The sequence below is a fragment of the Hydra vulgaris genome, chromosome 10, assembly GCF_038396675.1.
Source record: "Hydra vulgaris chromosome 10, alternate assembly HydraT2T_AEP".
NCBI lineage: Eukaryota > Metazoa > Cnidaria > Hydrozoa > Anthoathecata > Hydridae > Hydra > Hydra vulgaris.
In genome coordinates this window covers 49,472,896-49,544,984 of record NC_088929.1, presented here as the reverse complement: position 1 = coordinate 49,544,984, position 72,089 = coordinate 49,472,896, and the positions used below count along the sequence as shown (strand labels likewise).

The 72,089-nt window shown below is 27.9% G+C and overlaps 1 protein-coding gene and 1 pseudogene across 1 annotated transcript; both read left to right on the top strand.

Moving 5' to 3' along the window:
* The window catches only part of LOC136086418 (cytochrome c oxidase subunit 1-like), a 2,457-nt pseudogene extending 506 nt beyond the window's left edge, over nucleotides 1-1,951 (top strand).
* A 31,532-nt stretch (nucleotides 1,952-33,483) lies between these two features.
* LOC100203678 (clathrin heavy chain 1) lies at nucleotides 33,484-64,694 on the top strand. The gene is made up of 23 exons (XM_065808224.1): nucleotides 33,484-34,156; nucleotides 40,772-40,979; nucleotides 41,207-41,925; nucleotides 42,268-42,465; nucleotides 42,606-42,806; nucleotides 42,891-42,983; nucleotides 43,332-43,514; nucleotides 44,471-44,608; nucleotides 53,120-53,284; nucleotides 53,409-53,660; nucleotides 53,777-53,869; nucleotides 53,952-54,077; nucleotides 54,947-55,212; nucleotides 55,295-55,406; nucleotides 55,895-56,017; nucleotides 56,191-56,336; nucleotides 56,449-56,825; nucleotides 57,307-57,629; nucleotides 57,713-57,988; nucleotides 58,126-58,689; nucleotides 58,771-58,992; nucleotides 63,748-63,820; nucleotides 63,939-64,694. Exons 1-23 carry the CDS (start codon nucleotides 34,115-34,117, stop codon nucleotides 64,091-64,093), a joined length of 5,055 nt encoding a protein of 1,684 aa, XP_065664296.1. The 5' UTR covers nucleotides 33,484-34,114; the 3' UTR covers nucleotides 64,094-64,694.
* The last annotated feature ends 7,395 nt before the right edge of the window (nucleotides 64,695-72,089 follow it).

Below are 72,089 nucleotides of genomic sequence, written 5' to 3'. Positions count from 1 at the left end.
TTTTTATTTGCTTATGCTTTATTAAGATCAATTCCTAACAAGTTAGGAGGAGTTTTAGCTTTAATTTTGAGTATAATAATTTTATTTGCTATTCCATTTTTACATACTAATAAATTTTTTTCATTAACTTTTAGACACATAGGAAAATTATTATATTGGATGTTTATAGCAAACTTCATCTTATTAACTTGGTTAGGTTCTAAACCTATAGAAAACCCTTATATAATAATCAGTATAATTTCTAGTTTATTTTATTTTTTTTATTTTTTATTAATAATTCCAACAATAGGAAAATTAGAAAATTACTTGTTTTTTCAAAAGATAAGTGTATAATTGAATCACACGTTGAATGTTTTCAACTAATCACGAAGATATAGGAACTTTATATATAATTTTTGGGGCATTTTCTGGAATGATAGGAACTGCTTTAAGTATGTTAATTAGATTAGAACTTTCAGCACCAGGAAGAGTAATAGGAGATGATCATTTATATAATGTTATAGTAACAGCTCATGTTTTTGTAATGATATTCTTTTTAGTCATGCCAGTCCTAATAGGAGGTTGTGGAAATTGATTTGTGCCTATATATATAGGAGCACCAGACATGGCTTTTCCCAGACTAAATAATTTAAGTTTTTGACTATTTCCTCCTGCATTAATTTTACTTTTAACTTCATCTTTAGTAGAACAAGGAGGAGGAACAGGTTAAACATTTTATCCCCCCTTATCTGGGCCTTTAGCTCATTCAGGAGGGTCTGTAGATCTAGCTATTTTTAGTTTACACTGTGCCGGTTTTTCTTCAATTGCTGGAGCAATTAACTTTATTACAACTATTTTCAACATGAGAACACCAGGTTTAACATTTGATAAGCTTCCTTTATTTGTATAATCTGTTTTAATAACGGCATTCCTATTACTTCTTTCTCTTCCCGTTTTAGCAGGAGCATTAACTATGTTATTGACTGATAGGAATTTTAATACTACTTTTTTTTGATCCAGCTGGAGGAGAAGATCCCGTTTTATATCAGCATTTATTTTGATTTTTTGGTCACCCAGAAGTATATATTTTAATAATTCCAAGATTTGGAATTATTTCACAAATTATTCCTATTTTCAGCTCAAAAAACCAAGTTTTTGGATATTTAGGTATGATATATGCTCAATTAGCTATAGCCTTTTCAGGTTTTATTGTTTGAGCTCATCATATGTTTACTGTAGGTATGGATGTTGATACTAGAGCTTATTTTACAGCAGCTACTATGATTATTGCTGTCCCTACAGGAACTAAAATTTTTAGTTGACTAGCAACAATGTATGGAGAAAGGATTAATTTATCTACACCTATGTTATGAGCTACCGGCTTTATATTTTTATTTACCTTAGGTGGTTTAACTGGCGTGATTTTAGCTAATGGATCACTAGACATTTTATTACATGATACATATTATGTAGTAGTTCATTTCCATTATGTTTTATCATTAGGTGCAGTATTTGCTATGTTTGGGGGATTTTACTTTTGATTTGGAAAAATCTCTTGATTTGCTATTAATGAAACTTTTGGTAAAATTCATTTTTGAATTACTTTTATAGGAGTAAATTTAACCTTCTTTCCACAACATTTCTTAGGATTAGTAGGAATGCCTAGAAGATATGCAGACTTTCCAGATCTACTTACTTGAAATACCATTAGTTCTTTAGGTTCAATTATTTCTATTATAGGAGTGGTTTGATTTATCTATGTATATTTTGATGCTCTATATCAGAAGAAAAATTTATTTCTTGAAATAATTTAGACATTGAAAAAACAAATACTTTAGAATGATCACTAAATTGTCCTCCTAGCCACCATACTTTTTACGAACTACCTTTTATAAATCACTCAACCCATTAAAAACAGGGAATAAAAAAAATTCTTCGGTTTTCTTCTCTCCTAAAAGAGGATCACCCGACCCCCCCAGTCCAGGCGCAGCACTGGCGCACCCCCTGCTGTGGCTAACGCAGGGGGCCCCGCGCTGCACCAACTCGCCTATGGGAAATATGTCAGTGTTCAGCTGCACGGATGCACTGAACACTGACATATTTCCCATAGGGGATTATAGAGAGTTATTGGAACTTACCCTGATGTATCTGTGTTCTGAAACTGTTTTCAAAGTTCGAGCTCCAGGCTGTGTTTCTCATGCTAGGTCCATGTCAAAAGCCAGTTACTATTTGAAGATTCAGATACTAAGTGCACAGCTGCTATATGATTTAATTGCTGCGCAAAAAAATGAACTAAAGTCAATGTCAGAATTTATCTCAATTTTCTACTCTGTCTGGTTTCTGAGAACCCGATTGCCCTCAGCTGCATCATTCCAGAATGTAAAAGCCTGTTGACAAATGGTGCAACACAAAGAATATGTGGAGAAACACAACTCTGGTTCGAAAAGAGATCTAAATGCATTTGGAAGAACAACGATGTTAATGGCAAGACACACCTGGTACTTAGGTGAAACCATGGTTCCACTTACTCTCCTAAATCGTTATCTTCCTGACGTGGAGAGAAAAAACATTGCTAAAACATTACTCTCCAAACCAGTTCCAGATCATTTAAAGCATTCAGAGAAGCTAAACTCGACAAAAGAGCTGAACTTTAAATAAGAAGAGCCACCAGGGTTCGCTCCATTAATAGGAGAAAACGCCTTGGTTCATCTTTAGTTTACTTAATCCAACAAGAATGGAGGACAAACTTTCGTTAAAATGTCCTGCTTCTATGTGGTGCTTTGTTGACCAGTTCAACGAATTTTCCAATTTTGTAAGTAAATTTGAAGCAGTGAACGATAGCTCTGAAAGGGCTGCAAAAACTACTATCAGATTTTGTGAACAAAGTTCAAAATCAGGATGATTTTGATTTAGGATGATTGTCAGGAACTTCTACTAGCTGTGCAACAAAGAAGAGATCAGTCCATTATAGTATTTGTAGAAAAGAGAAAGAGAAGCAACATTAAGACGATGTTATAATGGTTAATGGCTGGCGGCAAGAGCAGGTCCAACTATGTTAACAATGCGTTTTTGCACCTTGTTTAAAAGAGAAAGACATCATTAGAAGATCCACTCCAGATATAGCAACTGTATTTCATACAAGACCGGATTTGTGATTTATAGAGATAGAGAATAGAATCCGGAGTAAGAAAGTGTTGAGCTCTATAAAAGGATGCATCCTTAGCAGATGATAATTTTGCAATTTGAGATATGGTTTCCAAGTAAGATCCGAAGTAAGAGTTAATCCTAAAAGATGAAGAGCAGATGACTCAACGAGTACATTACTGATCATAAATATAGAAAGATCTAAATTATTGCGATAACAATTGGCGAAAAAAATTGAGTTTGATCTGAGTTAAAGTTTACCAGCCACTGTGATCCCCATCCTGCAGCAGAAGTGAGATCCATTTTAAGTTCAAATTCCCCCTCCAATCGATCAGAGAGTATTGGCTTCTTATCATAACAAGAATAAATGGTAGTATCATAAACAAACAATGCCACCTTAGATGTGAGAATATCCGGATGATTGTTAATGTAAAATAAAAAGAGTATAGGGCCAAGGATTGAACCTTGGGGAACCCCTGAAGTAACAGAATAAGAAAAGAGTGCTGTCCATCGAGGATAACTTTTATACTACGATTGAAAGGAAAGGATTCAATAATCTTAAAGATGTTACCAGATACACCGTATAAAGAAAGCTTATAAAAAAAAGACCAGCATGCCAATCTTTATCAAAAGCTTCCAAAATGTCAAGAGCAATGGCCTTAACCTCTCCACTTTTATCTAATGCACAATAAAACCTATCGGTTATTACTGTTAGCAAATTAGCTGTAGAACGAGAAGATTGATACCCATATTAATGATCAGAAAGTAAGTTATTAGATTCAAGATGAGAGATTCAAAAACCTTGCTTATCACAGGAAGAAGACTAATGGGACATTAGTTAGACGAATCAGATCGCTCTCTAGAACTTTCGAAAATAGGGATAACAGATGCCGCTTTCAAGCAGGCTGGAAAACAAGACTCTGATAAGCACTTGTTGAATAGTTTTAAAAGTGTAGACGACGACTCTCCGAAGAACCCTTCTGCAAGACAATAACAGGTATGTTGTTCGGGCCACAAGCTGTAGAAGATTCTAAGCAGGAAATCACTTTAGATACAGGAGCTGAAGTGATACGAATTTCAATCAATGGATCAACCTGTTTGTTGGCAATATCAGGTAGAACGCAACTAGCGGAATCAAGAGATGATATTGATGAAAAGTTCTTAGCAAACAATACAGCTCTGTCATTAGAAAAGGTGAAAAAGTCTGAACCGTACAAGAGAGGTGGAATAACAGATTTCCTTTTATTATTGATACTATTAAAGATTCTCTAGAAGTGACGAGAGCCTAATTTTTGTGATGAAATACGAGATTTCGTGAGCTGAGAATAGCAGGCTTTGGCGTTTGACAAAACCTTTTTACAAAAGCTTTTAGCAGTAATTAACAGACGTCTGTTTTCTGGAGAATTGCTTTGCTGATAGATATGGAAGCAACAGTTTCGATTAGCGATTGCAGCAGCACAATGTGATGAAAATCATGAAGAAGGAAGAGGCTTGACCTGGAACCGTCGAGAGGGAACAAATGATTCCATGCCAGCCTGATTCCACAAAGTTATGTTAGAAGCACATTAGTCGACAGTAAGACGAAAGATATCTACCCAAGTTTCATCACGAAGAAAATTACGGAAAGAGTTAGTTTTAAGGTAGTTGTAAGAGTTACGATGATAGGGGGACTCAGATGATGAATAAGAATGGATAATAGTTTATAGAGATCAAACTGTGATCAGAAGCACTTAAGGCTGAATGTGGAGAAACTGAGCACTGGATTATATAAACTATTGTAATTTAAGTTTGAAATAAGAAACATATTACAAGATTATAAATCTTTATCACATTCCATATAAGAATGGCCACGTTCAGAAAATGTAACTTTAATAAAGTCAAACCTTTTTTTTTCATGAATAAGAAAATCTATAAAACGAATTTATGTATAGTTTTTGTTTTGGCCAGCACATGAATCACAAAATAGCTCTACAGATCGAATGTCTTTGTCTAAATGTTTTATAAAAAAATCATATAACATGGAAGTTACCTCGTCAGCCCCTTTTTTAGCTATAGTTTCATCATAACAATACAAATAAACTTCATTTTTTGAAAGCACATAAATATTAAACGAAAAAAGTGCTAATTTTTGTTTGTAGTAAAATTCGTTGGTTGATTGATTTAGTAGGTTAGGATTTTTTTGGAAATCAAAAGCAATTGCCTCAAATTTGTTCTCCCTTAGTGCTTCAAACCAAGCATTTCTTTTCCTAACATAAAATGTTTCTGCATCCTTGTGATGCTGTTCTTTCTGTAGTTCTAGCTTATGCAATTGTTGTCCAAGCTTTGTACATTCTGAAATAAAAGATAATTCAATTTTTATTGCATCAATTTTAATTTTAAACTCATCACATTTAGGACACGTGTCAGCCCTTGGGTACCCAAATGAAATGTTAAAACTAGTGTTAAATATGTTGCGATAAGTTTCATATGACAATTTATTATTCGCATATTTGATTTTAAATAGATCATACATCTTAGTTATATTTAATTCTTGAGGAAGATATAGTCATCTAGTTTTTTTTTAAGAATAGAGGGACTCTCGACCTTTGAAAGAAGAAATGTGATCACATATTTTAGTTTTTAGTTCAGGAGTAAAATTATTATATTGATTTTTGTGTTGACCTCTTCTATCCTGGGTAGAGTGACCTGTAATGAGAAAAAACGTAACTTTTATATATTTGAAAACTTCCAATAAAAAAATTATTTTATATTCAATGAAAATGTAAAACTTACCTGTAGTCAAAAGGCTTCTTTTAATGGTCTCCAATCTTCCCTTCTTTATGCCCAAAATTGAAATAAATGCAGAAAAGCAAACATAAACAAACGAACTCTTACTCGTAAGTATTTCGAGATTTGTAATAAAAATTTTATATTTGTAACTGCTATTATAACCTTTTGAGTTAATGTTTCGTGATCTTCTTCTTAAAACGTTATTTAAAGTTCTTAAGCTAGCAAGATACGAATTTTGAGCATCCTTGCTCGATAGAGAGTTAAAATATCTCAATAAAACTTTTCTATCTTCTTCTTTAACAATTTCGAAGCATTTTAACATTTTACAATTACATTCAAGTCCTGTTTTATGCGAAGCTAGTCTTTGTTTTTTTTATACTTTCACGCAATCTTTCCATACTTTTTCTTTTCTTGGATTTCTTTGGCACTTCTAATGGTATTCCAAGTGTCGCCATTTTTATTATTTTATTTACATTAACCAAATCACCAGCGATAATTTTAAAAGACAAAGACTTAAAACCTTATGTATGAGTCTTGATAACTCAAAAAATAAATACGGTAAACTTGGTTTATGTCTATTAGTAAGTTGCGAATATTATTTGAGTTCATAAAAACTTGTCTTTTCGGGGAGATTTTGTATAATAAAAAAAAAGGAATTTAGTTCCATCAAACTTTAATAGTCCAGTCGTTTATTTGATTTGAATTCAAATAAAAAGTATAGTAATATTGTTTATAAAGTTGGAAAGTGTAAAATGTCAAAATTTTCAAAATGGGACCATGCCGTTTCTCCCCGTGGATTCTTCATATGTATATATATATATATACATATATATATATGTATATATATATATATATATATATATATATATATATATATATATATATATATATATATATATATATATATATATATATATATATATATATATATATACACAATGTATATATATAATGTATGTATATTAGAATGTTTATGAAGCAAAAGCTCTACCACAACACCAGTACAGTACTTAAAGCTTGAACTACTTTTTCCGATTCTTCTCAGAGAAGCTGCTTATGCAGTGTTCGATGCTTTAACCGCTGAAGATAAAAACGATGTTGTGGAAGTCGAGCGTGTGTTATTAGCGGCGTTTTCTGTAGATGCTTATACTGCATATGAACTGTTTACAAAACGAAAATTATGTGACGGAGAAAAAGCCGACGTGTTTTTGGCTGATTTAAGACGATTAGCCTATCTTGCTAAATTATCAGAGGAGTCTGTGCGTTTGGCGTTTGTTGTGGGTTTGCCAGAAGTTTTATCATCAAGATTTCGAGCCGTAATGGACCCGATTGATATAATGTTAATCACGATCCCAAAATTTCAAACGCAATTTTCAACGGATATATATCCATATGCATATTGTGTATGCTCTGTGTATATATACACAGAGCATACACAATATGCAGCGAAAACCATTTAAAAGATGAGATAAATTTTTTAACTCAAGTGTTTACTGAAAATGGGTACGATAAAAAAATGCTATTTTTATCACAAAAAAAGATATTTTTATCACGTTCGAAAAAAACGTTTAGCAAACAAAAATGAAACTCTATCAAACTGTAATAACCTTCCTACAGTTTCTTCACCATGGATACCAATAATATCTTCCAGACTTAGAAGAATTTTCAGAAAAGCTGGTTACAGAACTGTTTTTAAGTCAAATGCTAACCTAAAAACGCTATTAACGTCTAGAAATAAATCAAAATTACCACGCAACAGCCAACCTGGAACCTATTTAATTAAGTGAAATGCTCCAAAGTGTCCGTGAATCGAAACTTCAAATAAGAACAAGGGTTCAACAACATTAACAATTTTTGACTAAAGGCAAGTTAAACCAGTCTTAATTAGCTTTGCATAAAGTAAATTGCGATGAGGATATTGAATGGGATTGGGCAGAAACACTTAAAGTTGAGGATAAAAAGTTTGAAAGAAAAGTCCGTGAAGTCTTGGAGATACAAAAACATCAATGTTCTCCAATGTACGGTGATACTAGTTTGGACAATGGACAAAACAAATGTCAAAAAAATTTTTGTACTTCATTTTTTGGATTTCATTTTTTTTTATACTTAAGTAAAATAAGGTGACGTCAAAATTTAAAAAAATTTTGGTTGTTATAACGGTCACAATTTTAGTAATTATATTATATGCTAATGATGCCGGTGCCTATAATCCGGCAAAAATTTCAAACAAATTATTTAGAATTGCTAGAATTCGCATTATCTGATGTTTTAATTAGTTTATATATATATATATGTATAGAAGTAGTAGTAGTAGTAGTAGTAGTAGTAGTAGTAGTAGTAGTAGTAGTAGTAGTAGTAGTAGTAGTAGTAGTAGTAGTAGTAGTAGTAGTAGTAGTAGTAGTAGTAGTAGTAGTAGTAGTAGTAGTAGTAGTAGTAGTAGTAGTAGTAGTAGTAGTAGTAGTAGTAGTAGTAGTAGTAGTAGTAGTAGTAGTAGTAGTAGTAGTAGTAGTAGTAGTAGTAGTAGTAGTATATTTGTTACAACAAAAGTAAAAATAATTAACAAAATACAAATCATAGATTGTCAGATTATAGTTAGTTTTTGTGAAGCTCATATTGCAACTTTCACTAAGGATAGCAACGAGCTGAAGTAGCATTAGAGCTTATCGAGGCTCGCGGTAAAACTGTTGATAGTTGGAGAACCGATTACTTTATCTGGTAACATGTTCCATGCATTGGCAATGCGGTTGTTAAAAAAGTGGAAACGAGCTAAATTGTTGCTGTACTTTTCACGGTGAATTCTTTCTCTGTATCTTGTTCTTGGTGGAATTGTGATGAGAGGAAAGTGCCAGTTGACTATGTCGATGTTATTAATAATTTTGTATTTTTGGATGAGGTCACCTCGTTTACGACGTTCAATATTAGAAGATAGGCCAAGATGTAAACATCTGGACTTGTAGTCTAACCTTTTTAGTTTGTCTGGTATTTTTGTGGCTATGCGCTGTATTGATTCAATAGTTTGTTCATCCTTCACCAAATGAGGGTTCCAAGCTGGAATTGCAAACTTAAGTAAAGGACGGATGTAGGTGGAATAGAGTTGGCTCCATAAAGAAGCATAACGAGATTGGAAAGTTTGTTTTAGGATGCCTAGCATTTGATTTGGTTTACATGAGGCAATGAAGGATTGGGTTTCTACTTTAAGATCATTGGTAATTTGAATTCCCAAGTCACGCTCAGAGGTGGTTGCTTCCTTGACAAGGGCCTATTTTCTCCATTGAGTACTTGAAAGGAGTTAATTTTTTTGTCCAAAGTGCATGACCTTCCATTTCTTTGCATTTAGTTCCATGAGCCAAGATTTAGTCCACTAGACAATTTGGATAATATCTGATTGGAGTTGAAGTTGAGTAGTAAATGAGTTGATAATGCTTTGAATTTTAGTGTCATCAGCTTAGATCTTACAAATGTTTTCTTTGCTTATTACATCCGGCAGATCATTGATGAAAATGACAAATAAAATTGGACCCAAGACTGATCCTTGCGGAACTCCACTTGTCACAGGTAACCATTTCGATTGAGTGTCGCCAAGGATGACTCGTTGAGACCTGTTGAGTAGAAATGCTTTTATCCAATTGAGAAGATTGCCTTCGTTTCCGTACATTTTTAATTTGTAAAGCATTCGTTGATTTGGAACTTTGTCAAAAGCTTTACCAAAAAAAAAAAAAAAATATATATATATATATATATATATATATATATATATATATATATATATATATATATATATATATATATATATATAAATATATATATATATATATATATACATATATATATAAATATATATATATATATATATATATATATATATATATACATATATATATATATATATATATATATATATATATATATATATATATATATATATATATATATATATATATATATATATATATATATATATATATATATATTCATAAACAAGAAACTTTTGGTGCTTAAAAGAATTTTTGGTTATATATATATATATATATATATATTTTTGTGTGTATTTTTTTAAATAACTACTTTAACACCTTGAACTTTAACATTTAAATAAATATCACTTCATCAGTGTGTTTTTAGGAGATATTTATTAGAAGACTTTGTCATTCTCCTTTTTAACATACCATTTATCTGTCTTGTTTTACAAGTTCTTCAAATGTTCATCAAATAACTTTAATAATTTTTCTGCAATAACTTACTTATATTAAGCTAAAATAAAATTAAAAAAATTGTTTAAAGAAACATTTTTTTTATAAAATACAAAGACATTATAAGTAAAACTTTTTTTGTTTGTTTTTTTCTGAAGATATGTTTTTTGAGTTCAAAACTATTTTACCTTAACGATAAAAACAAATTTTTCAAAATAATGAATGAAAACTAATTATTGTAATTTGTAGAATGAATGAGAACTTTATAATTTATAAATGAAGTTTTTAATTTATAAATGAAGTAACACTGCAATGCAGAATTTATATGTATTGTATAAGTTTTGCATAATTTTAATTTTTTTTTTTAACTTTGCTATTTTATTTTATGCTTTTTGTTTTTTAGTTTTATTTCTGCAATTGCAAATAAATTATATTTGTCAACATTTAATTTCAGAAAGCGGAAATAGTATTTTCAATCATGTTATAAATAATATTGCATAAGGGTGTTGTAGTATTTTTATTTTTTAATTTTATACCTTTATGTTAATAGTTTTGAAACATAAGATTATTAATGATGATATATTGTTGTTTTAAAAATACTTAATGTACCAGTTTATCATAATTTTTGGTAAAGTTAATTTTCAGTGATACAATTATTATTAGTAGTTTTTTTAATACTGTTACTGAATTATGAAATTATTTTATACCCATTATAAGGTATTGTAAGCATTAATTAAACAGTTTTCTAATCAAAATAGTCACATCATTTAGTTGTTTGAATAGAACATACTAATGAGTAGTAATAATGGAGTAGTCTGTTTCCTCACTGGGGGTAGAAAGAAAACATCTGTGAGCATTTTATTTAAGCCAGCAAGCCAGGTGAGCAAAGCAGAAAGAGTTTAATGTTCTTTTTGCAATGATGTTATGTCGAAAAGTGAAATACGAATGGCCTTGCATATTAAGAAATGTAGAAAATGTCCAGTTGAAGTCAAACACAAATTTTTAAATGATGACACAGTCATGTCCCAATTTCATTTCTTCAGCCTTCTGCTACAAGTGCTGCTTGCGAAAGAAGTTTTAGCAGTTATGCAAATATTCACAGTGCCAAAAGAAACAGATTAACAAATGAAAGAGCAGCAAAACTAGTGTTTGTATCGCAAAATTTCAAACTTAAAGCAATTGATATCTGTGCAACACATTAACCAATTCTGCCTAAAGAACTAATAAATATTTCAGATAAATCTCATGAATCAATAAATGTTTCGGATGAAGAGTCACCTGAACAAGAATTTGAGTCACTTGACCAAGAATGTTGTTTTAGATTAAAAAAACTAAAAATAGAATTATTTCTTATCATTTTTTGAATTCAAATTTTGAAAAGAACAAATAGTTTGTTAACCTTTTTAGCAATAAAAAAAATCTTATGCTTTAATAAATTAATTTTAATATAATCTAATATAGAATCTAAAATACTCAAACAAAACTAAATAATAGCAAAAAAACATGTTTTTTTGCATCTATATATATATATATGTATATATATATATATATATATATATATATATATATATATATACATATATATATATATATATATATATATATATATATATATATATATATATATATATATATATATATATATATACATATATATATATATATATATATATCAATGGGGTAATTCTGAAACACTGTATGTCTAAATTTAACTATATTTAGTTATGAATGTTGAAATATTGATATCTGCACCCTCTACCGTCTACCAAATCATTGGGAGCGGAGAAGATATCCATTTTAAGTTATTCAATTATATGTATGTTTTTAAATATTTAAATTTGTATACAAGTTTAAACTTTTAAATTTGTTTTTCTCACAACTGTCTTAAACGGACATAAAATATTTTAGAACTAACCTATCGATATATATATATATATATATATATATATATATATATATATATATATATATATATATATATATATATATATATATATATACTTATATATATATATATACATATATATATTTATGTATATATATATATATATATATGTATATATAATTATATATATGAGTATATTTATATATATATATATATATATATATATATATATATATATATATATATATATATATATATATATATATATATATATATATATATATATATATATATAATATTAATAAATTTATATATATATATATATAAATTGGTAGAAAATCACTTAAGAAAAATTTTTTATTTAACACTGTGCTTTATCAATTAGGACTCATCAGAAATAAATGATCAAATTAATATAACTTCAATTTATACCAAAAAACTTAGTTACAGGAAGTCATAAATGTCATCACTACTGCAAACTTTTACATGTTTGTGGAATATGCTGATATTACTGTACAAAAAGTTCTTCAGAATTGGTTACTTCTGCTTTTTTGAAAAAATATTTTTTAAAGAGGGTTATTAACGTATTATTTTTTGAGCTCGCTTATTTTTACAGTTTTTAGGAGAAACTTGTTTTTGTGCCTGCATTAAAAAACCAATTTCAATTTTTTGTTTAATAAACATTCTTGGTTCGCATGTAACTGTTTTAATTTTTTCTATAAGGCATAGTATGGATTTTTTGGAAATATTGTTATGTGCATGTGCCGTTTTAAGAATGGACCATTTCAGTATAAAATCATCAATACTTATTTCTTTTAAATCCCATTTGTACTTTGACAGCATGGTGTCTTTTGAATACTTTGTATTTTTAAAGGATTGCTTATGATTGCTAAAACTTTTTTTCATTTACCCACTGTTAAGCCAATGTATTGTTAAGCCAATGTATCAGGTACTTTCTTAGAGGAAACAACACATTTATTTACCATGTTTTTTGATAAACAATTTCCACTCATTGGACTATTACAATTTTCTATTCGTTTTTTATTCAGCATTTCTTTTTTGTATTTATTATAGTTTTTGTAATTTGATCATTTATTTGTGATGAGACTTTATTTATGTAACACAGTGTTAAATAAAAAATTTTTGTTAAGTGATTTTTTAACAATTTATTACTTCTCTGTTTTTTTAAGAGCATTGAGCACTCTATTTTGTATAACCCATTTTAAAGTTGTAACCTTCTTTTTATCGACATTATATCATTGTGGTTTTCATGAGGTATGTTAAATCCTAAATACTTTGGGTATACTTTAAATAGCTTGCAGTTTTTAAGTAAGTTTATGTCCAAACGGGCTTTGTTACTTTTGATAAAAAGCTTTTCCAATTTTCGTAAAATCTGCACAGTTGAAATTAATCACAGTTAATCCATTTATTGTAAAACACTAACTAATTATAATTGCTTTCAGATTTCAGATACTGCCTCTACCATTAACAAATTAAAAATAAAAGAAGCACTTCATATTAAATGGGAAAATCCTTCTTTAAATAAACAAACATCTCATTATATTATAAATGTATCTATCTAAATTACTATATTATTATTATTATTTTCTCATAATTTGTAATATAATTTTTAATTGGTTTGTAACAAGTTTATTTGTACGTTAATTTTTCTCTGTATTGTCTTCAGTTTTTAAATTTATTTACCAGAGTTTTAATTGTAAATTAAATCTTTTGAAAATGTAGTAAGACTACGAAACATGTCAAGAATAAAAAATATTGTGATTTTTATTAATATATGTATATATATATATATATATATATATATATATATATATATATATATATATATATATTAAAGTTTATAGATTTAGTTCTAAGATAATAAAGATGCATTTTATTGTCAGTAGTTTTTGAATGGATATATCAGACTTCAAGAATTGTATTATAACACCTGATGACTAAAAAATGAGACAAAATTTAAATCAATTTATGTATGCTATTCATAATCATGCAATTGAAATAAATTAGTATATTTATAGGGAATTTAATATTTCATTAAAATTATATTACAGTTTTAAAATATTAACTAAAATGGCTCCGTATAAAACAAGTTTACAAGAAGACTTAAGAAAACGCATTTTCCAATTTAGAAAATCGCATCTGGAAAAGCCAAAAATCTTCACAGTAAAACACTTTCTAGATGAAGGAGCATTAAAAGCTACCATATATCGTGCTCTAGAATGTGTAGACAATAGTTTAGGCTATCAACGAAAAAAAGGAAGCGGTCCAAAGGCGAAAAAAATGGACAAAAAGTACATAGACCAATTGACCATTAGATCATCATCACGGTGTTTCACAACGTCAAGTAGCTCGAAGGTTTGATTGTGACCAATCGTATATATCTAAAATTCTTAAAAACAAGACGAATATTAGATATCTCAAGAAGAAAAATATTCCACATCGAAGCGAAAGCCAACTAGCTCGAATCAAACCTTTGTGTCGGCATATATATCGCAATTTTAGGAATTTTGATTTTGTCTTGGATAACGAATCATATTTCGCATATGCGAATACAACATTGGCTCGCAACGCTGGCTTCTATTCTAGCGACGTGTCATCTACAACTAGCGACGTCAAATAAAAAGAAAGAAGAAGTACGAGGAAAAGGTGTTAGTCTCTTTGATTATATCGCTCGAGGGGACTTCAAAACCAATGTCTTTTGAAAGTGGCCTTGGCAATCAACAAACAAGCATACATCGGATGTCTCCGCAAGCGTTCAATATTCTTCATTGATGAACATTTAAAAAATGAAGAGTACTTGTTCTGGCCAGATTTAGCTAGCTCGCACTATGCAAATGAAGTGGTTTCTTTTCTCGATGCCAATAACATCAAATACCTGCCAAAGGTAAAAAGTTTACCCAATGTACCAGAAGCTCGACCAATTGAGGACTTTTGGGGTCAGTTGAAACGCTTAGTCTACGAGGACAATTTGCAAGCAACAAGCATTCCTCAACTAAACGGCGTATTGTGAATTGTCTTCACAAAATGGATCCGGAAATGGCAAAACGTTATGCTTCAATGACTTCAGTTCTTCTAGGTCGAATTGCTTTTAATGATGTTATTGAAAACCAATAAATATATTTTTTTAAACATCATATAGTAGTTTATAAATTTATTTTAAATTAAATTTGATAGCTATGTAACTATGGCTGTAATAACAATTTTAAATTTGTCTCATTTTTTAGTCATCAGTTGGTAATATATATATATATATATATATATATATATATATATATATATATATATATATATATATATATATATATATATATATATATATATACATATATATATATATATATATATATATATATATATATATATATATATATATATATTTATATATATATATATATAAATAAATATATATGTATATATATATATATATAAATATATATATATATATATATATATATATATATATACATATATATATGTTTCTCGCTGCTTTGCAACAATTACAATGGGTAGTATAGTAACTTACGAATTACCACAGAAGTAAACGCTATGTTTCACTGATGGCTTGCAAGCACTGGTACATTACGGATTCTTTAAATACAGATCAAATATATTCTTATATGGATTAAATTGAACTAAAGATCATGAAGCGAGTTTTTTGTGAAAAAATTACAATAACTGATAACCATGCGATAACGTTAATCTTATAAGCCAAATCGGCTAACTAGATAAACTCTAATTGAACTAAACTTTTTAAGAATGATGTTATCAATTAAAACAATATCATTTCTCAAAACATGACTTGAAAGTAAGTCAAATAAATTTTGGAAATCTTTGGTTATGATGCAAATGACAATATCATTATCATAAAGAAAATAGTATATATATATATATATATATATATATATATATATATATATATATATATATATATATATATATATATATATATATATATATACACACACACACACACATATATGTATATATATATATATATATATATATATATATATATATATATATATATATATATATATATTATATATATATATATATATATATATATATATATTCATTATCTTTACTGTTGCTGATTTTAGAAACTCTTAGGTAGTAATGACTGAAAAGTTAAGTTCTTTCTTTTGAAACATGTTTTGGATTTTTTGGTTCCCATTTAGTTTTATAATAAATGATTCAAGTCGGACATAAATAATTTTTTAAAACAATTAACAATATTAACTTTATAACAGTATAAAATTTTAAAACAATTAACAATATTAACTTTATAACAGGTACGTATTTTATAAAAAGCACATTGTAAAATCTCTATGCTGCGGCCAAGGTAGCTCCATGGTTTTTTGCTTATCCCCCTCTAATAATTAAATAATAAGATGAGTTTTTAATTTTTTGCTTATCCCCCTCTAATAATTAAATAATAAGATGAATTTTTAATTTTTTGCTTTTCCCCCACTAATAATTAAATAATAAGATGAATTTTTAATTAAACTTATTAAGTGCTTCTCAAAAAAAACAATTTTGATAATTCCAAGTTGATTTTGTCTTTCTAATCCATGTTTTTGAATTACATAATGATGCACTGCTTGATTGTATCATACCCCTGTATGATACAATCAAGCATTGTATCATACAGCGGTATGATACAAGCTTACAAGATTGTAGCAACAAAACATGGATTGGATGGACAATAAAGCTTTCTATATGGTCTAAGACAAAACCCTGTGGAGGTTACATGAAACTTTCTCTGTCAAAATCATACCAATTATAATTAAAAGAATTTGGGCATAAGTTATTACAAAAATATCTCTGTTTTTTAGTGTGGAGCACTTTATATAAAATATTATATAAGAGTTAGTTTTAGATGTTTTTGAGATTTGTTATCTATTTTTTGGTTTTTAGAGAATATTATTATAATTAAAAATTTGATTAACGTTTTTTGTATGTTTAAAGATTCATTTTAGCGTAAGAAAAGTTCCTTTTAAAAGTGAAATAACTTTTGAATAATTAGTTGTCAATTTCTTAAACAGAAAGAACACAGTACCAGGTACACAGTAAAATAACTCATTATGAAGTTAATATACAGTTTAAACACCAAGAGAATAAAACATCCACTTTGGTGCAATAAAGACGATTGCAATTTTAAGATAAAAGTATTTATATTGTTTTATTTTATTTCATGAAAATTAAAATGTAAACCTATTCATTTGAATAATACATTCTGACATATTGGCTTATACATAACGGAGGTCTATTTTCACAAACATTAATACCTTTCTTCACGTTTTATTTTAGAGCCGACTCGACATGGTTTTGTTGGGAGTTTTTTTTCTTTTCATTTGGTGGTATTAAATACAAGTAGTGAAAGCTATTATTAGTGATTCAAGGAACTATTTCTTTTAAACGTTCACCCAATAAATCCGTAACAACTAATTCTCAAACTTTGGCAAAGAAATTTTATTATCTGCTCCATATTTGTTGCTTAGACAGTAAGCATTAAACACAAAAATATCAAAGAGATGAAGAGCTACTTTTTTGTACCATCTAATTGTCTTTCTTAGGCAATCATAATATGATTCAATTTCATCCGCCCTATTTTCTCCTGAAATACATTGATTGTAATCTTGGATTTCATTTTCTTTTCTCCTCTTCTGTTCTTCACTTCAATCATTTACAACGAATGTAAGTTGCTAATTATTAGTAATCTGTCTCTTTTGTCAACCACTACACTCTTCTTCTGCTTATAACGTCTTCCTGTTTCCTGTTACATTCGTTTGACTTTTGGTCAATTCTTAACTTACCACAAATGTGTGCTTTTTGATTTATCATGTGTTTTATTAATTTAAAAGAATTGTAAAAATTATCGGTGTACAGGTGATAACCGTTTCCCAGAAATTTAAAACATTAGCTCCCGTTTTACTCAACAAATGTTTATCAAGAGTAACCTGATGGAAGTAGATTTTTACTTTTAGTGCAATACCATCCGATTCGCAAAGCTCATAAAACTTGATACAATACTTATGTCTTTTATTTATCACATACTGCCTGAATACAAGACCTCCCTTCCGAAGCTTCATTGGTTCATTGAGAGAAAATAATGGAAATTTATAGAGACTGTTCTTAGACCAATAGTGTTGTAAAGATGGCAGTTTGACACATCTCATACAAAGAAGAGTTTCAAGGAACTGCTGCATATCTTCTGAATTTATTGGTTTCCAATCTTTAAAACGTGAGTTTCTTCTGAGCGGACGCTCCTTACTTATATCTTGAGCTGCGTAGCGATTAGTTTCAACTGAGTATTTATAAGCTCTTCTGTAAGAAATAGCCAAAAAAATCTAACGGTTTCTTGTTCTTCATATTGATGAATCAAATAAGCTACATTACTAGTCAACGCAATGATTTATACTCATATAACTGACAAATAATTGGCACTACGAGTATACTCGTACTTCGACACTGGAGAAAAAAATTTCTTCTCCAGTGCTAAAGTACGAGTATACTCGTGGCGCTTTTTTTTTTTTCTATTATATTCAGTATAAAAATACTATAGAATTATATTCGATTAAAAATATTTTAGTTATTAAAATGCTGATATCTAGCCTTGGCAATGGGAATGAAACCACGCAAAACTGCCTCGGCAAAATTTAATCATTGCAGGCTTTATGGCTTATTGCAGACAAAATGGCTCTAAATCAAGCTCAAAACTCAATAAGCTATGTGGATTAGCAATATCAAATTGATATTCTTTGGAATGAAGATCCAAAGTTGTTACCGAACAACAATTAAATGGCAGTATGTAAAATTACAAGTACGAATAAACGACTTAAAAGAACACCGGATGTGGCAAAAATTTACAAAGAAACAGTATGGAATTATTTAAAAAAAGTTATATCAAATACAATTACAAATGAATACAAAAATTAATGGATTCTTCTACACTTCAGTGTCGTAAAATTATGAAAGGAGACTGCTAAAGTCAGAATTGTTTTTGCCGCTACTGCAAGTAATAGAGTACACTTTTTTAGAACCAAGGCAGCAAAAATAAATATAAACATTGAAAATTAGGCCATAGTTTAAACATTGGGCGTATTTTGGGAAGCAGGCAAAGATATGTTTACATTTAACTTCACTTTACGACCCGAACCAGTAACGAGTAAAAGATGTTAAAATGTCTAAAAACTCTTTTATCGACTCGAGTTTTTGTTTCTTTTTGTTATCCGAGAAAATATAATGTTTCAAGAACTATGGAAAGGAGAAACTTGGAATGAAATAAGATATCTGGTTAAGCGAATCTTAAAAACATACACCAATGCGAAAAACATGTATTAAGATGTTTTTTACATTTTTAAAACATTATCTATTCAATTCTTTACATATTTGTCGACGCTTCTCAAAATGCTATTGGACCAGTTTAAAATCCATTTTGAGAAAAAGTTGAGGTTAAAAAAGTGAAAGGTGGAATGTTAAATTCTTTTTTTTTTTTGTCGAAAACTTGTGTCGCTCCATTAAACTTGCTTAGCATTCCAAAATTTAATGCATCCAAGATTTAAAGATAAATGATTCCAAGAGTTAATGAGCGCGGAGTTAGAATTGAAACTTGCGCTTTCCGTCATAGAGGCTTTGCTTTGCACAATAAAAATGGAGAATATTATATTTTGGTCAGATAGCGTAAATACATATTCCTGGACTGTTACAAAAAGAGTTTAAGAAATTCAGTCTCATTCAAATCCAAAACAACGGTATTACGTACCAATAGGAAAAAAGCCTGCGGACTAGTAATCTAGAGAGGGTAAAAATAAACAATTTATAAAATAGTAACTTATGGTGGAGTGGACGCAGATAAGATCACTATTATCCACAATTGGTTGAATGCTGACTCATTTCTAAATGCATTTTTTAGGATGAGCAATCGAAAAAAAACACCGAAAGATATGATATCGGATAACGCAACTTTGTATTAGCAAACTAAGAGCAAATTCACGAACTGCAAAAAGAAAAAATAAACGAGGCAACAAGCCATGCTGGTATTAAATAGCATTTTAACTTACCAAATTGAGTGATTCCAAAGATTGCACGCCTTTTACACTCAATTGTTTTTTTTTTGGACAATTAAGTGGTAGTTTTACCTCGGATGCAGTGGGTACCGCTTCATTCAACCAGAGAAGAAGGTGGTATTGAGGTTAAGAACTATTAAAGCATTTTTGGCATCGTTGGATGAAAAATACCCATGCTTCGACCACAAAAAAAATAGCAGAGCCTAATGGATACTAAAACCTATTCCCAATAGGGTATCAGGTATTATTAATATCCTAAAATATTTCAAGAGGCAATTGCCCACTTGGTCGGAGGTTTACCCTGGAAACGATGGGTTAGTATGTGTGCCTTCTCAAACCAAATGAACCAAAAGATATTGACAATTTGGTCGAAAGGGAAGAATATGTTCACGAGGTCGTTAATGTAAATAATACTTTAATGTTAAAAATAATTTTGTAATTTAAACGTCTCTAAGCGTCATTTATTAGAGATTACCTTAGCTAAAAGAGCAATTAGCCAGTTTTGTAAAGTGATAATTAAAAAACTAGATAGTACCTAGTCTCTGGGAAAATAATATATGGTATATATAATCACGTAAACATTTATAGAAAAAAAGTAGAGTTTTAGTTTCATATTGATTAGCGTTGAATTGAAGTATGTTAAGCTATTCACACATTATTATTGGGTTTTAATACGCCCTCACTTTTTCACAAACATTTAGTTTTGTTTGAGTTTAATTTGAATTTGTTAACTTTAATTTTGTGTTACGTTCAAAATCACTAATTAGCTAAAAGAATAGAATTGATTGGTATCATCTACAAAAATTATGCAATCTAATTTTGTTAAGATTTTCGGAAGGTTGTTGACATAAATTAAAAATTCTTCACTTTGCTGTTTTATTTAGGTTCTATTTCATGAAAGACGCTTGTGTTCTTATTGGGTAAAGGGTCTCACAAAAAATCACAGGTTTCAAAATTTGCATGCAACGTTAATTGAACATTACAAGCAGTCGACTAAATTGAGAAAATCTAACATACTGACGAGTACATTCTTCGTCAAAGCAAAGATTTACCATTTGAAAAGAAAGGGCTCACGGCTTATTGCGGCACTGAATATTGTTGGACCAAAAAGGTCCGAAAAAAAAGTTGGATCCAGATAAGTTATTTAACTTTGTATAATGCTTTCTATTTTAATAGGCATTGTTTTTTTTACAAATGGTTTTTTGACAAAAATACTTTACTGAATTTACTGCTTGTATCACAGTCATATTATTTATCATTTCATTGGTAATTTTTATTGCATTTACAAGTAATTAGCATTTTTAAAAAATCTTATTGATCCAATTTTACCAAATACAACATCCAATGCCCTCTGCCGACCTGTTTGTTTGGGGGAGGTTGGTTTGTAAAAAATCTTTTTAAAGCAAGATTTTTTTTAATACCGGTACTTGTTATGGATTTTATAGTTTATTTTTTAGGGATGGGTATTACTGCACAGTTGGCATCAAGTGCACTATTTATAGAATTAACCTTTTTGTAGCAGGTCAGTAATCGCTTAGGATTTCTATTTAGTCTCTCGTACTCAACATACTCATTGTCTTCAATGTCAGTTTCGTGATTGGATTAAACTTCAAAATCTAATTTATAAAAGCAAATTTTAAAACTAAACGTCTTTTTCATATACATGCAAGATTTATTTAATTTTGTATAACTGATTCACTATCATTCTACAAAATAGTTACTCTAATCATAAATTCTAATTATGTTTTAGAGTTGTATATGCAATAATAGAATTCTCAACAAAGTTGAGAAATCAGTTATAGCATACACCACACACTGCAGAAATACACATTGCTTTGCTCGTATTTTCTTAATACATATTTAATAATAATAATAATTAAATCTTATAAAATCTATATAAATCTAACTTGATAATAATTTTCTGTGTATTTTTTATTATTTAGTTTTTTCTATTATTTTTGAACATAAGCATCAGAATAAAATCTAATAAAAAAAAATAATAAAAAAATATGTTCAATAAGTTGTAAAATTTAGTTATAATCAATAAAATTGCTGCAGTGTGAAATTTTCAAAATTCAAGATGGAGAGTGCCCTTGACAAGACCGCGATAAGAACACTGTGAGACTTTTTCAGCCGCGCGTTAATGTGGAAATGGTGCGATATAATAGAGTAAGAAAATTCAGCACACGAGGTTAAGTTTTAGCACACGCGGTTAGGCGTGAGAAAAATAAATGGGGTTTAAATTTATTTTGCGTCTTGAAGGCGTGATCCAGAATGAATAAGGTTTAAACTAAACAACTTTTTAAACAAATTTTTTAAAAGACATAGATAAACAAAGTATTAATAAGTTCTTCACGGACAGAAAAAATATGAAATAATTACTGATTAATAACTGTTTATATTTAACGCCCATTTTGCAATTAATACAAATATAGTTTTGAGAGCATGTGAATCACATTTTTTGTGAGACCGTTACTTGCAAACTTGAAACTGAAAGAAGCAGTTTTTTTCAGTCAGACTTTCCAAATATGCTTACCAAAATGCAAGACAAGAATAAACATGTTCTGCACTTGTCTTGTGTTTTCTTTTTTCTCATTAACTTTTTTAATATAGTAAATAATTGAGTCTCATTTATTTCCACAATCTGCAAATGATTCATATGCTGATGATTTTCCTCAACTTTTTTTAAGTTTCTAAATTTGTTGCTGTTTACTACCTGTAGGTTATGCTTATCGTGTGGTAGGAAAAACAACATGGCTATTCTTTTCTCATTCACCATGTTTAGTGTTTCAAAATGTAAACGAGTGACTGTACAAAGTAAATAAGTGATTTTATAAACAACAACGTTTAATATTTATTTTACGATATAAGTTTAAAACTATTTAATTTTATACATATGACCACTTTCCGTTACCTAACTAAATATAGTCTTGTAGGTCATTAGTTTTGAAATTATCTTTGTAATTTTGCAAAGAAACGCTGACATAAAAGGCACAATATTTCGTAAAACAGACACATTGGTAACTATTTTGTTTAAAAGCTCTGAGTTCGTATATAAAAAAGGATGGTAAACCAATCACATGCAATCTTTTCTCAATTCATCATTGCATTCGCTACATTTTTTTGCAAAGCATTTTCATTTGATACTAGCAAAACATACTCAAGTTTGAAGTTTGATCTGTATTTTAGAGTTATCTATCTTAAATATAAAAGATACAGCCAGATCTTTATCTAAAAGCACAATATTTTGTCATATTTTTTTATATTGCGTTCCAGAATTCACTTAAAGCCTAGAAAATTCACTTAGAATATTTTTTGAACAGGCAAAAAAATTGTTGGTTGTTGAGCAAAACTTTCAATTTTAAATTCACAGCCCAAAAGTTTTTTGTGGTAGTTGGCAACAATCCTGAAATTTGCAGACTATTAAGAAATTTTTGATAAGATTTTCTTTTTTATTAAACATACATATAAATTGTTTCGAAAAATAGAGTAGTATAAAAAAATATTATATTTTGAATATTTGATATACAACGCTTTGTATTAGATAAACTTCAACAATGTTATTTTTAAAAGTTTGTTTGATTAGGATTTCATAAATTATTATTTTGAACCGCCGTCTTGGCGGCACAGCTACTTTTAACTATATTGATGGAGACAACAAGACGCTTGTCAGCTATTCGTTATATGAACTCTGTGACATTTGATATTGAAATGTTCAGATTTAAAATTATTTTTAAGTTGCACATACAACAACAGTTCTAGTTTTAATAATAGCAAACCATATTTCATATTTTATCAATTAAAGCTCTAAGATTTCAGTTTTGTCCTCTTAAAGTTTACTTTTTAGTTTACAGGGCAGTTTAGCAACACAGATTTTCTAAATTCTATCTATAAATATAATATACATATAAATATATACATATACATAAAATATACATATAAAAAACAGAAACATAATCTGTAATTTCAGGTATAAGTATCGTGTTTCAAATAAGAACTTTTAAGGTCAAGTAATTGTTCATCATTCTACAAATAACAGATTTTAAATGAAGAAAATGTTAACGTCTATAATAATACAAATATTTGCACACAAATCATAAAATTGATCAATTCATTTATTATTTTGCGATATATATCAAGTTATATTGCGATATATATCAAGTTTTTTCTATTTTGTGTGACCTTGTTTGTTACTTGATTTACATCATACCTCGCGTTTTATATTTTAAATTGTACTTTTTTTCCATATTCATTTTCTAACTTTCCTCTTTTACGTGTAAACTTGTTTTTGTGTCTCAGTTTTTTTTCATCTATTTATATATATAAGCTTTGAAGGAAAGTATTATTTGTCATATGTGAATTTTTTGCATATGTTAATGTATTTTCTTAGAAAAAAAATATTATTCGTTATATGTGAAATTCTAATGATATTGTCTGGTATCACTTTAAAAAGTTATATTAGGGTAGTTATGTAGGTATATAGTGTAGATTAAGGTAATATAAGCATTCTTAAAGATTTCTTAGATGAAAGCAGTGAAGTTAAAGTTGCTTTGTATTTTTTGAATCGACTTTTTTTGGTGATAACTATAATCAGTACAATTAGCGTAAATCTATATGCAGTAATTAGCGGCTATCGTCTAATTAAAATGCTGTAAATTTTTTTGTTTTGTTAAAAAAATATCATCACGCTTGAATAAATCTGTGGCGCGAAATTTTAGTACTAAAATAAAGAAATAAATTTTTTTATAAAGAAAAATATGTTAGCAAAAAATCCCATCCATTTTTTGTTTGAAAAACAATGTATAGAAACATTTAGTTTTGACTTTATTTAAAGATGCCATTTTGTCATTGTGTCATATGAGCATGCTCAATGACCAATATGTCAAATATGACCATTGTGTCATATGAGCATGCTCAAATTACCCAGTGTTTTTCATTGAAATTACCTAGTTTAAAGTCTTAAAATAGCAGTGGTTTTAATCGCTTTTTGGATAAAAACAAAACATGTTCAAATACTTCAAAATTTTAACAATACTAAATATTTTTCTGTAATTACAATTCAAAAAATTTGAATTTTACTCGTTCAAAGGTTGAGTTATTAAAATTGAAAAAATAACGAACAAATTTTTTTTTTTTTTTCTTGCGGAAAACATAGTAGTATTGTTTCAACAAAAAGTGGTTTAAAATTTGATCTTTTAATGTTACGTTTTGTTAATAACGTATCATTATATTCCAAAAATTAGTTCGAGTTGTCACGTTGGTTTTTTTTTACTTAATGTTATTTTTTTGAGCTAATTTAAAGTGCTCATATTACCAAGTGGTCATATTACCAAGTGGTCTCGGTACCAAGTGGTCTCGGTAATATGAGCTCTTTTGCCACTTTTTTAAAACCTCTGTACTTTTAAGAAAAAATTTCAGGTGCCCAAATTTCTATGTAGATCATGAGTAGGGATCCCTAAAAATTGTTTATTTGCAATAATATTGGATCCAGCATAATTATTTTTGAAAATATTCCAATTTTCGCTTAAGGTACTCATATTTTCCTAATCTACCCTAACTATAAACTAGATTGTAGTTAACAAATTATCCTTAGTTTTTCATCAGGAAATTATCACAGTGCATCTCATAATCATAATTCTTTTTAGTAGTAGTAGATACTATGGTGCTCCAAGAAGACCTAACAGTCTTAAACTTCCACGGGAGACCATTTAATCTGGTAGTTCACGCCTTGTTCCTTAAACCAAAGTTGATTATCTGGTCAGGCTGCTATCGAACCTCAAATCTCTTGATTTTGAGGCATATCTTTAACCACTGCGCCACCTCTGAATATTTTAAATCAAAATTAGTGTTTTAAAAAACCGTTCTGCGGAGCGAATAAATATAGTAGAAATTAAATGCGACTCTTTGTGAGTTAAAAATTTCTCTGGGAAAATTAAAGTATGTCCTTGTAAATTAAATGCATGTACAAATATGCAAATACAATTAAAATTAAATACATTTAAAAATGTATATGCAAGAAATTATTTGGTTTTTTTTTCAAATACCAGAAAATACATTTTTTAATATTTCATCTCTATGGCATTAGAATTAAACAAGATACTGCTAATTAATGTGAAGTAAAATCTAATAGTATAGTTTGTAAAGTTAACAGACCTTAAATTTGTTTTTAAAAAAACTCTTTTCAGTTTTATTAACAGTAATTTTTTGTGTTAAGAATGATCAGGTTTTACAGGTTTGAAGATAGTAATGAGGTTTTAAAAGCTCATTCAGAGTTAACAGCATCAAATGCACCCAAAGTTGCCTTTGCAACCATGATGCACCTAGTACCCAAGGTTTGCAGGTTTGTCATTGTCACTAATTAATGCTTTTCAACATTTTTTCTTTTTCTTTTACTAGATTAGTGTTTGCGTACTTTTTATAGTAACTTTTTTAAAAATATTGTACTAATATTTGCTGAATACGAGGTTTTAGTGCAGTGTTCATACTCTCCAAATTCAAAACATTTGCGGCGACTAAAGTTTTAATTTGTAGAGGACCAAAATTATGAAATAAAGTATTAAATATTCATTATTAAATAATCCAACAAATTTAAATATTGACCATTAAGCAATGGATTTACAATCAAATTGCTGCAAAAACTATTAACGAACGATGCACAGTGGGGCAATAGCCTTAAAAATGAACAGAAGCAATTTTTTTTTGTTTTGGATTTTTAAGTCTATAATTATATTGAGGGCACTTGTTAGACTTAGGAAAAATTACTCCATAGATTTTTAAACATTTATTTACAATTGTAAGACGTTTTTAATGTATTTTCGAGTAATTTTGATTAAAGAATAATAGAAAAAAGAAGAAAACCAAAAGCTTGCATGAATAAATAATATTTAATCGATTCACTAAAATAAATTGCAGTAATTCAAATTTAATATAAAAAGTCACTAAAAAAAAGACTATTCAAAAACTCGATTAGTTTTATTCATTTAAATTTGCTAAAAACAAATCTCACACCAAAAAAAAAGAACGTCGTTAGTTCATTTGCTCATGACCTGGTTGCGTCACCTTGTATCTACTGATGTAATTAATATATCTCCACTAATACACATAAAAGGGCCCAATAATTGCAAAAAAAAATTTCAATCTAAAATCATCAGCAATTTTATAAAAAAAAAATTGAAGCTGTATTTAAGTGAGGACATAAACAAAAAGTGTATTGTTTGAAAAAATTAAATAAAAATAAAATATTTTAAACGCCCTTTCTTTAAATACCTTTTAATATATATTTTAAGGACTTTAAAATTATTTTTTCATTAACAAAAGATAGCTGCTAACCTAAAATTGAAGAATCCCTGAATAAAATTGGGAACTTTTATTAAAACTTCAGCTTTAACCCTAAAAAACAAAGAAGTACTAACAACTCAAAGGAATTGAGCTAGATTATGGGTTATGCAGGGTTAAAGGTCAATCCTATCCTAAAAAATAACACGTGGATAAAATGGACCAAAAATTTTTTTATACATACCACTAAAAAAAATTTCATAACGCTTTTTTTATTTTCATCAAATATCCAGTTTTGAAGCAATTCTGCCCCATTGCGAAACGTAGCGCTTAGCAATTTCTGATGTATTATACACATACAAATGTTTGAAGTTTGTTCCATGTCTGAAAATTAGTTATCTTTAACACTAAAAAAATGGAAAAATGCCCAAAAATTCTTAATTAGTTTTTTAGAACGTTTGTAGATATTATCGCATGATATGAACTATGGAGCGACAAACGTTTAAAAAATAGCAAGCTTTCTTCTTCTCAAGTTATTATTTTCTTCTTCTCGGGTTATTATTTTCTACTTCTCAAGTTATTATTTTCTTTTTTTCAAGTTTTTTTCAAATTATGCATTATTGGCATTAAAACTTTAAAAAGAATTTCGAAATATTAAATAAAATTAATTAGGTAAAAGTAAAATTTAAAACGTGATTTTCAATAAGCTTTTTTATTTTATATCAAAATAACAGAATTTTTTTTTTGTTGTTGTTCTTTTTAAATACGTTAAATATGCAAATATGTTCTACGTGTACCATTTTATTTTGAAAACTGTAAACTTTTCGAAAATTATTCTTAATAAACTTTTTGAATTTCGTATATTTCAAAATTGCCAAGTCAAGCTAATCTTTTAATAACAAGTTTGCAGTACTACTAACATAAATGTTATTCGATAAAACGCCTTTGGATGGGAGAGACTCGTTTACTCGCTAACTGAACTGCTCATACAGTCAAAAAACTGCATTTAAAGAATCCAATTTCTTGTATGGCCTAATACAGCATGCTAAAAAAGGTTATCATTCACTAATTTATTCGTCGCACCAACATAGCAACAACATAGCATCAACATAGCTTTTAATTCATCAACTAATTCCTAGTTTTCAAAGTAGTTTAACACAAACAATAGTGTTGTATTGGCATTACTGTTTCGACTCGATGCTTTTACACTCAATTTTAATGGCCCGAGAAATGCCATATTGGGTAAAACTTTGTCGAACTTATTGTTTATCTTAATATAAGATAACTATTTGTATATCTTACAAATGCTATTTTTTAAATTCACAAAACATTTGAGCATTGGGTAAAAGTAACTACATAAAATTTTGAAATTGAGTATTAGTCAAATGGTTTCACCAAATTCATCTGATTTGATTTTTTTTTGGAGTGTTTAATCTTTTTTTTTTGGAGAAAAGAAAAATAATTTTCTCCCTTTTCTCACACTCACCAGAAGAATCTTCTTTATCACTGTTTGCTATGTTTGTGTCATTGTCATTGCTCGCATCTTCGTCTTCGTTATTGCATATTTAATTATCATATTCAAACTGCTGTCGCCGGTTTTGGAACAAAAAACCATTTGGCTTCCAGCAATCTTAGTTCCATCAAGTTTGGTTCATCAGAAAAAACGGCAGGCAGTGATTTTTTAAGTTAATTTTAAAAGAAAATGGCGATCAAAGGTTATTTTTTTTTGCCAATGGGACGCGGAATCCACTTCCCAGGTACGTGCAATATCTTGAGCTAACATAAATTACAACAAGAAAATTACATTTTTAAAATAAAAGTAATGTTCACATCATATTTGGTTATTTTTTCATTAATTTTATCATTTTTCATTATTTCAGAACAAATATTAATAAAAAAATATTTCACAAAAAAAGAAATAGAAATACAATACAATAAAATTTGGTTTAACTGTAAATGAGTTGAAGAGTTGACAATACGAAAATTAAATAATAAAATTACAGCATAGTCAAATAAACTTCAAAAATGTTATTTTGAAAAACATTTGTTATCCTTGATAGAATAAAAAAAAACTTTAAACTGCCAAATAGCATAATGTCAGAGAAAATGGAAGAAACAAGAAACCATAACAAAAAAAAAAGTTGGGGAAAACTATGTTTAAAAGTTATTACTAAAAATTATAAATTGTGACGTAATAAACAAAGATTTTGTTCCTCAGACTTAACAATTTTATCTTTGAGATCTTTTAAGATTCCAAAATGTACTAACGACTTTCAATTTGTTTAAACGATAAACCAAATGCTTTTATGATCTTTGGGTTTAGAGATTACCATTAGAAAAAAGATTAACAAAGCTTGTACAACTTTAATTCTTCATAATCCTAATTTATTAATTTAGTTAAATATTTTTTAGTGACGTTTAGTGTTTAATATCAAAATGAAAATTGTTTCAAAAAACGCAACCTAAGAGAAATAAGCAGTATTTTTCAGACTCCAAGCATTTCGATTCTGCTTTTTTTTTTCGATGACTTTTTCTTAGCATTATCTGCAACAATTCTGCGTTCCTTTATAATTCTGAAGTCATTCAATTCATTGAAAAAAAAAACTAAACAAAACAAAAAATAACTTTAATAGATGTAGCTATAGTTTGGCATCCAGGTGACTTTAATTTCAATATAAGTTTTACTTCAAAACTAATATTTTTGAAAATTTTCTTTATTTTTAAAATCATTAGTTTTAAAAATGAAAAAATTCTAAAGTACTTATAGTTTCTTTTCTTTTTTTTGAGTAGGGGGGGTGGGGTGGTGGGGGGAATTATTCTTATTCAATTTTTTTTTTTTTTGAAGGGGGGAGGGGGAGGGGGAGGGGGGAAGTATTTATGTTTTATTAGTACCCCAAGAAGAATCTAACGATCTCGCCACAGAGCACCGGGGAAGAGCATTTAATAGGAAGTTCAAGCCTCCTTCCTTACCAATGGCGTAAAGTATTCCCAGAGCTCGCTTCAAACTCTAGATCTCATGCTTTCAACAATAGCGCTTTAACCATTGCGCCAAAAAAATTAATAGTTAGTATAATTTTTATGATAAGAACATCAACAATTGTAAATTGTAGAAAACTACCCCTTGACAGAAGTTTGTTCCAAATCAATTGTTAATAGACATATTCAGTTCCGAGCTTCAGTAATTTGAGTTCAAGAAATAATTTGGTTAGCTCTTTAAGGTTATTGTTAAAGAAAGTCACACTTCTTAATTTTCCGCTCTGTGTAATAACCGGATAGTTTGTATTAAAAAACTAATTAATTATATATGATCTTTAAGGTGGTAGTACCCTTAAAGAGGAAAAAAATTTAAAACTTGATATTTTTTAGGAACATTTATGTTTTTCTGAAGTGTTAAATTAAACTATTTCAAAAAGTAACAAAATTAATTTTTTTTAACCCCCTGCTTGGTAATTATGCGCCTAAATTAGCAAAATTTAGGGGAAAAAATGGACTTTTTTTTAACAAGAATATCTAGGGAACCATTCATGTTTTACAAACCAAACTTTGTAAGTAGTTTTATATATGTTCAAAAAATGTGCTGAATTAAAAATTATACAATAAACAACATTTAATAACTTTAAAATCATTAAATTATATCAATAAAAAGAAAAAAGTATAAGTACAGCTTGCTAAAATTCAAATTTTAATACTTTAACATTAAAAAAGTTGATTTTCTTTGGTTCAGCACATCACAAATACACTCAAGAATAATTGCTGAAGATTTAAAAAAATTTCATTGAGCGGTTAAAAAGTTATCTTTGTTAAAAAATTAAAAAATGCACAAAAAGTTAATCGCAAAAAAAACGCAATTTAAAAAAATGCTAAAATTACATTAAGTTTTTTACACAATAAAAACCACCGCTACTGTATGCAATATCTTCTTCTTTATTATGTTGGTCAATAAAACCTTTCTAAGGAATAATTTAGTCCTAAGCACAAAAAAAAGCTATAAAAATTAGACTTGTATTTTTCAAGATATTGCAAGAAATATATCTCCAAGGCCCGTTGCTAAGGCGCTTTATGATACAGTATCTAATCTATTCAGGCCTTTTAACTTATTTTTTTAAACTTTTTTTTTATTATTATAAGAGTAGACATAATAAATGAAGGAAAATTGTAAAAAATTTAAATTTTGAAAAAAAAAATTTCAGCCGGTTTTTTGGGGTACTACCACCTTAAAGTATATATGTTTTTAAACTTTAAATTAATAACATCGAATAAACTTTATGTCTTACAAACTGTTATAACTCACCAATCTTTCAACCTTTTGAAAATCTCACTCCTCCAAGGTTTTATCCTCATCATGGTTTCACTTCTCCGGGTTTTCAACCTCTACATGAAGGTTAAAAACCTGACATATGAAAAAAATGCTCAAAAAGATAAAATAAGAATAAAAACTATAATAAAAACAATAAAGTATGAATATTAATAATAGTTTTCAATCACGGATTTTAGTATCATGTTCTTTTTCCTCTCTCTGTAGAAAATTTTCATATTTTTCATTTTTGCTTTAAGAATCTTGCTTTGTTTCTTAGTTATTTCTTTATTTTTCTATTCCGACATGTTTTTCCTCAGGTTTAAGTAAATGCAACCAGATGTTGTATGATATTATGGTATCATATATAGAGTTTCAAAAAAAAAGAATACTTAGTCTTATTGATGTTCAATTTTTTAGTTAGATACATAAACATGTGAATCCTCAGTTTTGAAGTTTTCATTTTGGTTCAGTGTTTTTTTATGAAAAAAACGACTTAAGTAAACATCTGATGCCAGTTCTTCATAAAGAGGTTTTAATAAAAATAGAATCTCAGTTAGATTGTCTTTCCTTGATATTCATTGGTACCATTAGCTTTATATCATTTGTTTTAATTCCACCAAGTAATCCCAATTATTTGCTTTTTTTTCTTTTTTTTTTCTTTTTATATTTTTCTTTTAATGAAAATTCCAAAATAATTCTGTAATCAATTGATTGAACCATGCGTTAAACAGTCATTACATTTAAAACATTAATTTTTTTTTCTAAATATAAAGAACGAGATTCAATGAGCTTTTTAAAAAGTTTTATACAATCTATTTCACTTGAAAGTGTATTTCTTTTTATTAGCTTAGAGTTGCTGCTTTGATTTGATGGAAATCTTCCCATTTGAGATGAACAACGCTATGGTAATCCAATTGTGTGAAGCGTATCTTTTTTTTTGTTGCTATGTTTCATCAACAGGAACTCCTATGTCTGCTATCTCATTTGGCAACTTGCCATTTTGAATAACAATGCACCTTGGTACATTGTTACCCCGTCGCATTGGTGTAATGTGAGTAATTTATTTTTACTGGCATAACACCGAATAGTATTACGCTGGTTTTTTAAAAAAATGGAAATTTCATAGTCGTCGGTATTGACTTTATGCACTATCAGTAGACCAAAACTTTTTTAAGAACCAAAAACTCTTAAACCGAAACTTTTGCAAAGACCATTACTCTTGGGCCAAAATCCAGAACTAAGCACTACTATAAAGAGTTATTAATTTTATATACGTTTCCTTTATTTACTTTGCAAAATCAAAGAAAAATCTTCCTTTGCTGGTTTCTCAAAAGTTTAGAAGTCACATTACGACATTCTATATTTAGACAGTGATGATGCACTTAGTGCAAATAAGCCAACTGCAATTTTATGTAATTAAAATTAATATTGTTTAAAAATGCTGAATCAAGAAACAAAAAATTTAATAAAAAGAACACGAGAAATAGAAGAAACATCAAAGTAGTTTGTTTGCTTGTTTTTTATGTATTTGTTTATTAATTTTGTGTGTGTTTGTATGTCTTAGAAAATTTGCATTACCCAAAACATTTAAATATTGACTCATGTTATAGTGGAATACCGCAAAGTTCTTTGTTAAAAATTTTTATTTTATTAAATTTGTTTAAGAATTTTTTATTTATGCAGTTTAAAGATTATCACCTAAACCAAAAAATTTCTTAATTGTTTATAGTTAAGTTGCCTATTATAACATTGAATGGGCAACTCTTTAATAAAAAATACATTTTACTTTTTTAAAACAAAATAAAGCCATTTTTAAAAACTATAAACACAAATCAAATTAAAAACGGATTAAGTATAACACACAAAAAATATTAAATGCAGTCAGACGTGCGTTGAGCGTTCGTTGTGTTTTATGCCTAAATGTATAAGACGTGAGAAATTTTTTAATGAATTGCATATTGCAAGACTAACTATGCACAACTACACGATATTCTCTCATTATGCTATGAGTATTATCTAGTGAAAAATTTAATATATAGTAGACAATGTTAATGTTTCAGTTAATGTTTAAAGGTTATCTTTAGAACAAGTTTAGGTGAAAACTTTAATAGTTCATTATACTCATTGCAAATAACAAATGATGTGATCAAGATAATTTACAATTTAGTATAAATAATCTATTACAGTGTTGCAGCAAAAGTGGTTCTTGTAACTTAATATCTTCAATTTTTGTGATCCTGGAACTAGTATTTTATGTCACGTGGCACCTCCCTCCGTCTTTCGCTGGCCGCACAAAATGATCAGAACTGTATAACGATAAGATTGCGGAACTTGTATTGTACCCAAAGTTACAATAATTTCGTCTTTAACTTTAAATATGTGCATTAATGTTTATAATTTAGTTTTTTTTTAAGGAGTAGAATAAGAAAGTAAAACTTCAACCAGCTATAAACAGTTTCTATTAAGAACTCGATCAATACCCAAAATGGCGCAGCTTTTGCCTATCCGATTTCAAGAACATCTTCAGGTTAGATCTTAATGGTTTTACATTTTAAGATTATTCAAGTTTAAACAGTTGTATAAATAAAAGAAAAAAACTAAGAAAAGCATTGTCAATTTTTTTTTGTTCAAATTCCAGTGCAAGTTTAAGGGTATTGGACTATTTGGTGAATTGTCTTTTAATAGACATTTGTTTTGAGTTTTGTCAAGTAAAAATGCCAGATAATATAGTAAAAGCTTTCAAATTGGCTAAAATTTAACGCCGGCAGTGCAATATATTTAAACCATAAAAACAAATTCTAAATGTCATTATGAAAATGTTTTAGAGATATTTTCATAATGACAAACACATTCAACACTTGTTGTTTTGGTATTGCTATAAATTATGCTTATGAAATTTTAATTCTTCAATTCTTTCAGTCTTTACTAAGGGCAATTGGATAATATAATTATAATTGTTTGAACTGATTTTTGTCAACCAAATCTTTGTATATATATACACTATTAAATAAAATAGAGCCTAAATTTTTGATTAATTATTAAAATAATTTAAGTATGTGAGCTGAAATATTCGAATTAGTTAATAATATGAAAGTGAAAGTTCTAATTTTGTGATAAAATGTATAAAAGTTACAAATTCTGATGACGTAAATAATGTGACTTAATTAGTATAATAACAATTCCTGCTGCAAACATTTTTATTTCCCTCCCTCTTAAACTAAAGAATACTAAATTTAAAGTACCATATAGTTTAATCAAATTTCTGCCAATTCGACAAATCTTTTATTCTGATAAGTTTAAATTTTTAATGTATATACACACGCAAGTTTTGCAGATGTAATGACTAAATTAGTCATTACATCATAACATAGTTGTATTAAATTGAAGGTTAGTGCTACATGATCAAAACATGGCATGTGGCTTTGTCATTAATTGTTTTGGATGATTAACAAATAAAATTATTATTTTTACAAAATTAAACTTAATATAAGAAGCCAGCAGGCATGAATGTGTTGTATATCTAATAAAATTGTTATTATTATTTAGTTAATCTTTATGTTGAATAAACATAACGATCAACTAAATAGTATTGGTTGTTGATTTTATTATTTTTATTATTATTTGAGAGTAAAAGTACGAATTTATATTTAAACTGTGTAAACCTGTTTATAACACAGCATTTGTATTTTGGTAGTTTTTTTCCATTAGACCCATTTTGCATATGCAGGTAGTTGATAAATAATATTTTTTTTGATTTAAATTAATTATGAGAAGTCTTATTGATGTTTAATTTTTTAGTTAGGTATATAAACGTATGAATCCCCAGTAATGTCTTAGTTACTGTTTTGAAAATGAAATATCTAACTGATTTTTAAGGCTGTTTTACGGAAGGTCTTTAAGTTGTAATCATTTTACTATATCTGTTATGTGTAATACAACTTTATTTAAAACTGCATCCAGTATATATCAACAGCAAAATATAGTGTGTACCTGTGTGCTTGCTAGAATGAAATTGTATTGTCATGAAAATAAGTCTCTTAAACTTTTCTTTTTATAAAGTTGATGAAAAAAGACAGATATTATTAAGAAGAAAGAAATGTTTGATTTATTTTATAAATAGAAATAATTCACTTCTTGAAAATGGTATCAAATCTCAATCAAATAGTCTGCAAAGAGTGAAAATAAACTTCAACTTCAAATGAAGTTATTTCTATAATAAAGACAATTATAAAGTTATCATAAATATTAATTTTTATATAAGTTATTTTTAATGACTTTCTTTTTGTCCAGATTGTAGCTTAAGTAATGTTAATTTGGTTTACCAGCCTTTATTTTAAGTGGGATACATGTACAGCCCTCATAATTAGGGTCGGCATGCAATAGGGTCGGCATGCAAAGCGTGCAATTTTAATTTAATACAGCCACTGTTTGTTTTCATAATAATAAAGTTCAGGACTTCAAAAAAAAATGTGAAGCAAATATTTGAGTTGTAATTGCTTTTCAAGAAATTGTTAATGAAAACAAATTATTAGTAAATATTGATAGATCTATGAATATGTTTTTAATTTATAATAAAAATTTAAATTCCAATTTCAATGCAAATAATAATCCTACTTGTAATGGTTTTCAGGTCTTGTTTTAGATAAAATATGCTTTATGCATTTGCCTAATGTGAATTTGACGACATAAAATTCTCTTTATTTTTGAATTTTTTAAAGACATTTTTAAATTGCCGCAAAACAGCTTTAATATTATTTAACTCATTTTTTATCATTACTAATGGGGAATATTTTTTTATTTTTGAATTTTTTATTTATATTAAATAATTAAATTTAATACATTTGCATAAATAAATTAAAATAGGTTAAATTTTTTTAAGTGTTTATTTTTTATTTTAAAAAAATTTGCAGCTAACAAATAAAAAAATTATGTTAATTTATTTACTTTATTTATTAAAAGTTGATTATTTATTATTATTGTTGTGAAAGCAAAGGTTATTTTTCCAAACACCATTTATTAAAATTATATCACTTTATATATCATTTATTAAAAAATAATTGCTGCACTTTATCTTACGTTATAAAAAAAGTTTAACTTAAGTTTTGTGCAAGTTTCTAATGCAGCCTCAGAACACATTTGTTCAAAATTTAATTTTGAGTAAAAAAAAAAATCTTAATGAAAAAAAACTGAAATAACAACTGTGATAAAATTGAGCTAATTTTTTTAAATTTTTTAAATAAAATTTGATTAAGCAATATTTAGTAATATTTTTAAATAAATTGACAATTAAGTTAAACCCAAACATAAACTTTAATTTTAATAAAAACTAAATTATATGTTTTGAAAAAAATGTCTTGGTATTTTATTATTTACATCACATAAAGTGTAATTAAATAAATTGTATAATTTGTTAATGATTTGTATAAAATAATTATGATAACAAATAAAAGGATTTTATCATTCAATTTGAAAAAAAAAAATGATAACGTAAAAACTTGTTCAAAAGCAACCTTGAAACTAAAACAATCATATATAAATGTGTTTATATATTTAAAGAAAATTTTATTAAATTCTCTGAAATATTGTTGCCTACAAGCCTTACTCATGGTTTATTGCTTGATGCTTTATAAACAGGTAGTTATAAACACTTTTACAAACAGGTACTTATAAACACTTTTATAAACAGGTACTTATAAACATTTTTATAAATAGGTATATATAAACACTTTAGTAAAAAGTAAAAAATTTCTTAATTTAAAACTGCTCGTAAATAAACAAATAATGTAACAAGTAAATCTATAATCTCTAAGTGTCATCAATACTTGGCAAATAGACAACATTATTGTTTAATATTGTATCTGAACAGGTAATTCTGGATTTAATATACAACCCTTTGTGTAAAAGAAAGCAATCTATATACAATAATTTTGCTATATATAATGGTTATATAAAATTTATTTTGTACTGCAATATCTAGTCTTATCTTGCCCAGTGCTCTAACCACTGGTTTGGGGTTTGATTCTTTGCACGAGAGGTCTTTTTAGATATAAAGAAGGTAAGGTCTTAACCAGGGAAAAAAAACGGTTTCCAGAAACCGGAAAAATTTTAAAAAACCGAAAATGTTATTTTCAAAACCAGTTTTTGGATATATATCCTTTGTACAAAATTTACTTGGTTATTTGGCGATTCTAAAACACTTTTCTTGATGTGTAGGTTCTCAGGAAAATAAATAAAAACATTCTATTTGCTTGAACTTTAACAGTAAGTTACTGCAATTTGTGATGTAAAAAAGTGAAACAAATTTCACAAAAACGAAAATGTTGTTTTCTGAAGTCCACAAGGATAACACACGCTCTGTGGATAACGCAATGTGGATAACGCAAGCTCTGTGACCAAGAAATTGCAAACCAATTGCGACCAACAAATGCAAAGGAGGAACCACAAGCTCCATGAGGAACCACCTGAGGACAAAGCACAGCATCTAAATTGCTGCTGTTACTCCTGAGAGGAAACTCAAAGTCATCTAACCCATTGATTCATTTTTTAAGACAAAGGATCCTGTTGATGTTGTTTTAGCTGAGCTTATTTCATGTGATGGGCTGCCCTTTCGTTTTTTCTCAACTAGTCAACTTTAGAGAACAGCTCTAGAGACACAAGAATATAAATTGCCCAAAGATTCTAAATCAATTAAGGTTCTGTGATGAACCATTACGAAGATATCAAGAAAACATATCAGCACCAATTTGCAGAAAAGAAGCTTGTTGGTCACAAATTTAGCTTAACCCTTGATGAGTATACTTCATCCAGAATCTGAAGATATATGAACATAAATGTTCATATAAAAGGTGATTATTGGAGCCTTGGAATGATCAGGATACATGTGTCAATAACAGAGAACTGTTGTGTAATTGTTGACGAGAAATTAAAAGAATTTAGGCTACATCTTGCCTGTGATGTTGTTGCAGTAACCACAGAGGGAGCTGCTGTAATAAAAAAGTTTGGTAGCTCAATTTTACCAGACGATCACCTCTGTCTCACACATGGAATCCACTTACCTGTTTGTTATGTTCTATATAGGAAATTAGGAAAGAAGATAATGGCACACCTGAGCAAGTCACTATTCTAGAAGATGACCAAAAAGATGATGACAGCGATAAGGAAGCATCAGCTCTTCCAACGATCAGGGAGGATGTCACAGAAATCATCAACAAAGTCAGAAAATGTGTCAGTATGTTTCAAAAGTCTCCAGTTAAAAATGGCATGATTCTGCAAAAGCAAGTCCAGTCTAAGTTTGGAAAAAAGCTGCAGCTAATCTTAGACTCTAAGACATGTTGAAACAGCTTACTAGATATCATTTCAAGATTGGTTACCCTTAAGAAATGTATTAAGATATCACTGATTGAGTTATCAAGCCATATTATGATTTCTGAGTCTGAATTTACCACCTTGCAAAATCTAGTAAAGCTTCAGAACCAATAAGGTTGGTGCTGAAGCACTTAGCAGAAAAGATTCGAACTTGCTCTCATCTGATGGCATTCTGAGGTTCATTTTCAAGCAGCTAAAAAGCCAGGAAAACACCTTTAGTCAAGAGCTAGTTGACTCATTTACTAAAAAAGTCTTTGAGAGAAGGAATGCTATATTAGTGAACTTAGGTTAATATCTGAATAATCCTGATATCATTAATGAAGCAACTCATGACATTTTCAAAAATTCCATGCCAATGAGAAATGCAATTGCTACTACTGAATCAAGTTTGTTTAATCGTTTGTTTAATCGTTTGTTTGAGCAAAAAAGAAGTGAGTCTATAGATAAAAAAAATTTGTCAGATAATGAAACTAGTCAGGAACTAGTACAACAATTTACCGTCAGAAGAGCTCGAGTTCTCCATCCGAGAGACTGTCAAAGGGATTTCACCAAAGTAACAAAAAACAGAATCAACTTCCAAACTAATGCTTAAAGAAATGGCAGTATTTGAGCTAACAAAAAAACAAACAAGCAACTTAGATTTGTTGCACTCTGCTTTGAAGTCAATCCAAGTAACAAGTGTGGAGGCTGAAAGTTCATTTTTTGCAAGTGGTCTATTTGTCACTAAACTAAAGTCAAAGTTGAATGATGAAACAATTAATTCTTTATGTTTTTACGTGCTTAGTGTCTTAAGAAATGTAAAATTAACCATTATAAAGACTTATTTGTTTGCTGCTCAATTGTATTCAATGTATATGATATTGTTGCTGTATATATTTATGTTTTTGCTGCTGTTGTTCCCCTGAAATACATATAATTAAAAAAATGCACTAGAAAATCAGAAAACCAAATTTTAAAACATGGAAAACCGTGGTTTATTCCAAAAGCCGGTTTTAGAAAAAACTTGAATGTTTCCTTTCCCTAGCCTTAACCTTATGAAGCAACTTAAAAAAGAAAAACTCTAAGATAAAATAACTTAAATTTATTTTTGGGTAGAGGTTGAAGTAGCTGATAAACCTTGGAAATCTTTTTAGTGGGAGGTTAACAATAAAAATATTAACCTATTGATTTGTTTAGATCTGCAAAACAGTTTAATGCCAGTAAAGACATTTAGTTGTAAAAGGTTGTTTTAAATCTTCCATAATGTTATTAAAATAAGAAAATAACATTACAGAAAACTTTTCAAACCACACAGGTATGAAATCACGAACATCAAACAGTAAAAACATAAAAACACTTACAGTAAAGAGTTACTAATATTTGCTAGATCTGATAAAAATGTTAAAGCTAAATCAAAATTAAAGTTAATAACTTATTGATTTTAGTATTATGCATCACCTTCTGAGGTTCATCTGAGGAACCTCAGAAGGTTCACCTTCTGAGGTTCATATTTTTTCATAATAATAAAGGTTTGCATCTAAGTTGGTGTTTCACTTTCGTTTCACAGGATTATGCCATATCATATGCATCAGCATCAAATGCCTTTAACAGCATTTATAATTTAGTGTTGTTTTAATCAGTTTATAAGTTTAAACTTCTATTTTGTGGAAGCTTTGCTGTTTGCAAAACAGTATTACAAAATAAATTTAAATTGTTCTTTTTTGATTTAATTCAATACAAAAATATAATTCAATATTTTTTTATAAGAAAGTTTTTTATATTTCATTTTATTACCTAGCTTCAAAATGTTGGAATTAACGCTGCTAATATTGGTTTCTCAACACTTACAATGGAATCTGACAAGTTTATTTGTGTTAGAGAAAAAGTTGGGGAACAGGCTCAAGTTGTTATTATTGATATGGCAGATCCAAACAACCCTACACGAAGACCAATATCTGCTGATTCAGCTATAATGAATCCAGCTTCCAAAGTAATTGCTCTTAAAGGTTGTTGTTTTTTTGTTTGTTGTTGTTATTTTTGTTTGTTGTTGTTGTTTAGCAACTTAGCTGAAAAAATATTTGATGGCTAAATAGTTGTAAATTTTAGTAAGAACTTAGCCAGACTAAAGTGCTGGAAATCTCAAAATCAATTTTGAATATTAATATATAAACTCGAGTTGTATAAAAAATATATTATTTAATTGTCATAATTTGATTTTAAATGTTTGGTTTAGCTGCAAAAACTCTTCAAATCTTTAATATTGAAATGAAAAGCAAAATGAAAGCACATAACTTAACTGAAGATGTTATTTTTTGGAAATGGATTTCTGTGAACACATTAGGTTTAGTTACAGAAGCATCAGTTTTTCATTGGACAATGGAAGGTGATTCTAGCCCTGTCAAAATGTTTGATAGACATCAATCTCTTTCTGGTTGTCAAATAATTAACTATAAAGTAGACCATTCAGGCCAGTGGTTGCTCTTGGTTGGTATATCAGCTCAGCAAAATCGTGTTGTTGGTGCAATGCAATTGTATTCAATTGAGAGAAAAGTTACACAGCCAATTGAAGGTCATGCTGCTGTATTTTCTCAATTTAAAATGGAAGGTAATGCTCAACCATCAAATATTTTCTGTTTTGCTGTCAGAGGAGCTACTGCTTCAAAGCTGCACATCATTGAAGTAGGAACTCCACCAACTGGAAATCAACCTTTTCCTAAAAAAGCTGAAAATATATTTTTTCCACCTGAGGCTGATAAAGATTTTCCTGTTGCTATGCAAGCCAGTGAGAAATATGGTGTTTTATATCTTGTTACTAAATATGGATATATTCATTTATATGATGTTGAAAGTGCTCAATGTATTTATTCAAATAGAATCAGTGCTGATACAATCTTTGTGACTGCCCCATATGAACCAACTGAAGGAATAATTGGTGTAAACAGAAAAGGACAGGTATAACTTGATATTTGATTTACTAGTTTTTTATTATTATTGTTTGTAACATCTTTTATACCGTTTACTGATTTAATCATTCAATTTTTAATTATAATTATACTTGAAACGCTCTTGCTAAATATGTCCAAATATTTGTATATAAATGATATTAGATATATTTAAAAAAATTTAATATTACCTATACAAATAAAGTATATAAATGTTCAAATATACACAACCTGTTTAAAACTTGATTTTAGGTAGATATTACCATTGTAGAAATTGTAGTAGTACTAAAGGTGGGGGGGGGGTGCAGTTGTTTATATCAATATTTTTGAAATTAGTTTTTGGTTTAACAAGGTTCTCTCAGTTTCTTGCGACGAGGAAAAAATGGTTCCTTTTTTAATACAAGTCAAGCAGAATGGTGAGCTAGCTCGTAGAATGGCTGAACGCTGTAATTTGCCAGGAGCAGATAACTTGTTTATTCAAACATTTAATGAAAAATTCGCCATGGGACAATACCCAGAAGCCGCAAAGATTGCAGCTAAAGCACCTAAGGTAGTTTCCATTAACAATAATATTTTTAAGTACTTGAAATATTTATGGTTCATTCAATATTAATGTTTATTTAATTTTTCAATATTAATTCAATCATTCAATATTAATGTTTAATTTAATTAATGTTTAATTTGTTTTAGGGAATATTAAGAACCCCACAAACAATCCAAAAGTTTCAACAACTACCTTCACAGCCTGGTCAAACATCTCCTTTGTTGCAGTACTTTGGTATTTTATTGGATCAAGGTCAGTTAAATAAGTATGAATCAGTTGAACTTTGTAGGCCAGTTTTAATGCAAAATCGTAAACAACTTATGGAAAAGTGGTTGAAAGAGGACAAGGTTTTCTTTTATTATTATTGTTATTTGTTTACACTTATAAAAAAGAAATAACAAGTTTGTTAAACCATGTTGTATTTATTATAGCTTGACTGTAGTGAAGAACTAGGTGATCTTGCAAAGCAGTTTGACAACACCTTAGCTTTATCTGTATATTTAAGAGCTAATGTCCCTAACAAGGTAACTTGAAATAAATACATTATAATTAATATTTGATATATATACAAATAATAAAATATATCTAAAAATAGTTTGTTTTACAATTAATAAATTTTATACAAAAATTTTAGATAAAATTATATATTTAATTTTTTTTTTTTTTTTTTTTTTTTTTTTTTTCTTTTTGTTTATATTTATTCTTAACATGTTTAATTTAGAAGTTTTTTTTTTTCTTGTTTAAAAAGTTTGTGAGTTTTTTAAAATTTTTTTGTTTGTGTAATTGGTTGTTTGATTAAATGATAAACAACAAAATAAGTGTAGTAAATATTATTTCTTATTGAGTTTAATTAAGATCGTTTATAACTTTAGGTGATAATGTGTTTTGCAGAAACTGGTCAGTTTCAAAAAATTGTTTTATATGCTAAAAAAGTTGGTTTTGAGCCAGACTATGTCACTTTGCTCAGAAATGTAATGCGTGTTAATCCTGAAGCTGGTTCTCAATTTGCATCAATGTTAATACAAGATAATGAACCATTAGCTGACTTAAATCAAGTAAAACTAATTTTTTAGTTTTTATTTTACATTTAAGTTGTGATTTAAATTTTATGAAAATCTTATATAAGTTATTAAATCCAAAAATATTAAATAATGAATGAAGTTCTACTAGTTGTAATTACTAGTTGTAAAACATGAAATTTTCGATTTAAGTAAATCTAAATAGGATAAAACAAAAAACTAAATTCCATTTGATTTAAGGTCATTACATAAGCAAATCTAATGAAGTATTTTGCATTTTTAGTAGCTTTAAATATATATATATATATATATATATATATATATATATATATATATATATATATATATATATATATATATATATATATATATAAAATAAAAATTGAAAATATATATTCAATTTTTATTATCCATAATATTTAAAGGCTTTAAACCATCCAATGCGTGTGAGAAATCACAATAAGAAACCAAAGTTTAAAAAATACAGAATTAAAAAAAAAAATTCGCATTGTAGTTGATTTGAAAGTATAATTGACTAGTTGGTATCTTCAATAATATTATCGATATATTCAATTTGATAGGTCGACATTGTTTCAAAATTACAACTTTATAAACCTGTGTGCAAAAATTTACAGAATTGTTTACAAAAATTCTAATTTTACAGCCTTTTATTTATTTATTTAAATTATTAATATAATTTACTTTTTTTTTTTTGACATTTCAAGTATTACAATAATAAATAAATTTTGTGTGTTACATTACAAAATAATTAAAAGGTATTAGATCTAGTTTTTAGCTAAATGTTAATTCTAATTAGTTAGCTTAATGTCTTTAGTTATATGAAACTATAAAAATTATAACTAGTTTATAAAACTTATCGATAAAGTACAAGCAAAAAATTAGGTGTTAATAAAATATAGTTTTTTTTTGCTTTTACATATTTCATATACATTTTTGTATATATTTCATAATATTTAGTAATTTTTCTTTAGATTGTAGATGCATTTATGGAATTAAATTTAGTACAGAACTGTACATCATTCTTGTTGGATGCCCTCAAAAATAACAGACCAAGTGAAGGGCCGTTGCAGACAAGACTTCTGGAAATGAACTTACTATCAGCTCCTCAGGTCTTTTTTATTTAATCTTATTATTGTTACTAGGTTTTAGGGAAGCTTTAGTTTTATTTTTAATTTGCAATAACAAATCAAGAGTTTATTTACTATATCTTATCTTTAATTTCACATTAAGTGTTTACCCAGTTCAATTATCTGGAGTTAAATATTATATTGAAGAGGTTTGAAATATTATTTTTCAAACCTCTTCAACTTCAGGTGTTTAAGTTATTGGTCAAAAATAATGTCTAGATTATTATTAAAATGCTTTTATGAGATCAGATTAACGTTAACATATCATTTGATAAAAAATATTAAACAATATGTTTAAGTTTTTTTTTTTTATCATTATATACAGTAGCATCCTAAAGTTTAAGGGCAGTCACTTAGTTTGCTATAAATTTTGAGCACCATATTCAATATTCTTGAAATTTTCACTGAATATAGCTAATAATAATATTTATCTGAAAATACAAACATTTTTTCCAAATAACTAAATGTAATTAAAAAAAGAAACCAGTTTCTCTGCTATCCAAAAGTTTAAAAATGCTTGTAGTTTTATTAAATAAAATGTTTGGTTTTAAAAAATTAGGTTTCAAAACTTCAGTATTGCACTGGACAACCTTTAAAGTCAATAACAGCTTGCCAACTACGCAGCGTTGAGTCTACTAGCTTTGCTATAATATCTAATGGAATCTTCGTCCATTCTGATTCGATTTAAGGAGGAAAAAAATCATTCTTATTTGTTGGTTTTCAATCTTTTAATTAATGATCTAGGTGTTCCCATAAATGCCCAATTGGATTCAGATCAGGACTTTGTGATGACCACTTAAGAACATGAATTTTTTTGCTATGAAAGAAATCTCTTACAGCTTTGTATAATTGCCTTGTTGAAATATCCATCTTCATGAAATTTTCCCTTAGCATAATGAAGCATTTTACTTATCTATAAAAAAAGTAGGTCCAACAAAATCACAGCTGATGCAAATATTCCATCCAAATGGAATGAACTTAGATTCATCACTCCAAAGAACTTTTGCCCATTGGTTTAAAGTCCAATTTAAGTGTTTGTTTTTTTCAAACTCGGCGTAAGTTTTAGGATTCTTTACAGAAACAAGTGGTTTCTTCACTCGTCATCTGCCAAACTAGGAAACCTTACGAAGACAAAGATATTGATCAGCGCAGCATATAAGGCCAAAACAGATTTACATGGATCTCCATTCGGCATTTTTAACAGCACTTTCCCTCTCTTTCATTGATAATTTTGGATTGACCTGTTTCTTTTTGTTCTTGAATGTTCCTTAACCTTTATATCATTGAACAAGTTGTCTTACTGCAGGCTTGGAAACATTAAATAGATTTGCAATTTGATTATAAGATATTTTTGATTCTACTGATTTTAGTACTAATTCTAATAACTTATTTCTTTTACTTTTTTCATTTCAAACTAAGGAAAATTGATAAAATTTAATTAAACTTCCATAAAAAATTAATTAAAATATTGCACAAATTGTAAATAAATTAATGGCCTCATTAATAAAACTACAAATGTCCTAAAACATTTGAATGGCTTAAAAACTGTTATCTTTTTTTAATTGCATAATTAAATGTTGTTTTGAAAGAATGTTTTTATTTTCTGATAAATAATATTAGCTATATTCAGTGAAAATTTCAATAATATTGAATGTGTCATTCAAAATTATAGCAAAATAAGTGTTTAGAGCTATAAATATTTAATATACTAAAATATTTGATATACTTTTTAAATCTTTTTTTTTTTATATACTTTTAGTATACTAAAATAATTAATATACTTTTTTTAAGATGTTTAGTTTAAAAAGAAGTATAGTGAATCAAATATAATAAATTAATACATTTTTAATAATTAATTTTATATATAAATTTAAAAAAATTTTATTACACTATGTAGGGCACAATAAATTGTTTTTTTTTAATTAAATTAGTTTACATTTGTATCTTTATTTATTGGCGAACGTCTAATTTAATATATAATAAGGGAGTATTATTTTCAATTGATAAATAATATTGATGAACTAGCTGTCATGACCCATTAAGTATGGGTATTGGTATATGTATTCCACATCAACCTTTTCTATACTAATTCCCTACTTCAATATTTTTTAGTAAGCTGTAAAAAAATATTTATATACATACTAAAAAAACTATACTGTTTTGTTTACTTTTTAAAGCTATGATAAAAAAAATGGGGTACCTTGATACTGTCTATGAGGCACCATGAAACAAGATAACAAAAATTATAAAATGTAGGAAAACAATACAAAAAATTAAATAGAAAAAAGAAACAACATTTTCTAAAGAGTCATTATAAATTTTTAAAATTTAGAAAAGGAACCATGTTCATCACTTGATAAATCACTTTCGGAAACAAAATTTTTATTTTTATTTTTTGGATAAGATAATTGTTTCTTTACCTTTCTTTTCTTTACTTCGGCACATTTTTTGTTGGTGCATCTGTTGCTATTATACTGCTAGCTTTCTCACAAGGTTTTTTTTTTTTTTTTTTTAAGCAGCCTTCAGAAATCCTTTTAACTGAGAAGGGCTAAAAAAAGTTAATAATTTCAGAATCATTAGCTTGACTTGTACTTGGCTTGGAACTGACAAAAGGCTTCTAAAGCTTTTTTGGTGATAGTAACAAGTTATTGGTATTCAGAGTTTTTCCAGTGTTTGTTTGATATGTATTTGGATTGTTTCAATCAATAACAACACTACATAAAAAATCTACTTCTGAATATACATTCTTGTCAAAAGAAAATATTCCACATTGAATCCACATCCTAAATCCACATTGAATGTTTGTGATAGTAAAACTTTTTTCATATGTGATGCTAACACAACATACAATTATGTAAATAGCGATTCTTCAGATATGATTTAGATCACAGTGACATTCCAGGATAATTTAGAAGCCAAGATTTTATTGTGACATAAAAGTAATCTTTAAATGGAGGAAATACATAAACATCTAGGGGCTGCACTTTGTGACTACTATGTGGTAGTATAGTAAGATTAGTAACACTTGTACATCTAGCAAGATCAAGAGCTTTTTTAGATAATTGGCTCTAGTGATTATCAAATATAAGTAAGATGGATTTTTCTTTGACGAGAATTTTTTGATATAAAATGTTGAACTACTTCTACAAATAACTCTGTATTCATCCATCTTTACAATGTATAAAAATTTTATGAAAAAACTACTCATGGTCATATCATGATTTAATACCACGCTAAGCTTTAATTTACATCTATAGATTTTATATATTAACATAAATCAGTATAAAAATATAAAATAAATTAATGTTTATCCTTCATCAAAAAAGTGTTCGTAAATATCTTGATATAAGTATAATAAAACAAATTTATGTTTATATAAACTTGTGTAACTTACGTTTATGTGACAAAATTAATTTTATTACCATATAAGTACATCATCATTCTACATGCATAAATACTGAATAACAGCATTATTTACTACATAAACTTTATTTAATGGTCCACCAAATTTTTTACCAAGTTAAGTGAAACATTGAAGTACATAAGTTAATATTTTCGCCGATAATTAATTATAGTATGCTTGAATATCGAGTGATTTACAAAACGGTACATTTATTTAGTTTCATGGTGCCTCACTAAAATTGTTTTGTGGTACCCATACATTCTGATAGAATAAGATGACTGGTTTTTTTTTTTCAAAAAATTATTTTATTTAATGTCTTTGCCACACTGAATTCATGAAATATTGTTTACAAAATAAAAGCAGTTTCCGAAGAATACAGGAATAAAACACTGTAAAACGCTACAACTCCGAAAATTTAAAAATTACTTTGCAATGGAAAAAACACAAATTTGAACCTCTTCCGAGATTATTAACATATTCTGATTTGAATTATACGTTAAACAATACATCTATTAGTAACTGATTACAATTCAAAAGGACTTTTTACAATACTTTTATATCGCTGTATAATTGCTTTATTTCATGATGCCCCACTCTCCCCTAACCTAAAAAAAAAAGTAATAATTGAAAAAGCTGAATGATATTTTAGTTTCGTACTTAATTATAAACCCTAATCTTAACCTTGCTGAGGTTGTTACAACTTATTTTGACTAAAATATCAAAAAATACAGGTAATCAAATTGAAAATTAAATAAAGTTTAGAGCAATCAAACCATTAGTAAAATATCTCATAAAGTAGAATAACACAATCATATTAGAAAAACTTTGATTTTCTAAATCAGTTTTTAAGATAAAGATAAATAAAAATCAGTTTTTAAGTTAAAGATAAATAAAAATCAGTTTTTAAGATAAAGATGAACTAAAACGTACAATATGTACGTTTTAGTTCATCTATATTAAAAGTTACCAAAACTTATGTTATACTTTTATAAAAAAAACAATAAATTTAAATTGAAAATATTTAATGAAGGAAATAGAAACTTATAAATTTTTAAATGGGAAGGAGCTATTAATAAATAAGAAGTCTGTTTTTTTATCAAAATTTATTTATCATCAAAAGCATATATTGTTAAAGAAGAACAGAGTAAATATATTTAAAGCAAATTTTTTTTTAATTTATAAAATGCAAATTGTTAACAAAATAGGATCAGAGTATATATCTTTTGAACAAAATTTGCCTAAAAACCAACACTTTATAAATATTTAATTAAGTATATAACTTTTCAATAAAATTTACTTAAAGTTATAAATATTTAAAAAATTATTGATATTAAAAAACTATATTTAACATTTCTTTTAAACACACTCTTTCAGCAATATTTTTTAAACACATTTTATGATCACACTAGCTACAAACAGATTTAATTTATGTGTTTTATTATGGTAGTACACTGCTTTACTGGCATGGACAACATTCTTGCTCTCAACAAACCCAATCAACATTATAGCAAAGTACGCCACTTGGCTAGCAAGATCAACAATCTTGCTGTAAACTAAGCCAAGTCACAACAATCATACAAACAACATAATAACCACTTACAAAATAAGGTATTAAACAATCTTGTTCTTTAACGTGCAACATAAAGTTGATTGTGTGAGATGCAAGGGTTTTTAGAGATAAACACTAAATTTATCAAGAGTTTGACCTTTTACAAAATGCATCGCTTTCTAGAGTTGTCATCGTCTTCTTATTTATAAAAATCAAAAAAAAAACAGATTAATATACTTTAAATACAATTGACAAATTGTGTTTAAAGTATATTAATTAAAGTATTAAAATATATGAATTATATAAATTACCTGACTGTAAAAGTTACTATACTCATTAGAAAATATCATAAAGTTTGTCCTTTACTACTGAAGTCATCAAATTAAAAAGTTTTTGATCTTTTTACTGATTAAGCAGAAATTAACAGGTTATAAAGATTTATGAATACCTCATCGCGTGGTTAAAAATATAAAGAGAAATATTAAAAGGCCAAGTATGGTAAAAACTCTGTCAAAGGCGCATGAATGGGTAACAGCAGTGCAGCAGTGTTAAATTAAGTATTGATTATAAGCAATAAAGGAGTTTTATTTTTAAATAATTTTTTTATTCAAATAACCTTTTATTATATTATTAGGGTGATTTATTTTCAAATGACTTTTATTTTAGTTAATGAATCATATATATCAAACATGCTTATTCAATACAATATTTCATGCATTTGAAAATGCGCGCTAATTAATGATAAGTAAAATCCGTTTTTCACATGGTGAAAAAAAATCGTAAGAAGCAATTTTTTTCATGGCGCAATGCCGTTTTAACTTCTACATATTATTTTTCACCTACTATTTTTTCATTATCAAAAATAAAATGGTAGCTATAAGTTTACGCTGTATGCTTGAGAAAAAAATAAATATAAAAAATAGTTTTTGATATATATCTGTTTTATATTTTTTTTTTATGTTTAAGAAAATAAATGCTAACTTCTCATAGGAACACTTCTGTGGAAAAACTGTTACTGCAAAAAGTAATAGATGGTTTAACTCTGAAAGAAGATAAGCCTTCTTGTAAAGTGAAACTTTCGGAATTGACAGCATTAGTAAATTCATCTTTATTTGATGAATTTACTAATGCTTGCCTATTTTCAGGGTGAATTTTAAGTAAATAAGAATACCAAATTAAGCATTTTTTTTATTGTTGTTGTTCATTGTTATTGTTGCCATTTTTAAAAAACGTGCTTTCATTTTTTTTTTTTTACTGTTGACTTCACATGATATACTATTTAAATATGATTGGTTTTCTCTCTTAACGATCTACTTTTTTTTACTGCAGCGAATTGATCAGCAGTAATGGTTTATCTGTGCATGCTTATCAACAAAGTAATTCACTTTGCGCCAGGGATGCGGAGTCCCAAAAGGACTCCGGCTTTATATCTCTACTTTTTCCAAGTCTGTAGTGTCCAGAAGCTCTAAACATGTTTGTTGACTTATTATCTGCTATAATAAAAAAAATTCATGAGATTGAATGACTTGAAACTTGTTTTTAAGCCCGGAGTCCTTGCCGCCATTATACCTAAGGACTCCGAGCTTAAAAAGCGATTGTTCCAATAACCTAAAAAGTCCTAATTTTTTTTCTATTAGTAGTACATAAACTTATTTATATTTTCAGAGCTCCTGGATACAAAAAACTAGAATAAAGTAATCTTTTTGTGACTTTCAAGTCCTTTTTGGGACTCCGCATCCCTGCTTTGCGCAAATATTTCGTCTTGTGGAAAAGGGCCTTAATAATATGCTATAACTTCATGGTTGTAAACTGTGGTTATCTATTAATACAAAATTGTGATTTTTCTTAATTTAGTTCGATAAATTTATTTACTTTAGTTCGTTTAATTTATTTAAAAAAGCAGATAAACTTAATAAAATAAAAGGGTTTTATTTTAATTTCCTAAATTTTTTGACATTACTTTTTTTAAACCTTTAAAAATAATATTATTATTTAAGTATTTAATATGTTATTATATTAAGTTAGGATTAAATGGTTAATACATTATTATATTTATTATATTAAGTATTAAATAATACTATTACTACTCATATTTTGTTTATTGTTTAATTTAATTATCATACTACTACTATGATAATAAATTAAACAATAAACTAAATAATTCTATATATTCTATTTGATTATATATATTTCAGCAAAACTTAAAAATTCTTTTCAAATCTTTTTAAGGTGTTTTTAGTAATTTTAGTACATTACTTCACTTTAAAAAAATGATAAAATTTAATTAAAAGCACGCTTTTAAATAAAGCAGCGTTTTTAGCACTGTTTCTTTTAAAGTAATAGCAAATGCATTTATTTTAAGTAAAACTTGGGCAGCTTTGTAAACGCTTGTAAAAACCATGCTAAAATAAAATTACTATCTTTAATAGCATACTTAGTTATTCAACTTAAGATTAATGCTATTAAAGTAACCCTGTTTTAGCTTGGTTTCTTTTAAAATCTTTGAAAACGCGTTTAATTTGTTTTTTCATTAATAATGAAAAACTATCGATTGCATAATTATTTATAAAAAATTCATGAAGTAATGCGTTCGTTTTAAAATTTTTTGAACAAATACTAGTACTTGCTAAAGTAAAAGTAAAGAAACTTGACTTTCATTTTTTTTGTTTTGTTTTTTTAACAAACATTCACACATTCATTGATTTGTCGCGTCCTGCAATCTAACAATAAGATTTCAAAAAGTTTTATTAAGTTGTTGTAATCATTATTTATATATATATGTTTTTATTAAGTTATTTCTTTTAATAACTTCGTTTAAAATAAGTTTAGTTTTGCCATTTAAATAAAAATGATACAAATAAAAATATACATTTTTTTGAGAAGAAACATTTAATATTTTTTAAAATAAGTTAACGTTTTTTCTAAAAAGTAGTTATAAAAATACAATTGCTTATTTTTACGACATAAATATATGTAACAAAAACTCCTAACAACCCCTGGAAGTTATGTATAAAATATATTCAAGATTCTTATCTATATAATTTATTATGTAAAGAAAATTGTTTCTTTTAAATGTATATTATTTGTATTTCAAATGTTATCAACTGTTTCAAATACTTCAAATGTTACAACTTAAACCAATGATAACAATAATAACATAAAACTAGAATCTCTTTTAAAAAAGAATTTTTTTTAAAGAGATTCTGTGGTTTTTATATGCCTACTTAGTACTTATTTTTGAAGAAAAAAAAATATAAGTTTGCATAAATTTATTTTATTTTTTTATGAAAGCTGGTTGTTGATTTTATTGTCTTTAAAATTTAATTTTAATTTTTTGTAAAACTATCACTCAGTTGATAACCAAACAATCCCTTTAAATATATTGAAGAGCCAATTTTTTAATAACCTGAAAGTTTTCCTGATAAATTATGAGCAAGTCATTACACTTAGGCTCATCTCTGGTTTATTTACTAGTAATTTTGTTTAATTTTATTAGAACTATAAAATATGGAAATAATATAATCATTTTTATTATGCTCAGGTTGCTGATGCTATACTGGGTAATCAAATGGTTACTCATTATGATCGTGCACATATTGCCCAACTTTGCGAACAAGCTGGACTTCTTCAGCGAGCTCTTGAGCATTACACAGACCCATATGATATTAAGCGAGCTATTGTTCACACTCATGTTTTGAATCCTGAGGTTGGCTTTTAATTTAAACTTGTTAAGTGTTTAAAATTTTGTTATATTCGTTTTAATTAGGTACTAATAAATAGAATATATCAATTTTTCAAATATTTTTTTATATTTATTTTTGTTATTTTAGTGGTTAGTTAACTATTTTGGAACGCTGTCTGTAGAAGATTCAATTGAATGTATTAGAGCTATGCTTACACATAATATAAGACAAAATTTACAAATATGTGTTCAAATTGCTTCAAAGTATTATGAACAGCTGACTACATCTGCATTGATTGAATTATTTGAATCATTTAAGAGTTTTGAAGGGTTGTTTTATTTCTTAGGATCTATTGTAAATTTTTCACAGGAACCTGATGTACACTTTAAATATATACAAGTAAGAATGCAAGAGTTTTTTTATATATATATTTTTTAATCTTAGAGAATCTATTTATTTTTTTTAACAAAAGTTAAGTTTTTTTTGTATTTACTTTTGTCATATAATTTGTGTAGGCTGCTTGCAAGACAGGTCAAATGAAAGAAGTTGAACGTATTTGCAGAGAAAGTAACTGTTATAATGCCGAGAGAGTGAAAAACTTTTTAAAGGTTTATCCTATTTACCTTCTTTTTTTTTTTGATTTTGGTATATATAAATATTAGATTTTAGATTATTTTTTATTTTTTTTAGGAAGCTAAATTAACAGATCAACTTCCACTCATAATTGTTTGTGATCGTTTTGATTTTGTTCATGATTTAGTTTTATATCTTTACAAGAATAACTTGCAGAAATATATTGAAATATATGTACAAAAAGTATGTTTTTTAATTTTTACTTTTTTTTACTTTTATGATTCACTCCTTACAAAGCTGTGAGCAACCACTAATTAGGTTACTAGAAAAAAAAGAGTAGAGTTATAGAGCAAGGAAACATTTGATATACTTGAAAAGCTGAATGCTGTATTAGTCAGGAAAACATGAAGATAGGGAAAAAATTAGGCAATTAAAAGTTTTTAGAGCATGCATGGACTGACACAGTGAAAGAATGAGACTTAACTGAATGATGAGTCAAGCAAGAATGAGTTTTAGATGATGAAACTAGAGACTATAACTCTTTTGAGCATTGATAGTATTTGTAAAAAATAGAAAGAGATGCAACTTTACAACGATGGGAAAGAGGCTCAAGCTTAGTGGATAGAACCGGTCCAACTATGTTTAGAATGCGTTTTTTGGACCTTGTTAAGAAGAGAAAAAGCATCATTAGAAGAAGTGACAATATATGAAGAAAGAAATATGACAACAGTATTCCATACAGGGACAAAAAAGAGATTTGCAGAGGTAGAGAATAAAATCAGGAGAGAAAATGGCGAGCACAATAAACAGAAGCAACCTTAACAGATGCTAATTTAGCAAGCGATAGTATATATGGTTTCCATGAAAGGACAGTAGTATACAATAATCCAAGAAGACGTAAAGAAGCAGACTCTGAGAGAGGGTTATTATTCATTAGTATAGGAATGTCTACAATATACTTTGTGTGTGTGTGTGTGTGTGTGTGTGTGCAGCATATTATAAAATATATTTTTATCATTATTATTTTGAACTATTACTATCAGTAATCTTGTAATTTAGCTATTATATTTATTATTTTTATAGCTAATATTTTTTAAATTAAAATATTTTAGGTAAACCCATCTCGTTTATCAGTGGTTGTTGGTGGTTTGTTAGATGTTGATTGTAGTGAAGATATCATTAAAGGTCTTATTTTATCTGTCAAAGGTCAATTTTCAACTGATGAACTTGTTGCTGAAGTTGAAAAAAGAAACCGGTTAAAATTGTTGTTACCGTGGCTTGAGTCAAGAATACATGAAGGCTCCGTAGAACCAGCAACTCATAATGCATTAGCAAAGATATATATTGATGCAAATAATAATCCTGAGAGATTTTTGAGGTAAGGTTTGTTGTTTTTGCATTTTTTTAAGTTCAATTATTTTTTAGTACTAATGATTTTAATATATTAATTTCTTTATTAGAGAGAACCACTTTTATGACAGTTTGGTTGTTGGTAAATATTGTGAGAAGCGTGATCCTCATTTGGCTTGTGTTGCTTATGAGCGTGGGCAGTGTGATTTAGAATTAATTAATGTACATATATTTTTATTGTGTAAAACAGTTTTTTGTGTAAAACTTTTTTTTAAGTTTTTTGTTGTTATCAGTTGTAGTATTATTAGGTATGATATTTTTAGTATCTGACATTTTCAGGGATGTGATGGTTCAAGCAAATATAAAATTATTTTAATAAAAATGATATTCGTTTTAAAACATTAAAATAGAGTAAAAGATACATTATATAGGGATTACTTATAAATAATAAAATAGAGTATCAGATACATTACATGGATTTTGGCTTAGACTATGATTACTTAGACTAAGTTTTATTTTTTTTATTTCTTTTTTTTTCTTAAGATTAACTAAATGACCTTTTTTTGAAGCCTAATAGTACTTGCTGTTAGATTTACATTTTATGGATTAGTGCTATTTAATAAGAATTATATTACATATAAATCGGTAGTCTGCAAATTTTGTGTGTGATAATATCAATAAGGACTTTAAATGAAATTTTTTTTTTGTAGGTTTGTAATGTTAACTCATTGTTTAAAAGTCTTGCAAGATATTTAGTTAGAAGAAGAAATCCTGAATTATGGCAAGGCGTTTTATTAGAAGACAACAAGTATAGAAGACAGTTGATTGATCAGGTATTAAAAATTTTAAAAGTCATTAGATAAAATGACTATGTGATATAGTCTAATATTTATCAATATATAGTTATATTTACATGTTTATGATGGATATATTTCTTTATATTATGTATTTAATAAAAAAATTTTAACTATAATAACTTGTACCAGTTTGTTTGTCATGTTAATAGGTTGTGCAAACAGCACTTTCTGAGACACAAGATCCTGAAGATGTATCTGTTACAGTGAAGGCGTTTATGACAGCTGATCTACCTAATGAGCTTATTGAACTTCTTGAAAAGATTGTATTAGAAAATTCTGTGTTCAGTGATCATAGGTACCATCTATCATAGGCTTGATGTTTGAAGTGTAAAAATATATTTTTTCAGTTTAGATTTTTTAGTTAACTATCAAGAAATTTGTTAACTTTAATTTTTTTTTTTAAATAGAAATCTTCAAAACTTGTTAATCTTAACTGCCATCAAAGCAGATAGAACACGGGTTATGGAATACATCACACGTCTAGATAACTATGATGCACCTGACATTGCTAGTATTGCTATAGGTAGTGAACTATTTGAAGAAGCGTTTGCTATTTTCAAAAAGTTTGATGTTAATACATCTGCAATTCAAGTTCTCATCGAAAATATTCAAAATCTGGATAGAGCTTATGAATTTGCTGAAAGATGCAATGATCCTGCTGTGTGGAGTATACTTGGCAAAGCTCAACTTACCCAGGGACTTGTCAAAGAAGCTATAGATTCTTACACTAAAGCTGATGATCCTTCAGATTACAAGGAGGTTGTTGAAGCTTCTAAAATGGCAGGTATGAATTCATTTGTTTATGAAATGTTATTAGTACTTATTAGAATTGTTTTTATGTAATAACTTATATAATATATATAGAGATATATAGATAGATACAGCATTGTTAACAAGGCCAAAAGTAACAATGCCAAGGCCAAAAATGAGGTTCAAGGCCAACGCCTAGGCAAGCATTATGAAGACCAAGGACTTAAATTTTTGTCTTAAGTTAATAAAGTAATTACATAAAATAAAGAAGGATTAGTTATGTAATTAATTACGTAAAATAAAGAATGAAAACATTTAGTTCTGTAATTTTATGTATTTTTTTTATGAAAGTCAAGGTCGAAAATTTCAAGGTCAAGGCTTTATTATTTGGCTATAAGGCAAGACCAAAGACTAACAACTCTGGATAGATATATGTAATATCAAAATATTACATATATCTATTTATAATGTAAAAATTATTACCAATAAACAAAAAAAAATTATATTTTTTTCAGGAAGTTATGAAGATCTTGTTAAGTATTTGCAAATGGCACGTAAAAAAGCAAAAGAAGCATTTATTGATACTGAACTAATTTTTGCATTTGCTCATACTGGTCGTTTAGCTGATTTAGAAGAATTTGTATCAAGTCCAAATCATGCTAATATTGGTCAAGTTGGTGAGCGATGCTTTCAAGAAAAGATGTTTGAGGCTGCAAAAATTTTATTTAATAATATTTCAAACTTTGCAAGATTAGCATCAACGCTAGTGAATTTAGGGGCGTATCAAGAAGCTGTTGACAGTGCTAGAAAAGCTAATAGTACCCGAACATGGCGAGAGGCATGTGTTATAATATAAAAAACAACTTTTCTTTTTTGTTGTTGTTTGTTTTATTGCCTAATTGTGCTTTTATTTATTTTTAGGTATGCTTTTCCTGTGTTGATGGCAAAGAATTTCGTCTTGCTCAAATGTGTGGTTTAAATATTGTAGTTCACGCAGATGAATTAGAAGATTTGATTAAATACTATGAAAGTCGAGGTTACTTTGAAGAACTGATAACACTAATGGAAGCAGCATTAAGTTTAGAAAGAGCTCATATGGGAATGTTTACTGAACTGGCTATTCTCTATTCAAAATATAAAACTAGTAAAATGAAAGAACATCTTGAGTTGTTTTGGTCACGTGTTAACATACCAAAGGTATAAAAAATTAGAGCTATAAAATCAATGAATCTTCTACACTTGAAAATTATTTTTTAGATATGTATTGTAAATTTTTTTATTTTTAAATATTTTAGTGTAGTTTTCATATTAATGATTTTTTTTTGTTATCCAAGGTGCTACGTGCATGTGAACAAGCAAATCTTTGGTCTGAATTGGTATTTTTATATGACAAATATGAAGAATTTGATAACGCTGTTGTAACAATGATGAAGCATCCCACTGTAGCATGGAAAGAAGGACTTTTTAAAGAAGTTATAACTAAAGTAGCCAATATAGAACTATATTATAAAGCATTACAATTTTATTTAGACCATAAACCTATGTTAATAAACGACTTACTAATTGTTCTTACTCCTCGAATGGATCATACAAGAGGTGTAAGTTTTTTTCAAAAAGCTGGACACCTACCTTTAGTTAAACCTTATTTGCGTTCTGTTCAGTTTCATAATAATAAAGCTATTAATGAGGAGTTAAATAACTTATTAATTAAAGAAGAAGATTATAATGGTCTTCGTGCATCAATTGATGCATTTGATAACTTTGACAATATTGCTCTTGCTCAGAAGCTTGAAAGACATGAGTTAATAGAATTTAGAAGGATTGGTGCATACTTGTATAAAGGAAATAACAGATGGAAACAGAGTGTTGAGTTATGCAAAAAAGATCATTTATATAAGGTTTGAAATCTTTAAGGATTTGTTTTTTACTAAAAGTTTTTTTTTCTTTTCTATTTTTTTATTATTATTTGGAATTTTTAGGATGCTATGCAATTTGCTTGTGAATCTCGTGATCAGTCAGTTGCTGAAGACCTTTTACAGTGGTTTTTGGAGGTTAATAAAACAGAATGCTTTGTTGCAACATTGTTTATGTGTTATGATTTGTTAAAACCCGATGTTGTGTTAGAATTAGCATGGAAACACAATCTAATTGATTTTGCAATGCCTTACATGATTCAAGTTATGCGAGAGTATCTCACTAAGGTTATTATTTAGAATTTTTTGCTAATTTTGTTATTTCAATATTTTTTACAAAATATTGGCTCGTTTTCATAAGTAAACTTTTTTGTGTTGCTGGTTGTATGTTATGCCAAGTTTTTAAACTTGTTTATTTCAATTATTTTTGCATATTTCACAATGTTGGCACTAATCTTGATGTTGTAAGGCAAGATATAATTTAAAAAAATGAAGTGTGCATACATCAACTCATAGTCAATGGTGCAGTGGAGTGTACACACATCAAATAAGGTTTTGTTTTTTCAAAACAAAAACTCCTAACAAATCTTTTTGTCAAGACTGGGTTATTGTTTCATTAGCATTTATTCCGTAGGTAAGATAATCAGGAAGATCATTAAATGAGTAACAACTTCATTAGTATAATTCTTCATAAGAGGATTAATCTTTGTGGTATGCCAGAAGTAACTAGAAATAAAGGAAAGTGCTATCTTTAATTTTAAAACTTTTTAAAATTAAAGATAACACTCTCCTTTTAATTTCTCTTTTTAATTTTTCTCCATAAACTTGCTTATGGTGAATCTGAAAAAAAAATTTCAGATTCACCATAAGCAAGGTTATGGAGAAAACCAGAATGCTAATCTATCATGAGCCTTTGTTATGTCAATAGCAATAGTCATTGCCTCACTGCTTCCATCTTATGCATGTTAAAATTTTCTGCTAAAAACAAAAAGTTAAGAAGTCAGCAGTATACAAAAAGAGGATCAAAATTAGTATTTGTTGTCAGAAAGTTTTTATGTTTAAGGTAAGATATTAGAAGTTTGTTAATTTATATTCAAAAGCAAAGTTTTAACTTATAGTATAAAATTGGTTGCACAAGAGTCAGCAATCTTCAGAAATTTTGAATTTTGGAACCACAGCTGTTTTCCAGTAGGTAGAACTTTTCTGGTTGTAATAGGGCTCCCATTCTTTAAAAACCTTGAATATCTTCTTTTAAAAAAAACTTCTTAAAAGTCCTTAAATAATCTTTTAAAAAGTTAAAATTTGACTACTCTCCTTAATTTCTCATTATTTTTATTTATCTAGCAAATTTTAATAAAGTGAATAGATAATACTTATTATTAAAGAAGAAAATATATAGTTCTTTGATAGTTTACAAACTTATATTTTATTTATATATATTTATAAATATATAAATATATTTATATATATTTATATATATTTATATATATATATATATATATTTATATATATATATATATATATATATATATATATATATATATATATATATATATATATATATATATATATATTTGTTGTTGTTGTTGTTAATTCACCTCACCAAGGCCAATATGGCCATTACAGATAAGGAGGCTACTTGTGGTTTTAACCCTCTCTCAACTTTATAACTCCAAAACACGAACCTTGATGAACAAGGCCGCTGCGCAAAGAAACAAGTTGAGCGCTGTACTACCAGGGATATATACTACGCGGAGGACCATTTATATACTACATGGTACTACCTAATGTATATACTATGCAGTACTACCAGGGACATGTATGTGTGTGTGTGTGTGTGTGTGTATTAGGGTTATGACTTTTTGACTTTTTTTTTTTTTTTAATTTCCTGTGTCATAAATTGATAAACTTTTGTTAGAACACATTAAAAACATGTTCAATTCCTCTAGGTTGTAAATGAATGGTCACTCACAATTAAAATTACAAATCGTCGTTTATTTTATCTTGTTACTGCTACTATTAATATGTGTTGCTTTGCTGAAAATCATTTAAAACTTGTATAGTTTAGAAGTGTTTAGAACTTTATAACAATTTGGAAAATTCCAAAATATTATAGATGACTTTAGAACATTCTAGAACAATTTAGAACATTCTAGAAAAATTAAGAATATTCTAGAACAACTTCAACTGTGTATATGGCTGCTTATCTAACTTTATAGTTATTACAGAAGCAGCACATTGCGACGTACAAGCCTAGCAATAGTAGCATTCAGAAGAACAAGGATGTCTGGACCAGTAATCTGGTAAAATTTGAAGACTCAAAAAGAGGAAGAACGGTTCCTTTAGAAGAATATTCACTGGAAGAAAAGTGCAGAATGCCTCTCAAAGAGCAAGTTATCGGACACTACCATTTCCTTGGTCCAAAAATCAAATGAAGAAAGGAGCGATAGCAAAAATTTTCAAACAAGTTACCAAATTGTATAAGAATAAACTAAATTTTCCTCATGTATCTGATCAAGTTATACAAGCAAAGCATGATAAAATATTAAAATGTTATGATGAATGTGTCGAGCAGGGAAGTTACGAACCCCTTGATAAAATTTTTGATATTACTAGAGTGGATGGAACATGGTTATTTTCCAAGGACAAGCGATTGTACCATCTCCAAGTGGAAAGCAAAGGAACAGTTAGATACACTGCAGGCCAAGTGGCCAGTAAAGAAACTATCCATCCTTCTAAAAGACTAAAACTTTATAAGAAGTCATCCAACTCATCAATTAAAGCTGCTAACATATGCAAGCAACTGGCTTGTGAGAACATTGACATTTTAACTCCATGTCAATCAACTATTAACATGTCAGCAATCAAAGAGGCAATAAAGTCCTCCATGAATTTCATCTATGGAATTCAGTACTGATGATTGTTGCTGATACCACCAGCATTAACAATGAAAAAAGAATAGAGTTGTTGTAAAATTGCAACAAATGTTTGCAGCGAAATGCATCAACAAACCTCAGTTTATCAGTTATCAACACCATGTATTAGATTTAAACTTTGGTTAGGTGATGTATGAAGAACTTGAAAGTAAAACACAATCGTCAAACATCGAATATCCATTTGTGTCGATTTGTATATGTACGATCAACTGAAAACACAGTTTGATAATGGAATAGAAGTAATTCTTGAAACTTTAGGCTGGAGAAATGGTATGAAATTTATATTTCATCTCACTCAAGTGTTTCGATTTTTTGATGAAAAGGGACATTTTCAATTGATCAGGTTTCAGAAATTATCTGACATCAGCAGTGTGAGGTGGAATTCCAGAGCTATACCCTTCCACAAGGACAGTTCTGCAGAGAGTATGTTGATTGATATCATATGGCTGGGCAGACCATTGGTTTAAAGACCAACTGTACAACAAAAACGGCTTTAATAACTTAGCCAAAGTACTGAATCCATACAAAAGTCTTTAAGCTCTTTAAAAAGTCACTGGAAGCAAGAGCCATCCATAATACAGATGCCCAGAAGTAATCAATGCGCAGAGCATGCAATCAAAGTAATAAAGGAAATGTATTTGTCATGCAAAAATAAAGGCAAATTGCGCCTTCTATTCCTTTTATGCAACAAGCAAGAGCAAGGTCAGCGATCTAAGTGACTATGACATTCTAAATGCATTTGAATACATAGTACTTGTGTCAAAATCGATTTTTCAATGGCGAGGTGAACTTTTTTCAAAAGATATACAAATAATAGTTCATTTCGTGCCCTTTTGGGTAAAAGTCCATCAAACTACAGTTCAGGAGCATGGGGCTGAAAAAAAGTCATAACCCTTTTTTATATATCTATATATATATATATATATATATATATATATATATATATATATATATATATATATAAATTTATAATGACTTTTCTGTTTATATTTAAAATTTATTGAAAAAATAAGATTCTGTTTTAAATCTAATCGTTTACTCCTTTAATTCTCCTTACTTTTTATATTAAAAAACTGTTTTTCGCTACCAAAGATCCTTTAAATATTTACTTTTAGCCTCAGTTTTAATAGTGGGAACCTTGTGTAAGCATTTGTTAAATAATTTACAGAGTTGTGAAGAGAGTTCTGGAGAGTTGTTAGAGGAAGCTGTAGAGGAGTTAATGTAAGAAATAACTTGAGCAACAAAGGCAAGAGTGATTTAGTTTCTAGCAGTGGCTAAACCAGTATAATTGAAATATAATAAGTGTGTAGGATTCAAGATAATAATAAAGAGGCAAAACTATTTGTTATAGTTTTTAGCAAATAGTTTTATAATATTCTTGCAAAAAGTAACAAGATCAGACCCAAGATGTTTGTTCTCCAAAGAGTTGTTAAAAAGATTTAAAAAATAATTGATATGGGAAATAATTATAATTAGAAATATCAGCTGCGCAGGTGAAAGTCAAAAGGCTAGAGTAAAGGCTTAATACAATGAGATGGAGCAAAAGCTTTCATGTTGGCCTGAATCTAGGAGGTTACATAGAATTTGCAAATTTTTTTTGACAAAAGACTTCATCGTGGACTTTAATCTCTTTGCCAAAAATAGTAAAGGTAAGATTCAACAAATGAAAAGTTACTTTTAAGACCACGAATATTTGCTAAGGATAAATTAAAACAATTTAGCGATAATCGTGAATTTTTGTTTAATATTTTTAAATACATTAATCATGTTTTTAATTAATAGAGAAGTTGATTTGAGCCTTAATAATAGTTCGTACTATAAGCAATAAGTTATGCAGTTGCCTGCATGACTTATTCACACCAAAAAAAGATAACGAAATTATAAAAGTTTTGTTTGTTGTTTTTTTTCTTTATAAAACTGCTAAAAGTTATCTTAACGAAATTTCTTTACTTTTACTTTTTTTTATTTATATTATAGATTATTAGATAGTTTTAAATTTTATTGTATACATTAACAATCTAAGTTTTATATTTTATTAAAAACTAATAACCATGCTGTTTTTACATAGTAAAATGATGTAATTGAACAATTTTTTTGTAAATTATAGGTCGATAAACTTGCTGAAGTAAGTGCAAAGCGAGAGGAGGAACATAGTACTGCACCTGAAGCTCCTATCATAGGTAATTAAACCACAATTTTTTGCCTGTTATCCTATCAGAAAATGATAAGATATTGCACATTAAAATCGTTTTAAAGTTACTCAAATTAAGAATATATGTCAGCGTATTTATTTTACAGGAATGGATCAACTTATGATAACTAACGGTCCAGCATTCCTGCCGCCAACTGCTATGTACGGTATTAATCCTGGAATGCCTCCTGGAATGATGCCGCCAGGAATGATCCCTCAAGCATATCAAACAATGCCACCGCAGTTTTATGGAGGAATGTAATACATTAGGAGTACAAAGATTATAAATAGTAGATCGTAATTTAATTTTTTTTATAAATCCAAATCCGTTATGTAATATTCTGTACAGCTTAAAGAGTTTTATCTGCAAGTGCAGTCTGATACTACATTTATGCATTTAATATTTCAAATATTCAGATCCTGGAACCATAAATAGAAAGTTATTTGTTAATGTTTTTAAATATTTGTCATTTAACAGTTGCGACTTTCGTACTATCGAATAAACTTTCAGTTCGTAGATATCTATTATTTTTTTAAATCGGAAAGATTTTTTTTTAATCATTTTTGTTTCAGATTTTATAAATGTGTTGTTTTCTCTTTTACTTTTTTTTTTTTTTTTTCTTTTTCTTGTTTTAAAGCGAAAAGTGCGTTAATATTATTACTACGTATTATTCTAGGTAGTTTTCTCAGATTATGCCAATATAGGAATATTTGTCATTTTGTTTGCAGAATTTTGGTGTCTTTAATTTAGCTCGTAATTTATTACCCTGAATATAAATATTAAGTTTATTGGAGGTAACATACGGATAGTAATTTTTCAGAATTCATTTGTATATAATTTGCTGAATAATGTTTCTAGAAGACCTTGTAGTTTTTGTCAGTCGTTTTAGGAGATTTAGTATATGTTTTTGTCTTGTGTAAAACTTTTAAGCTCTCATTCTATTTGTTATTTAAAAAAATTTGTTATTTAAAAAAAATTATAACACCGGATATATTTAGCTTATTCGAGCTAATTTTTTTAAAACTAGAACAAAACAAAAAACCCACGGAACTAACTTCACTGGGGTAAACAAGGTTATCCTGGCCACGTTTAATATCTAATAATTACAATCTGAAAACGCTTCAACTTATTGAAAATGATAAAAGTAAGCGACTTGTCTTGACTATACCGTCTTGTAATGAAGCGTTGTTAAATTTTACATACATTTATAAATACTAGGGAAAAACAGAACGTTAAATAATGCATTGTTAAAATATAAAAAATGCTAAAATAAATTTTTTCAAAATATATTAATAAAAAAATTTTAAAACACTTTAAAACTTATTTTGTTGTTTCGCGAACCTAGTATGGGTTTCATCGCCTTGCTTTATAACTACCTAATCTCTTTTTTAATAATACAGTAATAAGAAAAGAATCGATTGTAAACTTCCTTATAGTGATATTATATAAAAATAAATGATAGAAATCTCCTATTGAATCTATTGAAAATAAAATCTCCAAAAATATTTCTGTGCTATATAGAGGTAAACTATTTCGAAATATTGAGTGTCATTTATTCATAGGTATCTTTCCTATTGCAATATTGCAAGGAAAAGTACCAACTATGGGGATCTTTTAAAAAATTTTAGTAAACAAAGGCATGGATTATATTTAGCGTTAACAGAACTGTTTATGAAGAATTTCTTTTTATGAAACTTTTTTTTTTTTTTTTGCCATATAAATTTATTAAAGTCGTAAAGCCTAATATAAATACAAATAGCATGGTCAAGAAGAAGACATAATTGGTCTTATCACCAAGCCCCTTAGACTATACCGTAAATATAAGACAACAAAAATTAAAAAACGTAACACTATATAATATAAAACGTTTTTCTAAAGACTTAATAAAATAAAAATCATCGGTCCTAAAGTCCTACTTTACCTTTTTGTTTTTGTGTTGGTTTAAAAAAATTTGAAAAAAAGGAATTTGTACAACGAAACTATATTACTAAAAAGCAAGCAAGCAAATACGCATAATCCTGAAGCTTTCCTTTTACACCAGCATATACCTTTAAATATGTGGATAATTCTTATAAACCATAATTTTATATATATTTATATATATATATATATATATATATATATATATAAAGAAGAATTTAAGCAATACAAGTGGCACAATCCTTTTCTAAGATCGTCAAACCCATAATGACAAACCTCTATTTGTTGGGTAAATTTAACAATAGCAATCATTAAAACTTCAGAAAAAGCTGAGCGCTACGTCAATCATCAGTAGTTTTTGCTTTAATTTATTCTTAAACTCATTAAGCGTAGAAATTGTTTTAAGTTCATTAGTTAATATTTTATTCCATAATTTCGCCCCTCTTGTAGAAATTGAAAATTCGGTCGCCGCAGCGGATTTTTTTTCCGTACACCATTGGCAGTATCATTAGTCGTTGGCAGTATCATTTTAGCCGTTGACAATAAATAGCCGATTATTTTGTAGTCGAAACATTTAAAAATGGTGGTTTTAATTAACAGGATAAAAACAGAATTTGCAATTAAATTAAAACCGATATAAGTTGAAGTTAAAATTTACATATAAACACTTTTCTAGACAACCTTATATAATAATAATAAAAATTAAAGTTTAGAATATTTATTAGTTGATTGCAGAATCTTCTTTGTTTTATATACAAGTTGCTGGTTCTTTTTTTTGTTTCGTGTTTATATTTTCTGTAACCGCGTTTAAACATTGTTTATTTTCTTTATCCTCTCCTGAATTGTATAAAATTGTGGTGACCAAACCTCAGTTAATGTATCTATGTTGATTGTAAAGTCAACTACGCCCAAATCTTACTTAGAATCAACTATGCCTAATAGAATTAACTAAATCTTATTTAGAATCAACTACGCCTAAATCTTACTTAGTTGATGTATACACTCCGTTAACGGTGTAGTTACAGCCTGTTAACAGACTGCTACAACTGTAACTGTCAATGTACAGTGCACGTTCTGCACTTTAACTTTATGATCCAAGTGCAGAACTTTTTTGAGTTGATGCACAAAAGTGTGCAGCAACAAAAAAACAACCTTTGTGCACTAACTAAAAAAAATAAAATAGTTTCGATACCGAGAGGCAAACCTGGAACCCTTTGTTTACTAGCCTGATAAGCCTAAATTAGATTTAAATAGTAATTTTAAGCAAATTAACCGTCAAAATGTCTGTTTAAAAGAAATACAAATATATTTACGTCACCGCTAAAAAGAAGATATATGTTGTAAACTGGAATTGTATATTTATATATTAGGAATCCATGCGGGAATTTTCAGATCATATGATTTATCATGGATGAAGACTATCTAAGAGTTTGTTAATTGGTTATTTTTTCAAAGATGGCTCAGAAACCATTATGGATTTTTAAAATATTTATTGCCGGTGTAATGTTTTTAATTGATGCGTAAAAATTTAAATATTTATATTTTATCATACGTTAGGTAGGGTAGAAAGTGTAATTTTGTTAATAAATTTAACTTTTTTTAATTCTGGAAAATTTTACTTCAAGATAAAGTATTAAAAAAAAATCAGTATTTATTTCAAATAACTTTTGCATAACATTTCTGTCAATATTTTTCTATAGCACAATTTAATGACAACATTTAATTCAACTAAATATTTTCCCGATTTAAAAAAAGTTTAAATTAATATATGTTTAGTTTTAAAATATTGTATATTTATTAATTATTAATAATAATATAAATTTAACATTTATTTTTTTAATTCATTTAATTACCTAACTTTTACAAAATAATAAATCTAGGGTAACTTTCTATATAAAGAAAGATACCCCAGAAACATCAATAATTTACGTTTTTGGGGTAGAATGGTTAAAGTAAAATTTACTTACAGTCAGTGGCGGATCCAGCATTTTTTAATCTTTGAGATAACTAACTTCTAGACATGGAGCTAACTCCAAACATTTTTATGTTTATACTTATATCAAATAATGAGGGTTTGCAAAAAATTGCGATGATTGGAGGCTGGGAACAAAAAAGCCCCAAAATTTTCGCTACACCTGCCCCAGATGTGAGAGTAACAAGTTGATGAAATATTTTCGTATTATTCTCAACTAGACTTATATTCATCAATAATTTTTAAGTTTCATAGTATTATCTCTCAGCGTTCAAAAATTTTGACCTTATAAAGTTCAAACCCCCCTCAATTTGAGGAGGTTGTAATTTTTATATGGTCATAATTTTTGAACGCTGAGAGATAATACTATGAAACTTAAAAATCATTGATAAATATAAGTCTAGTTGAGAATAATAAAAAAAATATTTCATCAACTTGTTGCTCTCACGTCTGGGGCAGGTGTAGCAAAAATTTTGGGGCTTTTTTGTTCCCAGCCTCCAATCACCGCAATTTTTTGCAAACGCTCATAATTTGACATAAGTATAAACATGAAACTGTTTGGAGTTAGCTCCATGTCTGGAAGTTAGCTATCTCAGAGATAAAAAAATGCTGGATCCGCCGCTGACAGTATTACTGTTTTTACTTTACCCTTAGTCTGAATCATATTATATGCTTTTGACATTCACTTATAGTATTGCTTATACTATTAGTATAAGTAATACTATAAGCAAATGGTAAAAGCACATAATATCATTCAATTTAAAAGTTATAGTCCTAATCTTATTATATGCCTTTGACTAACGCTTAGTCATCATCATTGTGTCATTTTTCAATGAATTTTATTTTTACGTGAAACAAAAAGATTGCAACACAGTGAGATGGTAGAAATGGCAGCCCAAACAGATTGAAACACTTTGTACAGTACACTTACAGTTTTGTTTACTTAGCGTGTTTTATTTTTTAAAATGTGACAAAAGAAAAACTTCCTCTGAATTGGCAAACCATAAATCAAAATGACGCCATACGTACCTTCAGTCAATCAATTTTGAATTGAATAATACAGCTACAATTACATTTAGATAATTTGTGGCAAATTCTTAAAGTCTTTTCTAAACTAAATGCAACAAAAGAATAGTAATTTCCTTACTATATTAACTAAACACACAATTAGCAAAATTTATTAAAAATTACGTCAAAATTATTTACAAATTTTCTTATCCAACTGCTAATCTTTCATACATCTTTTTTAATTAGCAATAAGCATATATACACACACTAATTTTTTTTGTAATTGTGTGTTGATGATGATAGTTTATTATTATTATTTATTTTTTCACAATTTAGTTTAAATCTAATCTTATTTTACAATTGTTTTTTTTTTTTTCTTGTGTTTTGGAATTAGTTAGAAATAGTTTCTTTTTTTTTAGCATCACAGACAGATAAACTAAACAATGATTTTGTGACCTTTAGGGTCACAATATCGTTTAATTTATGTGAAAAAAGGTATTCAACAAAGTGAAAAAAGCTACTCAACTAAGCATTAATGCTGTATTATCTAAACAAGCAGAGGTTGAAAATGAGTTATATGCGTTAAACATCTAATATGAAAAAGACCGATTGACCCATATTAAAATGCAAAAACTAAATGGTCAAATAATTCTACAACTGACTTTATGACTGTTGATAAACATGTTCTAAATAATATAAGACGAAATGAGTCATTATGAAAAATGAATAAGAATAACCAAGAATTAATTACAAAAAAAACTCTGCATTACGTAGTCATGGCATTATTATCTGGCAAAAATTCTCTTGCATTATTTCAGCATAATTAAATTTAATCGTTTATATTTGTTGTTATCATGTACCAATATTCCAATTTTACTCGAAATTTTTTTATTAGAAACTGTATCTATAGTGTGTATGTTCATATTTTTAAAATTTAGGTTTATATACAGTTGTTTATCTCATATTTGTATTAAGCTTGTGTATATAATGTAATATAATTGTTTTAATTCATATATATAGTTTTTTGTTTGTTTCATTCATATAGCACTTGTATATATAGGGTACTATAAACAAAATAGTTATATTTGAGTTTTCCCTCAACCAGAGGGAAACTGAAATACAAATATTTTTATTTTGAGAGTTGGAACCCAACCCTCAACCAGACCTTCATGTTTAGCCCATTCCATATATTTAATTTTCGTATGAGTTTTCTTTTTATACAAATCAATAGATTTGTGCTTACAAAGTTATATTAGGAGTGTGCAAACATCAATTTTTTCAAAAGAAAATGACTTTTTATAATCTTCTTTTAAAACCTTTAAGCAAAAAGTAGTACCAAGAATTATGCGTGGTAAGTTGCATGGTCCTCTTTTTCTGTAATTTTTAAAACAATTTTAGTAAATATGTTTTCATTACGTCCGTAATAAAATAATTTTCAAAAACCTCGTAAAACTTAGCAAGTGGAAGAAAATTTATCAAAAATAACCGCTGTGAATTTATGCAAATTTACACGGAACTAATGCGGTGAAAAAAAAACATTAAACAGACTGCTATATACTGATTAATTAACTCAAAGAATCTCAGAAAATTACAAAGATTAAAAAAAATTTTTGGGGAGAGGTGGGGTACAAAATTTTTTGCGTAATGTTAAGGAGGGGGGTCAATAAAGTGTAATAGATGCGATATGCGGGGGGGGGGGAATGGAAAGGGTCAAACAATTTCAAAAACTGCGTGACGTAATTTATGGACGACCCCATAGAGAAATCGCTGTTATCCAAAGGCAGACATTTCCGCTATATTGACGTTGTGACAATGTGTTTATAAACAAATGTTATGAAAGGGTTTATTGAAAGGGTTTTGTTTTTTTTAGTTTTTAATTTTTATTTAGGTGCCCCAAGAAGTCCTTACGGTCTTATCATAGTGCACCCCGGATAAGCATTTAAAGGAAGTTCACGCCTCCTTCCTAACCGATGTCGTAAAACATGCTCAAAGAGGTGGAGTTTGAACCACAGATCCTTTGTGTCTGAGGCAAGTGCGTTGCCACTGCGCCACGGCTGCTCTAAATATCAAATTTGTGACATCACTATGAGATCATTAATTGATATTTTAACATGAGATTTATATATCATCATGAAATTACATAAACCTTCGTGCGGAATGGTATAATTAGGTACGCATGCACAAAGGTTAATTGAAAATTTTGGAACTTTTAAAGTGGTTGCAGTTTTTAGTCGAAAATTTATATCAATATAATGTAATTATGATATGAATAGTTTTTTATGGTTTGTTATCAAGTAATTATCTCATTATGATTTTGTAGTAATATCGCAACCACAGTTGAATTTATTTAACTATGGTTCTGACATCGGCTTGATATCATAGTGAGATAATGTTTTGATATCATAGCATGATAAATTTCTGGCTATCATGCTATGATATCAAAACATTCTGGTGTTGTCGAAATTTTTAAAGGAAAAACAGTAAACATTATTAACCTGATTAAAACCAAGCGAATATTTCTATTTTAAAACACTGCATTTTTGAAAAGTATTTACCACACGGACAAAGAGGTGGACTGACCACACTTACAAAAGAGAATCAGCAAACATTTGTTCAAACAGAAAAAATATTTCTGTCTGAAACTCTTGATTCAATGTTGAGAAAACTTGACATAGTTGCAAATAGGTATTAAAGATAATAACAAATCTGTGCAAAGTTTTTATAATGCTATTGTTGAGAACTCTTGCCAGTTTAAAATTGAAAAAGAAATTAAAATAAATCTCTTAGAGAATATGGTGAAACTATACTCAAATTATATTTATAGAGTAAGATTGTTTTTGATGACTAAAGATGTTGTTCGAAGACAAAAAGCTATGGCGAAAAAAACTAAATCAAAAGATGGGCTTCAATCAAGCATAAAAAAGAGCCTAACAAGTCTACAATAAAGAAATAGATAGGGTGAGCAGGAGTGAATTTAGGAGTACGGGCGAGCCAATACCTCTGACACATTGTTTGCTTCCCCTTAAGCCGTTTTAAGTATATTTGCGTTCTGTGTAGACCTCTGGTGCGCTGTCGGCTCACATGTAAGTTATTTTATTTATATTTATGTTTTGTTCAGACCTCTGCCAGTGATTTTGATTCACTGTTAGTCATCTAATGTATATTTGCTGTACTATTGTTGTGTGTTATGATTGTTATGTTATTGTTGTGATTCATTTTGTTTTGTTTGGACCTCTAGCGCAGATTGACCCGTAATTCATTGTTATATATGTTTGTTCCTTTTAACCTCTAGCACTGTGTTAACTGATTTGTAAATTTATTTATGTATATTTGTTTTGTTACTGTTGTGCATTATCA

Excerpts from the sequence above, each read along its gene's own strand:
- LOC100203678 (XM_065808224.1), top strand. The coding sequence starts at position 34,115 with ATGGCGCAGCTTTTGCCTATCCGATTTCAAGAACATCTTCAG. Across the intron at positions 43,515-44,470 it reads CATTAGCTGACTTAAATCAA|ATTGTAGATGCATTTATGGA; the intron begins GTAAAACTAATT and ends ATTTTTCTTTAG. Across the intron at positions 53,870-53,951 it reads GAGTGAAAAACTTTTTAAAG|GAAGCTAAATTAACAGATCA; the intron begins GTTTATCCTATT and ends TATTTTTTTTAG.